A 60,948-nucleotide genomic window follows, 5' to 3' on the forward strand; every position below is an offset into this window, starting at 1 on the left:
TTTCAGAATGAGGTTTTCAAACTAACTCTCTTCTTTCTTTCGTCCTCTCTCTCTCTCTCTCTCTCTCTCTCTCTGAGGTGCAGTTAGTAATTAAGGAGCTGCAGAAAGTAAAAACCTAATTGTGTTGTAAGTTTCACAGACAAACTATTCACCATTTTAGAGTATTTTTGTGTGTTAAATATGAATTAGTGGTTTTACTATTAATTATATTATAATATTATAACATTATAAACTATTTTAATATTTTAATATTTTTGTTTAAAAAATTGTTTGTTACGTAAAAGAAAAACTAACAAGAATTTATTTTAATATTTTTTTTATTATAAATATTTGATATTTAAAATTTGGACTAATGATAAAAATCAATTTTGCGTTAAAGTGTGTATAAAGATAAAAAAAAACATATTTAACTTTTTTTTTACATCTATGTATATTATTGGACTATAACGAGTGAAATTCCATCTAAAAAAGGTTGCACTCCTGTTTAAAACATGCTCCAAATTCTAAAGCATGGTACGAAACCAAGAGATATGGAAAACCACTAAAAATAATATTTTCTTTATATTAAAAACGTACTCATATGTATAGTAAATTAGTTTATGAAAACACTGGTTTTATTTTATTTTTCTTCAAAAAAATTGCTAAGAGTAAAGTTTGTTTTATTTATAACATAGCTTCTTCTCATACAACCATATAATTCAATTTTCCATTACATTTTAGTTAAAGTATCTCAATACACACAAAGACTAATTGATGTCATTAAATATAACTATTTCATTTACAGATAAAATACATAATTACTAACTTACTTGTAAGTGCTATATTTAATTATTATTTTTCAATTTTCTTACTTCAAATAAACAAAGACAAATTAAAATACATTTAAATTTTTTATAACTTTTTATGTATGAAAGTCAATAATTCATTACTTTTTAAATTTTTCAAACATACAAACACAGGCATGCGTTTCTCTAGTAACAATAATATAAATATAAAAATAGATTCTAGAAAGTTATTTGTAAAAAACATTCAAAAAATTATAATATAGTATTTTTAGAGAAAAAAAACAATGAAAGTTTTTTTAGAAAAATTTGATAAAAATGATATATATTTTAAGAGAAAATAACCAATCAGGAACTACATCTATTACAGTGATACAATTGACTGAGGAAGAAAGTTTTTTTAAAGTATTTTGATTTTTCCTTTCCTTTTAATAGTACACATAGTGCATGGATCATTTGCATTTCTTTGCTAATTCTCTATCAATTGAATTGTGACCTGCACCCACACCTAACTCCTGCACTGTCTATTTTATCCTTAATCTTTCAAATATTTTATGTTAGAAATTGTCTATTTTATCCTTAATCTTTCAAATATTTATATCCCTAACATAAATAAGGAAGTTCTAGATAGGGTTTTAAAGAAAATGATAGGTGCAGATCACAATTGGAGAATTGGCCCTTCTTTTTTCCTACATTTATACTTTTTTCTGCACCTTACAAGTATCTCTGTTTACTCTCATTCCAAAATAGGTAAAAGTATATTCTGAAATGCCTATTCCTGAATAAAAAGTAATGGACAGAGATATTTATAAGGTGCGAAAAATTGGACCCATTCCTCAATATTTCATACAGTAAAAGAAAAGCACGGTATTCTGGTAACAGTTATGGATTTTCCCAAACATTAGAACCCTTTTAGTCCTCAATTTCAACTAGACCGAATGCAGCAAATATGACTGTAAAATCTGGTACAGTGGACAACTTGGTCACAAGTATAGCACTACATAGCATCATCCACCAAAGAAATATTCCGCAGAATGCTAAATAATTAGACGTACAGAGAGTTATAGGAAACACAAATGTTGAACAGAGGAAGTCACGAAAAGGAAATCATAGACGACTTATCACAGCTTCCACCTCGGAGGGGGTATAAAGATGATATGTTGGAGCCACCTTGGCAATGTCAACGTTGTTGGGAGTAACCTAAGATGAAAAACACAAAATAAAACAATTATTTTTTATTCAGGGAGGGGCGTCAATTAATTGGCAAAACATGCATTTGATTTGCTCCTTACCTTCTCTTCCATAACTTGCTTCAAAATGGATAAAGCAATAGTCTCGGCTTCCTGAAGAGTCAGGTCCTGCACAACACAATAATTAACACCAGATTGCATTGCTTTCAAGTCATATTCAGCATATTATGGTTCAGCATAATTATAGAAAAATAATCACTGATTTTTTAAAAGCTCCAAGGGACCTAAAAGAAACACTTATTTCTTCAAAATAAACATCGAACCAAACATGCACTTAAAGCCTCTAGAATGAAAGATGTCCTTTACAGCAAACATAGGCAGTGATTCACAGAACTCAAGAACAAAATAGGAAAATGGCATTAATTTGACCATCAAAATTATCAGAAAAATTAACTAGTTTGACTTTTTCCTAGACAAGCAAAAAATTCATTATGATCAGTAGAAATATAAACACTAAAAACAAGGAACAATCTCAACTGAACAGTTGAGATAAGTATATTAATGGTAAGAGGGGATATGAAAATAGGATTTAAACAAAAATCTGCAGATCAGTGGAATTGTTAGTTTTATCTTCTCATTAAGTAAACTGGAAACTAGGTAAATCTTTAAGGTGAAGTTTAATTTTGTGATTCCAGATAAAAAGAATATATATAGTTTGAATAGTATTACCTTTTGTAAAACGTTATTTATAAGGGGAGGTAATCAACTATAAGTTTACTGTTACAAACAGAATAGAAGGTTTATACACATTAAACATAAAAATATTGATACCTTGTTGAATTGTTCTTGCAGAGAACTGTCTGCACCTTCCGACCCTGAACCAATTGCTTTTCCATTGCATTGCCAAAATGTGCCAGATGGATCAGTGTAATATCTGAAAATCAGAACGTTTAAATTCAGTAAATGTAAGAAGTCCAAAATGAAAAGGGCTGGGAACAAGACCAGCAGAGGTAAACTACATATCATCCAGTGAATGAAGAAATAAAAGCCTAGGCAGTAGACCAGAAACAGAATAATGATGTGCATTTATTTACTGTCTAAACAACAATATCCATTAGTCGTCTGTGACATACATGAATAAGAAAATTGTTTATAATTGAGCCTTAAACCTTTATATATAGGTGACCCTAGATGCTACCCTAAACTGTTTTCTTGTTAAGGTAGAAAAAGTTGCAAGTTGCAGCCAACAACTGATTACCATTGCAAAACAAAAACATCAATATATATATATTTAGAGTAGAACTAACAGGGTAGATAGCTGAACCATACAATTAATTTATGCCACAAAGGAATGGTAAAAGAAGGCACATTGTTGAACCAAAAAAAGCATTATCTTAAAACTACAAAGTGCAATAAGGTGTGACAGTATTACATGACTATGAAGCATCTGCTGAGAATGTCAAAGTTCCGACTACCTTAGAAAAAGAAAGATGTAACATACACCAACTTTAAGACCTTTTTTCTTAAAAATATCTTTTGAAATATGTTATAACATGTTTGGGTAATCCATAAGCTTTTAATAAAAATAAATCTGAATAATATCAGATTTCATAATATTTTTAGAAACTACAATGAATAGTTTCAGAAAAATTTCTCCACAAAAACTCACATTTTTACACAGCCTCAAAATTACTTTTTTAAGCTTAAACAAACAAGCTCTTGAGTAATGAGATAAATTATAAAGAAAGGCCTTGAGTAACAACAACAGAAGAAGATAAGTTATACTCAAGGAACCAATCTATGATCATGATCAACCAAAATATTATTTTTTATTGAAATATCTTTTGTCCAGTATTCCTTTCTATAATTTCACAAATTACCGGATAAAAGCATAAGATAAAAGGAACAATAACACTAATTTAAAAAGACCATCAGTATCATAAATTCAGACAAACAAACTTTTAAAGTAATCACTGGCTAAACATAGAAAACAAATCAAAAGGACAACTCCATCACATCATCACCCACAAGTAGCCATTGCTTAATAGATGAAACAAATACTTACAAGCTAGGCCCATTCTCATCATGGCCAGCAATGAGAAGAGATACTCCAAATGGTCGAGACTGCCAAAGAGAAAAGAAATGGATTCTGTTAAAATACATGCATGATGATCTACTGTAACTGTTATTTAGTATTTTGTACAAAAGAAAAAGGTTTATTGGCATATGCTTCTTAAGCACCTTACATGAAGAATTGTATATTTATAAATTATAATGTTAAACATTCAACAATGGATGCAATGCCAGGATATCAGTGCATTAAGAAAATTTTATGTAAATAAACACTTGTTTATATCTCCAATCAACGGTTGTCAAATGCAATATACAAAGCATCTGTATTTCTAGCAGATACATAAGAAGCAACTTCACAAGAAATGTTCATAAAATATTTTTTCCTAAACAGAAGCATCACAAAAAAGCAAGCAAACAAATAAAGGGACAAATATCAAAGCTGAGAATTATTTACCATGGATTCTTCATCACCTTCACCAAAACGCAAGGCGAGATCACAAAGAGCTTGGGTTGTGGACTCAACAGTCATTGGCTCACCGTAGGAGAACCTATGATTCTGTGAACAATAAACCAAAATATATCAATCATTAACTAATCAACTACCCGATGATGCACCCATAAGTGTGGTTTTAATTTGGATCTACACAATTGCAATTATACATTTATTATATTTAAAGAATTTTTAATACTTTTTCAATAGGTATATGTTAGGTATCGTATCCTGATATTTTCAAAGTAAGCATATCGCTGTATCGAATATGCATTGTATCCGATACACGCATCATATCCATGCATCGCAGCAACTGCCTAATATATGCTATAAGGTTCACAATACCTGAGTTTCCACCCGTGCATGCTCAACAAGTGTTCGAGCATCAGCAATCAATCCACTCATTGCACAGCCTATGTGCTCATCAATTTCCATAATTTTCTCAACACTACTTGGCTCCTGAAAGAAAGTTTTAAGCTTTTATCAATGAAGGCGCAAAGCACAAGTAACCACTACCAGTTAATCATGTCTCTTTATGTTCAATAAAATCCATATAAACTATAAATTCGGTTATCATATAGGCAGACATTTATAGGTTCACTATAAGCAGGACCTAACAATAATTTATTCGGTTATCATATAACCTAACATTTATAGGTTACCAGCACATTTTTTTATATCAGGAACCAGCAAATTTATGTGTAAATGGTAAAAGTAAAAACAGACCAGCAGTGGTGAAGTTATGCGCTTTTCAACTGCAAGGACAACACCCTCTTTAGTCTTCAACCCAATTGCAGTTGATCCCAGCTGCAATCCAAGAAAACCCATCGACAAACATACAAATTAGGAATAGTAAACCCTTTTTTTTCTTTATTGATATGGACAAAAATAATCACAGAAGAGAAAGAACAGGGTGAAGCAACACACCTTGATGGCTTCAATTGCATATTCAACCTGAAACAAACGACCTTCAGGAGAAAAGGTGTTGACTCCTCGGTCATACTCAGTCCTATTTCAATCACAACATAAACAATTAAACAATTAGAAAAAAAATAATAATTGATTCAGGAAAACCCATTGATTCAGGAAAGGCCTGAACTGCAAGTTAGAAGTAAAGAATGGGGGAATTCACCTTGTGAGAAACATCTCCGAAAAGATTTGGTGAAATTACTGCATAAAATGGTGGAAGCAGAAGAGATTAGAACAAAGAAGGGCATGAGTAAAGAATGGGATATATTGTGGGTATTGGATTTACTGAAGAGGCATTTGGTTTGCTCCTCAATGGGTTTTGTAGGCATAGGAACAGGGCAGGGTGGGGACACATTTTTCCTTCCCCGACCACAATCCCAGATAGGGCTGAAAATTGAAACCCCCATCTCCATCCATGCTTACTGTTTACCACTTTTTAACTCATTTCTTGATCTAACACTATAAAGTCTCAAGCACTATAGTTTATAATTTAACAATCTAATATTAATTTAGAAAGTTAAATCTAACAATATAAAACAAACACAAGCACAGTAGATAGAACTTACAATAATAAGCTGCTATTGTAGCCTCATTACAAGTAATTGAAATGTAGTCTCGTTAAAATAGTAAGCAGATATCAATCTAACATCATAAATCCAATACAAGCATTGTAGAACTTTCAATAATAATCTAATATTGGGCAAACCAAAAACCAGTCTCATAGACACACACTTCTCTTATGTTTATCAACACGTGATACTGATCCACTCTGATATTTTTCTCCATTCTTTTAGCCAATCACAGTACCTAAAAACCTAAAGGAACAAGATCAACCCCGCCCTCCCATCCCCATTTTTCTCTCTCCCGTTCTCTCAAAAAGGGGAAGCAATACACAAGACCTCCCCACCCTCTCTAATTCACACTACCCCCTCCCACTGATTCTTTTCCTTTCTTTTAAAACATACACAAACCAAGCTCTCATTCCCACAACCCTGCTCTCTCTCACCCTTTGATATTTTTTCCATAAACATTAACACACAAACGCCCTCTATTTACCTCTTTTTTTACCCTCTTCCCATTCTATGCCTCCATCAATCAACCCATTTAGTGTGACATTGACCGAATAACCACCATGGCTGGTGCAGGAGCTCTCGTATATACAGAGGCATACCCAGCTCAAAACAACCAACGACTCACGAACAACCATGAATCACACACAGTTGAGTAAACGGCATCAGATCATCCATCCAAAGTATCGACAAGAACAGATTATAATTGGGTAACATACAATGAATCAAAGAGGGGAAAGTGAAATCAAACTTGCAATGCAAAAAAAAATTGAAAACAGAAAAGCGAAAAACCCTACCTTCTATTCGATCTGCGAATGCTGTGACTGCCCCGCACTGCAGCAGAGGGTTCCGCTTTTGAGCTTAATTTGCTTGCTCAAGGGGCATTCTCAAAAGAGTCAAAACTAAAATTAAAATTAATTAATTAAATAAATAAAGATAATATTAGTAGTACTAAATATTTTTAACAACAAATATTGTAAAAAAAATTAAAAGGTATAATTTCAGACTAGTTCTCTAATTAGTGGTTAGATTTGACATATCATTGAGAGTTTTAAGATAAATAAATTAGTTAATCTTCATCTAACTAATTTATAAATTAATTTAATCAACACAAATAAACCTTTTTAAAGAAGCTGGTTTTAAAAGTTTTTACTTATAGACTAAGTTATTCTTAGGTGATTTATTTAAATTTTTTAATATTTTTATATTTTATTAGTTTTAATTGTTTTATCTATCATTACTTAATATTAATCTTATAATTACTATTAATTATTATCATGTTTTTAGTATTTAGATTTTTTTATTGATTATTGATTGTACTCAGATTAAATTTTGTCTGAAAATAGTTTCGAAATATTTTTTTTTTTGTTGTAAAAGATAATTTTTATAAAAAAAAAATAGAATGTGGAAAAATTGTAAGTTATGATTTGAAGATAATAAATAACTCACTTTTAATTTTATTTTACAAACTTCAGCTACTATCTAAAATGCATTTGTACAAAAAACTATCCCAACCCAACACATGCTCTACATAATTTAGATGATTATATTTTTTTTAATGTAAAATATCTATTAACTAACTATTTTTTAGATTGTAAATATATATTAATTAACTTCTTATTAGAAATATTACTTTAAATTGTTATAAACCAGTGTACATAAATCAATGTACTGATTTCAATGAAAAAATTGGTCCAATAAAACCATTTTATTAAAGAGTTAATTCAATAACAATCAATACTAATCACTGTTGTTCAACCAAAATATATCACTTATAATCTTATTCAAGTAAATCATCCCAAATTCTTTTTTCAAAATAATTTAAACTCACATTACATGATTCGTTTGTAATTTGTGTTTTAGCCCTTCTTCAAATAAACAACAATTTTTTTTTAAATATTCTTCCTATTTTATTGACATGGTCAGATCAAATTATAAACCCAAAAACCAGGACCAAAAAAGACTAAAAGAAAAAGAATTACAATTGAATTTTTATTATTTTTATTTATTATAATTTAGATATATCACTACAAGAAAATCATGAAATAGAAACCAATTTTTAGAGACCAAAATAATTAGTTACAATAAAAACTAAAATAGAGACCATTTTTTAAAAAAAATGGTTTCTAAATTAGTTTCTATTATTGTTAAATAGTTTCTAAATTGATATCTAATTAGCAACTAATGTTTTAACAACCAATTATTTAGTTTCTAAATTTGGTAGCAAAAACCTTGGTTGCTAATTAGATACAAATTTAGAAAATATTTAACAATAATAGAAAATAATAGAAACTAATTTAGAAATCAAATTTCGTTTTAGTTTCTAAAATGGTCTCTAATTTAGTTACTATTGCAACTAATTATTTTAGTTTCTACAAATTTATTTCTATTTCATGATTTTCTTGTAGTGTATAATTCACTAGGTAAGTTCAGTGTTGAGAATTTTAAGTAATAAGTATTGATATTTAGATTCAACCTTTATTATTATAAGTATTCACCTTATATAATTTAGATATATAGTTTTAGTGATGTGATGTTTACAATAATACATCACATTGAAAAGAAAAATATATATTTTTTAAAATGGAACAATTTTAAAATTTTACTAATTAAATCATATCTATAAATTGGTGTATTCTAGTTATCAAAATAACATTTTTCATACCGTTTATTATAGTGTTTAGTATACAATTTATTATAATGTATAGTTTTTGGATTCAGAATTTAGAATTTAAGATTTAGAATTTAAATATATAACAAATTTTATTATTTAAGATTTAGATTTACATATATAACAGATGTATGATAGATTTTATTCTTACAAGCAATGAAATTGCTCTTCAATTTTTAACCCTTCCTAAGATATTTTCATTGATATTTGCCTCTTAGTTCATTTGTCCATTTGTTCAAATATCAAAAGGTTCATTTTTCTCTACTTAGAAAAAATCCAAGCATTCATTATCCACACTCAGACCTTCTCCTACGTGCCTTCATGTAAGCTCCTTCTACTTTTCTTCATTTCAATTTTGTGTGCCATTCTTTCTCACACATGTTTGGGCACAGTCTCTTGCACTGACACATTACATAGTTATGCCACTTCACTCTTTAAGTGCTGACTTATGTGCAGGTTAAATTCTATATGCAGACTAAGCCACACCCTTATAGAACCACGAGCCTGCATGAATGATTCTGAATGGAAAACCAACGATTCCAATAGTGTGGCTCTGGAGAAGTTCAAAAGAGACAGCGCTTACATTGACAAGAATGGGAAACTGAGGAACTTCAATCACAAAAAAGTGTCCAGGAAAAAAAGTAACAAACAGTAGGAACATGTCTGTGTTCACTTGTTCATTGAAACATGTGTGTGTCATGTTTGAAAAGTGTGTGGTTTTCTATGACCAGGTGGTTCTTTGAGAGGACGAGGATGGAAATACGGTTCTGGGTTTGTTGATGGGATTTTCCCTGTGTTGAGTCCAGCTGCACAGGAGATTCTGGACTTTGTTGAAAAGGGTGTGGAGAGTGAGGGCATTTGGAGTTCACTGGACATGTTTCCTGCAACTCTTGACTTATGGGATGATATTTTCACTGTGGCTGTTCAACTTCGGATGAAGAAAAAATGGGATTCAATCATTTCGGTCAGAAACTCACATTGCTGCCTTCAAACTTTAATTTGTTTTTCATTTTTTGCATGAATATTGCCTTTGTTGTAAATCACACATCGACTAGAGATTAAGATATTTCATAGTATGGAAGTGAGTGCAAACCTCAATTTGTAAGCCGGTTTTATGAGGTTGAGTTAGACTTAAAATCCAGTTCAAAATATGGTATAGAGTCATTTCAAGCATATCTTAGCGATTGTTTGCTGGACATATTGTGCCACCCGTTATCAGACTATCCATAATATGTTGTCCCATGCACGAGTTGAATATCTCTATCAACATACAAGGATGTTACATCATAGCAATTTTTAGTGTAGGCCTTTCTTAACCCTTTTTGTCTTCAGATGATTGTGATGTTTTGTAGTTCCACACTCAAATCTTGGTTTTCTTTTTACTTTATAGGTTAACTACTCTCATTCTCTTTCACCAACCTTTCTCTGCTTCTAGCAGATTTACCTTGTTGGTAAAGTTTTTGCCAATAAAGTTCTATTTCATGGGACTTAAGTGACATGAATACTAGGGAAGTAATACTAAGTTTTTGTTTTTGTTTAAGGAAGTTATTAGTTTGTTTTGGTATTTGATAACAGAAAAAACTGTGCAGATATGCAGATGGATACTGCTAAGGAGCTCCTACAAGCCAGATGTAATTTGCTATAATTTACTGATAGATGCTTTTGGGCAAAAGCTTCAATACAAGGAGGCAGAATCCACATATCTGCAGCTTCTTGAGACTCCATGCATTCCCACTGAAGATACTTATGCCCTTCTTATAAAGGCCTACTGCTTGTCTGGGCTGCTAGAAAAAGCTGAAGCAGTCTTTGCAGAAACAAGAAGTTATGGTCTTCCTTCAAGTATGTTCCTGAATTACCTTGTTCATCCACACATGTTCTATCCAACTGTCACTTTGAGGACTAGGACAATGTAGGTAACCTTAGTATAAAACTCAAGACGCTGCCAAATTACTCCAACACTACTTTGTATTTAACAAAATGTCATTTCGTTGCTTAGATACTATTTTAGAGATTCAAAAAGTTATTGTTATCTAAATTAGTTTCTATTATTGATAAATGATTTTTAAATTGATATCTAATTAGATATTAAGATTTTAGATACCAACTTTAGAATCTAAATAAGTGATAGTTAAAACTTGGGTAGCTAATTAGGTACTAATTTAGAAATTATTTATCAATAATATAAAATAATTTAGATACCAATCATTTTTTTAGTCTTTAAAATAGTATCTAATTTAGTTAATATAGAAACTAATAAACTTTTGTCTCTAATTGGTTTCTAATTAATTATTTTTTTAGTGTTAGACATGCTGACAATATATTTTGCAGGGCTTTTATAATGTCATGGTTACTGGTACAAGTTAAGTAATCTTTTTTTTATGTTAATGTGATACTAATTTCAATAAGGTTACTAGGAACCTTAGATAGTGGAAAGGTTTTTGTGCTTTGTGCCAACTTTAATGTGCAATGATATGGTGAATATCCAATTTTAGATTTCAAACATGGGGAAGAGATAAGATGTTAAGGGAAGTGAAAAAAAGACATTTTATGTAACTTGTTTTCACCAACTTTGGTTTTCTTCAGCATTTATTGAGGTTATTCCAAACTTTACCCAATAATTTTTTATGGAAAACTTGTATGTTCATCCATTTTTCATAGCTTGAAATCTGATCCCTTAAAATAGCTAACCATATGAGAATAAATAACCCAGGTGCTGTTGTATACAATGCTTATATGAATGGATTGATGAAAGGAGGAAATTCTAACAAAGTAGAAGAGATTTTCCAAAGGATGAAGAGGGATGCGTGCAAGCCAACTACTGAAACTTATACCATGTTGATAAATTTATATGGGAAGGTGAGAGCATATTAAGATTCTTTATTTTTTGTCTGAAACTTTACTTTTTACATTTTCTGTAAGATATGATCTGATGGGTTTCAAAAAAAGGCAACAAATTTTGTCACTGTCTTCAACTAAACCAAATGTGTGTAATTGTTGATGATCTTCACAACTACAAAGATGACAATTTTTCATGTCATAAAGATTGACCCTTGATTAGAGCCAACATGATGTTCATTACATAATTTTCAAATGTTGGTGTGGTTATGATATGTATACTTTTATGCATACATTCTAGTGTTTGCTTTACAGTGCAGTCATAACATAGTATTTTTAAAATTTGAAAATTATGCAGGCTGGTAAAGCCTTTATGGCCTTAAAAATGTTCCATGAAATGATGAACCAAAAGTGCAAGCCTAACATTTGCACATACACTGCTCTGGTGAACGCATTTGCGAGAGAAGGACTGTGCGAGAAAGCAGAAGAAGTGTTCGAGCAGATGCAAGAAGCAGGGCTTGAACCTGATGTATATACTTATAATGCCCTCATGGAATCTTACAGGTTGCTACGTAAGACAGCATAAATGCCTCTTTGATTATGAATTTATTACCCCTTTAATCTGTTTTGTTCTATTCACTTCTCTTTTAGATAGCCATGAAATTTTAGATGTTCAGCAAAAGAAGCTTAATAATTGCAATGGACTTATGTTGGAAATCCCAAACCAAAACCATTTCATAGTGTTCTTACAACTTAGTCTGCACCAAATATCCCCTAGAGTCGAACTATCTTCCTTCCTCTTCAAGTTCTGTTGTCTTCTATGTCAGTTCAAAGTGGGTACCTGCAATGACACTTCGATACCCAAGTTAACAATTATCGAAGTGATTGATTTTGTTTTAGCTTTAAATGAACCTTACCTTTCATCATCATGAGGGTCTCATCTTATTTATATTTTTTATGGACCTGGGCCTACCAGAGAGATTAGCACAAACCCAATAATCTCCTAATTATGCTTTGTGTGTCCTGATCAGAGTTAGCGTTCGTAGATTGTGCTTTGACGTGGCTGTCATTTAAAAGTGCTTTAGGTCGACATGCCAATAGACCGGTTATTCGGCCTTCCGGTTTTGTATTTGTAAGTAAATGAGTGTAAATCTTACCTTATCAATCGGTTTTGTAAGATTGAGTTAAATTTAAAGTTTATTCTCTAATTTATTACAAGACCATTTATTTTAGTGTTCTCTGTTATTATTTATAATGGTTTCATAACTAGGAAAAATAACTCAAGGATTTTTCTTCAACAGTCGTGCAGGTTATCCTTATGGAGCTGCAGAAATTTTTTCACTGATGCAGCACATGGGATGTGAACCAGATAGAGCCTCGTATAATATATTGGTAGATGCATATGGTAGAGCGGGTTTACAAGATGGTAATTACCTTCTCTTGGAAGTTGTCATTTTGTTTTGTTGATTCAAATGAAATAGCCTATCAGAAAATCTTATGAATTGATTCCAAAAACTTGCATTATCTGTCTGTATAGAACATTATTTCAAATATCCCCACCCCACCAAAAAAAGTTCTCTATTTTCAGCATAAGGTGAAAAATCTCTTGCAAATTCGGTGAAAATTAGTATCTACTTCACAATCTTGATCTGGGTTTGTACTTAAGATACACTGAAACCAAGATGCTGAAAATCTTGTGGCACATAGTCTTCAGATCTGTTCATCCACTTCACTGGTCTGATACATTTTTTTTCCTTCACATGATGAATGAAATTCAGATGCTGAAGCTGTTTTTGAAGACATGAAAAGGGTGGGAATAACACCAACAATGAAGTCTCACATGGTTCTTCTGTCTGCCTATTCCAAAATGGGGAGTGTGAACAAGTGTGAGGAGATTCTTAACCAAATGTGCAAATCTGGTTTGAAACTAGACACCTATGTTCTGAACAGCATGCTGAACCTCTATGGACGTTTAGGCCAATTTGGAAAGATGGAAGAAGTTCTGACAGTGATGGAAAAAGGATCATATGTAGCAGATATCAGTACATATAACATCTTGATCAATAGGTATGGACAAGCAGGGTTTATTGAGAGAATGGAAGAGTTTTTTCAGTTGCTACCTAGCAAAGGTTTGAAACCTGATGTGGTGACTTGGACTTCACGTATTGGAGCTTACTCCAAGAAAAAACTTTACTTAAGATGCTTAGTGATATTTGAAGAAATGATTGATGCTGGTTGCTACCCAGATGGAGGAACAGCCAAGGTACTTCTTGCAGCATGCTCCAATGAAGATCAGAAAGAACAGGTTACTACTGTGATTAGAACCATGCACAAAGATATGAAGACTGAATTGCCAGTTTAATTTGTTTGATATTTGAGCTGCTACTATAAAGAAAAAGTGTTACACATATGATTTTTTTCAATCAAAATATTAAAAAGTATTAACATGATATATGACACGGATACGGAAATACCTATAATCTCTAAAATGTAAGATACGGGGATACAGGTCTATAAATAAAAAGTGTTATACATATGATTTTTTTTCAATCAAAATATTAAAAAGTATTAACATGATATGACACGGACACGGAAATATCTATAATCTCTAAAATGTAAGTTACGGGGATACGAGTCTATAAAGAAAAAGTGTTATACATATGATTTTTTTCAATCAAAATATTAAAAAGTATTAACACATGATATGACAGAGACACGGAAATACTTATAATCTCTAAAATGTAAGATACGGGGATATATATTTTATATAAATTGACAATAAAGATTTATGTGCACAAGTATGTTTCAATTTTTTTTTTTGAAGTAGAAAGATGTTTTTTCATGGCTAGTTCAAAAGGATTTGTTTCTTATTTTTATAATCATAATAAAAATTTATACAATAAATTCGAATTTTTATAAAATTAATGTATTTCTTTTTTTAAAAAAATTGTGTTAGAATAGTGTTAAAATTGTCAGAAATCCAATAAATATGTTTTGAATTAGACACTTCATATATACATTGTACGAGTGTCGATGTCTGATACATGTATCCGACACGGATACACCATTTAATTAAGAGTCTAAGTCTTATAAATTACACTTACTTTAATAAGATGAAAAATCATTAAATGAAGTAGAATAACACTATTTTTTTTTTGTCATGCAAAGGCCTATTGTCATGTCTTAATTTAGATACTTAATTTCTGGTTAAACTTTTAGAATAATTGAGAGAGAATAAAATTAATTTGTATAACAAAAGAAGTAAAATAGTTGCAAAATAAAAATGAAAAAAATATTAAATATTAAAGATTTTAATTTACTTGATAATTATAAGTGTTTTATTAATTAAAAAACAAAATATGAGTATGAGAGTATATATTAAGATTGAACAAATATATAAATACTTAATTAAAAAAAATAAATATTACTTATATTCTTTGGGATAACTGATTGAATGTAAAAATTCTTCAACTAAATTTAAACGAATTAAAAGAAAGAAAGACACATTTGTTAGTGTAAATAAACACGCCATAGGAACCAAGCAATTGTATGCATTTGTTTAATGCTCATTGCATCTACAGAGTAACATGTGCTTCTTTATTTGAAAGGTCAACGTATATTTTTTAGCATTTCTTAACAAATCATTACTTGTCCTTTTAACAATGTAGTCCTCTTACTCAAGAGGAATAAGCACATCAAAACAAACACAACATTAGACATTTCATATAAAAATTTAAAAATACATTTACTATTTTTCAATAATAAATAATTAAATATATGATAGAAAGCTACTTTATATTGTAAGATGACAAAACAGACTTTGTTGGCAAACTATCTAAATTTCGACATGTCTAAATCTCGACATGTCTTATAAAACTCATAATAAACTCTAAAATGTCATTATTTATATGCAAAGCACAATTAAATCGCGACTGACCCTTTTTGAACCATACATGCAAGCTCACATCAACAAAAGTTCAACCAGAAGGTATAATTAGAGAGACATAAAAAAAAGTAATAACCGATCAACCCTAACACTTGCAAACTGTAATCATACTAACTTGAGCGTCAACGTATATTTGCAGGTATTTTCCACCACTGATCATAATCCGACAATTGAAGGACTGAAGTACTAAGAGACCGACTAAGGGGAAGAAACACTCGTGGAGGAATCAAACCTTCTAATAATAGAAGGTGTACTTGTAAATGGCATATGGAGTACCTACAATTAATTGATAATTGAATCTTCTCCTTTGACCACACTTTTCTCTTCTTTTTTTCGTGTTCAGTCTTCAGCTCTCGGTTAAGAGTACACCAGAATGTTCTCCGAGACAATCAATTCCCAATATTTTGAGTGTTGTTAATATATTATTAAGACATACATTATTATTGTATAACATGTTTGTTTATAGGGTTTGTAACGAGCTCTCTCATTGATGAGTCATGTTTATTGTATATCATAACTTAAATAAAATTAACTTATTTATGATCTATCTTATTAATTTACTTTGATTTTGGTCGATAAGACAACTCTTCATACAGGATAACATGGTTCATCTTGATATATAGGAAGCAAAATGTTTTGTTTTAACCAAAACATTCAAAATGAGTTGAAAGGAGTAACTAATTTAGAAATAAAGTAACTTATAAAAATATAGAAGGAAACTTAGGTTTATAATGATTTAATTTGGTAGAATTTAATTTGAGATTGAGATTTTGTGTTGACCTGATTTGGTTATTTAGAAATATAGAAGCACGCCATGCATGTGGAAAGTTGGTGGCATTGCACAAGACAATGAATGTGTCATGTGTTGTTGCTCGTGGTACACGAGGATGCTACAAAACTAAATACAAAGGAAGGTGTTGCGCGTGGTACAAACTTTCCTTAAAATAAAATTATTATACTGTAAAAGAAAAACACAACTCATTTTGAATTAAAATTATGTTTGATAAGTAAGGGAAATAAATAAGGGAAAAATAATTTTAAAAGGAAATAAATAAATGAAAATGGATCAGTTTTGTCAATAATTATTTTTAGATGAAAAATGTCATCAATTTGAATATGACAGGAATTACTGTAGGTAAATATTTCTTTGAAATTATAACTAGTATTAATTCTTTTGCACTAAAATACTTTTATTAATATTACAGTTTAATTAATAACCATTAATATTGCATGTTAATAAAATAAAGTCCATACATCATAATATTTAATAAGGATGATTATATTTTCTCATCTACCAAATGAACTTGACAACTCAGAATAATAATATTTTAATTATATTTATTTTATTTTTAATTTAAAATTATAATATATATATATATATATTATTAAAGTGGATTTTAAAGTAGGTTTATTTTTTTAGACGTGAAAGTATTATTTTTGAATTATTAATATATACAAATAAATTACTAAAATATAAAAAATTGCTAAAAAAATTTCCGTTACATATATAGTATAAACACTGATATCAATATATGACAAGATGAAAAAAATATGTATAATCTTTAAAATATAGAATACATAAAAACAAATTTATATATTATATAATTATTAAATATATAAATTAACACTAAAAATATTTATATATTATATAATTATTAATTATATAAATTAACATAAAAATTTCGTGTTTACAAGTATGTTTTTGGCTTTTTAGTCTAAAAATATTTTTTATGTTAATTCAAAATGATTTATTTTTTAGTTTTATAGTCATAACATAAATTATATAATAAATTTAAATTTTTAAAAAATTAATGTATTAATTTTTTAAAATTATATTAAAATTATGTCAAAATTATTAAAAATTTAATAAATATTTTTTAAATTTGACACTTTAATGATACATATTCTATACAAATATAAGTATCACACCTATGCTGATACTGATAGCACGTGACTTATTCGCCGTCATTAAGAGCAAATACACAAGTACGACTTCCTAACTAATTACAATTAGTGATGACTTTGTGAAAAATGAAGTGTAATTATTAAATACCGGTGAAGTTGTTGAGAGAAGAGAAGAAGCATGCATTTATTTATGAATGAGAATGAAAATGGAATGAATGAGTAAAATCGATGCAGAGTTAATAATCCATGCATTGCCTTTGGTTTCGGTTTCGTTTTCATGCTATATAACACCTCTTTCTGCTTCCAATCATTCTCTCTGTATTTCAATTCCGCATTCACAATCTCAGATCTCTCTCTTCTCTTCCTTTTAAACCTAATCGTTTCTTCCCTTTCTTGTTCCCTTCACTTTCCCGCTGTTTTCTGCGCCATTTGAATTTTCCGGAAAACGTTCACTGATTGATTGCAATGGCGAGTGAGTCGCAAAATTGGGTGGTGATGGTGACTGCGCAGACACCAACCAACATTGCTGTTATCAAGTATTGGGGGAAAAGAGACGAAACCCTGATCTTACCGGTTAACGATAGTATCAGTGTCACTCTCGATCCTGCTCACCTCTGCACCACCACCACTGTTGCTGTTAGTCCCACTTTCCAGCAGGATCGCATGTGGCTCAATGGCAAGGTAGATTTTTATTTTTCTGTCTCGTTCATGTTTTTTTTTTCTTTTGTCTGTGTTTTGTGGGTTGTTGGGAATTGAATCAACGTTTTCGTGCGTATCTGTTGGGAATTGGTTTTTGTTAGAAACAGAAGCTGAGTTATTATGTCTTTGGACTGGTGAAGAAGTCATGATGCAGGGGATTACGCTTCAAAAGCATCTAGAGTGAATCTTTGATAGATTTGGAGGGAAAGAAAAGGAATAAATCAACGAGATCAAATGAATTAAACTTGTTCTGAGTTAATTTTTTCGCATGAGCTGATTTAAGTTAGGTAGATTGTTGATTTGTTTACTTTTCTTAAATCGTTTAATTTTCTTCTAAAAAATGGCGGAGGCAGGATTTGTGTTGAAATGGCCCCAACACACAGTGCCTCGAGTTTTCTTTCTCTCGGGTTGGGGCACCTTTTTTATACATGGAACTTAAAGGAAGTTAAATTTTTTGTTGAAAAGTTTACACAAGAGTCTTCGTCATTGTGCAATTTGACCGCGTTGTTTTGAATCTCTTTGTGCCATTCCGTTCTGGCACTTGCACAAAGGGTAACTGCTTATATGTAGATTTGTTTCTCCATAATGTTTAGTCGTTTGAAAGGTGGACGAGTAAAAAAATGAAAAGGGATAAAAAAGAGGAGGCCTTCTGGCATGCCTAGATGATGACAGAAGAATTTCTTATTATACTTCTTTCTGTTTTTGATTCATGGAATTTGATTATGCTGGTTAGTGTAGGAGATTTCTCTTTCGGGGGGCAGGTTCCAGAACTGTTTAAGGGAGATTCGCAGTCGGGCTTGTGATGTAGAGGATGAGAAAAAGGGTATTAAGATCAGAAAGGAGGATTGGAGCAAATTGCATGTCCACATTGCTTCATACAACAATTTCCCTACTGCGGCAGGGCTGGCTTCATCAGCTGCGGGTTTTGCCTGCCTTGGTAATGCACACTATAATCTTGATTATTTATTTGTGCTTTCTTTCATTCACCAGTTGTGACAATTGACTGGATTGCTTTGTAGCCACTGGCCAGGATTTGGACAGTCTTCCATTTGCTCCCTAGTTCTAACAAGACTTCTTTTGCCTTCTATACTTTAAAATGATCAGCTTTCCATAATTTGAACTTAACGCTGTTGCTTGAGTCAGTCTATCAAATCTGGTAGTGACTGGTTGGCTGCTTTAGCTGGTTTAAGATCTAAATCAAACAGGGCATTGGTTATTCCACAGTAAATATGGCAAGTACGGTGATAAATAAACTCACTAGGAAAACAAATTTTTGTCGGTACTGATACGATAAAATTCCCTGTGGATACTGGACTTTGATAACAATTAGCTTGAAGTGTGTTTTATTATTGATTCAATATTCTGCCATGGAGAATGATTTTCCTGTTCAAACCGGCTTATTTCATGAAGTATGTTTTATTCCTTAGAATTGGACTCATAGAGGACCAGCGTCATTCTTTATTCAATAATATTTTGAATTTTGTATCTCACTATATATTCTATGGATTTATGTGTAGATATTCAAATTTCATTTTGTTGTGCCTACTACAATCTTGATCTAATTTGCATGCTTTCTTATTGGAAATAGCAAGGTTCTCGGTGCTTGTTAATTTTATATTAGGCATAATATAAATTACCACCCGTTATAATGATTTTGTTTTCTATTTTCAGCTTATGCCCTCGGGAAGCTAATGAATGTCAAAGAAGATGAAAGCCAGCTATCTGCTATTGCAAGGTCTTTCTTTTGTTAATGGGTTCTAGTTTGTAAGCTGTTACAGATTTGTTTGGACAGTTTGAATTTTAGTAACATGTTGCTCTTTTGAAAATTGTCATTTATGTGCAGACAAGGATCAGGTAGTGCTTGTCGCAGCTTATTTGGGGGATTTGTGAAGTGGGTGATGGGAAAAGTAAGTTTATTTGTTTTCTAATTTATATTTTGATACAGTACCATGTTATCTGAGAATCAATTTCTAATTTTTACCTTTTGACATTTATAGGAGGATAATGGAAGTGATAGTCTCGCAGTTCAACTTGCTGATGAAAAGCACTGGGATGATCTTGTTATCGTAATTGCTGTGGTATGACACTTTCGGTCTTTATTTATTAAGTGAATGAGTTTGCTGTTGAGTTTTGACTTAATATTTCATTAAAAATGGTTTGTTGTGGTCAATGTAAAGCCCATAGGTTTCTAGTTTTCATTTCTTTCTTTCAAGCTGTCGCAATCAGTTCATTTTGTCTATTTATTTTGCTAAATGTGACTTCACTTTGGTATCGACTTTTCTTACTAAAGGTGATGGTTCTTGTTCATTTAATGTTCTTATTTATCCTACAAAAACACTTGTGTTATGATTTCTCAGTTCGCCAACCTGATAATAATCATATTATCATTTGGATATGTGTTTTTTTCAGATCATAGAACTCCATATGCTTGAAATTTTTACTTGTTTTTACCCTGTCAATGAACTCTAAACTTTGTTTGTCCATATCATGTATGATTAAGTTTTTGCAACACTGGTGCATGTAAGTTAAGTTTTTGCATTTTTATATGGCTGCTTTCACTTTTTAATTTTCCCAATTGAGTTTTTCATTATTTATGAAGCAGAATAGTTTAAAATGCTTCATTATTATTTGATATCATATCATTTTTTTGCAAAATTTTCTGTATTATTAATGTATCCTACATATATCTATTATTGAATCGTAAGTATACTAAATTTAGATATTGATTTTGTTTTTTAATATGTCTATGCCATGTTATTCTTTTTTTAAATGACATGTTTCTATTTCATCTTGGCACTATGTACACTGTATCATCTCATATCCCTTACTTTATTCAATATTCATCTTGCTATCTATTTCTAGGTTAGTTCACGGCAGAAGGAAACAAGCAGCACCTCTGGAATGCGTGAGAGTGTTGAAACAAGTTTACTTTTACAACACAGGGCAAAGGTACTACATCCCTGTGTACAAGTTTTGCATCTCTAACCATGTATATGGTTATTTTACTGCTCCTGTTTTTATTTCAATGAAGGCATTTCTCTTGTGTGGTGGGTGTTGTTTCAATACAGCTTCAAAGAAGCTGATTTGTACATGTAGAAATGACTCACGGCCTTCCTTTTAAGGTCTTTTTAGCTCATTTCAACAAGTTTTGTGGAGAAGCTTAACAAATCAAGTGTATCAACTTATTTCAATAAGCTTTGGTAGTCATACTTACGAATAAGCTCTTGCTGAATAAGTGTTTAATTGAGTTATTTACCCAAATACACTTATATGACACTAAAGAAAGGGAATTTCCTTGGGTTTTTTCCTAGCACCTTGACATCATGGGCTTTTAATTACTAAACCAGGGAGAAAATTGTTATTCTGATGCATTTTGTTCTCCCTAAGAAACTTACTTCCAGCTACTTACCATTGTTAACTATGGAATTTATTTTCCACTGTTATGCTGTCAATTTCAATGTTTGAATGCAAACACTAGTTATTGATTATTGCTTGAAAGTTTGTGAGCTGTTCATTGCCCTTTGTAATATAAATAAGTAAATAACTATCTCACTGATTTAGTTTGGACAATTGTTTTATTTGTCATTTTCTCATTTGGATTCAATAGGAAATTGTGCCAAAGCGGATACTGCAAATGGAAGAAGCCATTGAAAATCGTGATTTTGTATCTTTTTCACAATTGGCCTGTGCTGATAGCAACCAGTTTCATGCAGTCTGCCTGGATACATCTCCCCCTATATTTTACATGAATGATACATCCCACAGGTAGTTTCTTATACTTACAAAATGTGGTTATTAATATAATGTCGATTTAATTGAGTTATAAGTATGTCATGGTTCTTTCCTAATTTATTATTGATGGTACATTTTTTCATCAGAATAATCAGCATCGCTGAAAAGTGGAACCGTTCAGAAGAATCTCCCCAGGTTTGAATTACTTTATGGGTCTTATTATTGTCATATGTAGCACAGTTTTTATAATTATGTTCAAGTTTAAACTTAGGGATCGATCTTTTCTTTCTGTAAGTTGGCCGTATCACAGTCATAATCATATATACTTCGAAAAGGATATATCCCCTAAGTTTCATTAATAGCTGAATAATCTGAGAAATATTATTATTATTGTTGTTGTTCTTGTTATTATTATTTTTTTAAGAGAGTCTAGCAGCATATAAGTAATAACCAAACTTGTTTTCTTAAGCATGTTTTTTTCTTTATATGAAAGAATTATTTGAGATAAGAGAAAAAAATAACTAGATAATTAGTTAATGCGAGTGCAGAACAAAGAAGGAAACAAAGTACGAAAAGAGATACAAAAGTTCAGGCTATCGTCTCTTTGCTTGCGAGAGATAAGAACTTCCTTGTAAAACTGTTAGCTGAGCACCAGATGAAAGCCATTAAGACAATCCCATCATAAGGCTTCAAGATATGGGCATTTCACCCCTGAAATTTTTTTAAAGAACAAAACAATTTAGTTTATGGGAGTGCTGAAATTTGGCCTACTTGTTTTTTTACAAAGCTTTTGAAATGGCTTACTCGATCAAATTTCTGATCATGCTTTCAAAACACCAGTGTTCTTGACTTCTTCAGAGGTTCCTTTCTTGCTTTTCATCTTTACTTGCAAGGAAACAAATGGAAAGAAAACTACTTCCTATCTCCAATTTTGTGTACTCTGGCACACGTAAACAAACAAATTTATACAGGTCTGTATATTTCTATTTAAATATTTATGTAGTTTTGACTTGCAGGTAGCTTATACATTTGATGCTGGGCCAAATGCTGTTCTAATTGCACGTGACAGGAAAGCTGCTACCCTTTTGGTTCAGAGGCTGCTTTATTACTTCCCTCCGAATTCAGATGACCTCGACAGGTGCCTTTTAACCTTTTCAAGTTGCATGCATACTATTCTCAGAGTTTTGTCAATTTCTTGAATTTCTTAGTTACCTGCAAAACACTCTCCCTTCAGTTACATTATTGGTGACAAGTCAATTGCAAAAGATGCTGGGATCAACGGAATACAGGATGTAGAAGCTTTGCCACCTCCTCCAGAAATTAAAGATAACATTCCATCACAAAAATACAGGGGGGATATCAGTTACTTCATATGTACCAGACCTGGAAGGGGACCTGTTTTGCTTTCTGATAGCAGTCTAGCACTTCTTAACGATGAAACTGGCCTTCCCAAGTAAGTTTATGGGACGTATTCTCCTGGTTGATCTATTCTTCGTTGGACTAGCAGCAGGCTTTATGAGCCCAAAACATTTTGACCGGAGGACCCTTTCAAGGAAGCCCCTGCACCCATGGCATGATGATTCACAGTTTGTTTATTTAGGTATTCCTAGTTCCTGTTTTCATAGTATCTGTAATTCTTATTTCAGATCTAGTTAGGCTATTTTGATGAAGAAAAATAAGTCTCTTTCCGTTTCTGTATTGAGCAAAGCACCTTCAATTCACTTGAGCGTGTAAGCTAAACTTGATAGTTTTTATGCGATCAATTTCCCTATTATGCTATATTTATTCCATCGTACCATATTGTTCAAGCCTACACACAAGTAACCTTGCACCCAAACACAACCTGTATTGCGCAAGTACTCGAGTTGCTTTTATTTATCACTTGGTTGAGTCCTTTTATCAAACACCGTCATAATTCTTGCTGCTTAGTGCACCTCTCTGCATAACACAAAACATGTCCAATCTGTTACGTTTTCTATTTTCCCTCTCGGAAGCAGTCAACACTGCAACACTTTGAATGTCCTGGTGCTGACACGACTTGGGCTCTGGCCCACTCAGTTCAACTTGGGTCTGGGTTAACTTGACTTTGGATTGGGCTGACTCTGCTCGACTTGAGCCCGGACAGACTCAACTTGAACCTGGACTGACTTGACTTGACGTGGGTTCGGGCCGACTTAGGTCAACATGGGTCCAAATTGATTTGTCTCAACCTGGGTTTGGTCCAAGTCAAAATCCAATATATCCAATGTAGATAATTCAAAAATGTATTCAATCTATATTTAATTCATATCCAATTAAATATATTGTACTTAAAATCTAAAAATATGGATTTAGATTTGAGAAAAATCTATGGATTTAGGTAATTATGAATTGGATTTGACAATTTGAATTATTTGTCGACATTTACACCTATGAAACTTATTTCCTTCTCCAACATAAATTGACCAGTGAGTTAGATACTTAGATAATCTTCTTCTTTTTAACACTAAATAAAAAAAATTACAAAAAAAAATCATTTGAAAATAGTCAAGTCTTTATAAACAATTCAGTTTCTTTTATACAATACACTCCAGTAATATCAATTTAGTTTCATTCAAATACAATTGAGAGATATCAAAACGACATACAAAATGGCAACAGTGAACTGTGTAACCTGTCTTTGGTATGGTTGAATAAAAATCTCCATTGATTTGATGCTGTTCCAAGTCGAAATGTGGTTCTATGGTTAAAGCGCTTCCAATACGGTCGTAGAAGTTAGTCTTCATTTATAATATAATGTCTGTTTTAATAATCATATTCCTATCAATGCCTTCATGCACGTTTAGGATTGGATCTATACTCGTAGATTAGACTAATAAAGTGTAATGGCCCTATGCATGGATCATTAACCTGATTTCATAAAAAGTTAATAATACCAATCAGTGGCAACAAGTTTAGCATTTCTCCTTAAATCGTTTACCACTGCCACTTCAAATTATGAATCTATTAAGCAAAAGGAAGTTATGGGAATGAGTCAAATATACTATTTGCACAATGCTCTAAATATCAATATAATCATTAGAGAAGTAAAAAGGTAATGAGCAATTATGGTGAAAAGAAGAAAAGTGGTAGAGATATGAATTGCCCCAATGGTCCACACCACCGGAAGTCATGCCTTGACGAAACACTTTTTTTCAACACAAGGCCCTTCTAAATTCCAGAGGCCTTCCCTCCTTTAGACCACTCACATTGTGCTTCCATGGCAAAACTAAAGCTTCTCCTGCTCCCCTTTCTCTTCTATACCAACCTCCTATGTTTCTTCCACTGCACATTATCACTGATCAATCCCCAGGATGATCTCAGCTGGATTACCATGGAAAGTGAAGACATTAACATGGTGCAGACCCGGAGAGATTCTTGGAAAAAATGTGACTTTTCTGTAGGAAAATGGGTTTTTGATCAATCATACCCCCTCTATGATTCCAACTGTCCCTACCTCAGCACTGCAGTTACTTGTCAAAAGAATGGAAGGCCAGATTCTGACTATGAGAAATGGAAGTGGAAGCCAAATGGTTGTTCTATCCCAAGGTGTTTTTACAGTACCTAAACTTAGCCAATTTTTCACAATGCCAACAGATTATCACCATTATTTTATATGCATTCACGAACTGTATAACTTTTCCTTGTTTGTAGTTACTAATGCTCAAAATTCAGTTGGAAAATGAATTTGGCCAATTTACTTGCAACTATAGAGCTTAGGTAGTTATTAGTTAGTAAATCAATTCTACTCTTGGCCAAAGTTGTATATAAATTTTGCTTCTTGATGACACCTACAGGTTTGATGCACTGGGGTTTCTTGGTAAAATGAGAAGCAAGAGAATAATGCTGGTGGGTGATTCCATAATGAGAAACCAGTGGGAATCTCTTGTTTGCTTGGTTCAACAAGTTATTCCAACTGATCGGAAAAAGGTCACCTATAATGGTCCTTCAATGGCTTTCCATGCTATGGTAGGAGATCAATCAAACAATGGGGCTTATTCTTCTTTTCCTTTTGAAAATGACTGACCCCATATTATTGTTCACTTTGCAGGATTTTGAGACATCAATTGAGTTCTTCTGGGCACCATTGTTGGTAGAACTGAAGAAAGAGTCTAACAACAAGAGAATTCTACATTTGGATTTGATTGAAGATAATGCAAGGTATTGGAGGGGAGTTGATATTCTTGTATTTGATTCAGCTCACTGGTGGACTCACTCTGGTCAAACAAGCTCGTAAGAAAGCTTTTTCATTCTCAAGTCTTTTCCTACACAATTTAAATTTTTAAGTAGTCCTTGGCCATGCACCAAAGGATATATACCTAACCTTTTTACCAGCTTCACATAGTAATGGATTCAGTCTTGATGAATATCAGGTGGGATTATTACATGGAGGGAAATAGTATCATCACAAACATGAATCCTATGGTTGCCTATCAGAAAGGACTCAGTACATGGGCAAGATGGGTGGATCTTAATTTGAATCCTAGAAAAACCAGAATCATTTTTCGAAGTATGTCACCCAGGCACAACAGGTACAATCTAATTTTTATTGCCTAATTAAAACAAACTCTTTGGGATTTGGCTCTTCTATAATAAGCATAGATAGAGTGTACAATCTCAATTGCTGCTGAGAAAATCAACTATTGCTATTCAAATACATGCATGTAATTTCAGCCAGAAATTTTCAGATCAATGATTGAATTGCTCACTTTAGAGATGTATAATTTTCTTACTACACTCAGCTACTCTTGTTCCATATGTTTACATGTAGGCAAAATGGTTGGAAATGCTATAAGCAGAGGCAGCCTGTACAATTTTTCAGCCACCTACATGTTCCTGAACCTCTAGTAGTGCTGCAAGGAGTAATAAAGAGAATGAGATTTCCAGTATATCTGCAAGATATTACAACGATGACTGCTTTCAGAAGAGATGGCCATCCTTCAGTGTATAGCAAGGCAGTGAATGAAGAGAGGCAGAAAGCAGGCACAGGTCTTTCCTCTGATTGCAGCCATTGGTGCCTCCCTGGGGTGCCAGACATTTGGAATGAGATGCTAAGTGCTTTGCTCTAAACCATGACATTTGGTTGTATGTTTTTCATTATCAATGTTATCTGATGGATAACACTACACCTGAATTTGTATTTCTGATTTCCACAGGACATCCAAATTACCCTTTAGTTTTATAATTTTAAGTGGAGATAACTGAAGTAAGGAAAATGCCTATGTATGTTATGTATTAGTAATACTTGTGTTGATGCAAAACCAACCCATCTTCTTAGTAGATAAACAGTCTTAAAATTTAGACTTCATTGCATTTTTATTGCTATGTTAGTGTTTTAACTATGTAGCTTTATTTCATATGTTAATTGACATCCAATCTTTTTAGGAAATGTTGACCAAACATTCTATTCGAGATTATAATAGTAGTTAGTATCTTACGATTCAGGATACGTATCGTACAAAACGATACGGTTTCACCCTTCCACGATATGAATCGTGTGAAGAATCTTTTTCATCTCTGAATCTTAGCTTTATCGTGCGATTCGCACAAAGAATCGTTGAATCCCGAAACGAAACGATTCCGTATTGTGTGAATCAGTGTAGATTTTAAAAAATGAGTAAATAAAAAAAGATAGACATAATTTGTTTAATAACATATATGCACCACAGAGGTTGTTTTGGTGAAATTGTGTGGTATATATATACATATATATAAACACACATATATATATATATATAATTTATTGTATCTTGCATGTATACATATCTTATATATTTAAGTATATATTAAATTTTTTAATGTTTATGAATCTTACGATTCACGATACGAAACGATTTACGATTCATAATATCAACTCTCCGATACACTACTTGTATCTCGATTCTACTACCATATATCTTCTAGATATAACCTAATATGTAATTGGTTACACTCTATTCGAGATTCAATGTCTTCTAGACATATGACTTAGGTAAGCACTTTTGCTCCATTAAGATGTTAAATGTTAGATTTCAAACTTATTTTAAAAAATTATAAAATTTAAACAAAGTGGGGGAAAACCTTAAAATAGAATATTACAAACTAAATGGATAAAATTCTTTAATTTTATTTATATGAAGAGTATTTTATTTGTCCTCCTTTTGAAGGTGCTTGACACCTATAGTCATGACCTGTTTGGTTCCCCAATAAAAAATAGTATAAGCGCACATGAGAGAAAGCAAATCAAAATGGTAGTAAAAAAGGTGCAACAACCAAACGGGGGAAGGAGAATAATTAAGAAATGAGCTTTTGAAGAAGTTATAGCTTCTTTGAAATGATGCTGCTGCTTAAAAACACCCTGCCATAAGCAAAACGTAGAAGAATGGGAAAGTAAAGAGTAAAGAAACATGTCCTGAAACGTGTATAATTGACAATGATTGTGCTGACTTTAAAATATGTACTGAAAGGAAAAGCAAGAAGTTGGAAATAAAGTACCAATCAGTTCAAACTCTTCTTAATCTCCATCCTTAACTGATGGGAAGTGACTTTTCAAAACGGAAGCACTTTTACACTTAATTATGGTAGCTCTAAAATCAGCCCTTGAAGTAAAAAGGGTTGATTTATCAAAATAATTAACTATTAATCAATCCAATGACTTTCTGTTGATGATCAGCCACATTCTGCCACAGGTAGGTATAAAATATTAAATTTTCCACTTGGCATGTGTGAATCTTAAATCCTCACTGAAATATTTCAGGTTCAGTATTTCTATTTGAATCCTAGTATTCATAAACGAAAAAAACATTTTAAATAGAAGAAAACCTCTTCTTCAACTTGGAAAGCTCCTTGGAACTCAGTCCAAAAGCTCCTCCTTTATGTCAGAACCAAAATCTGCATTAGGAATTCACATCAGGCCAGTGTCAAAACTTCCCAAAATGGTAGCAGGGCCATCTCCAACATTCATTTGAAAGTGCAGTAGGCCTCTTGGGAACACCATGACCTCTCCTTTCTCCAACACTCTGGCAAAAAACCTTGTTATTGGTGTCAACAAATCCTGAATAAATCTTTCCTCTGTTGCTCTTGGATGGAAGTGTGGCACATTGACACCACCAACACCAAAATCTGCTCTAAAAATGACACTCCAAGAGTGTTCAAACCCAGAAACACATTTGAATTCACTGCCATGGAAGAAAAGCCAGTTTGCTTGAAGTTCCCAGGTAATTTATGCCAGAAATAGGTGAAATCTTCCACTGTTGCTGTGGATGAGTTCTTGCAAGTTAAGCTGTTCTCTGCTGATTTGGCTATGCAAAAGTCCAAGACTCGATCAGGAGCAGAAACCAGAACATCAATGATGAAGTAATTTTTTTTATATTTTACTTTTTGAACAATCAATATTTATTTGTATATTATATTTCCAAATACTGTTTTCATTTCTCCAGAATTTTTCATTTGTTATATTTTCTTTAATTATCAAACTTTTGGACCAACACACTAACCAAATAGTTAAATGGTAAGATGAATTAAAATTGAATTGTAATGAAACAAGAGAAAACAGAATAGAAGAGGTGAATTAAGATTGAATTGTAATTTCCTTGTTTTCCATTGGGTTTGATTTGGTCTATACAAAAACTCAAAACTGTAGTAAAACACCAGTGGTTGGTCAAAAGGAATTAGGAGGAAAATGCTCAACATCCATGGAAGGGAAACGCATTCCTCTGAGTATACTCTTTGCCGTTTCTCTCTCCTGCAAAAATTAATTAAAGTATTTGATGATTTTAGAAGACTAACCCTAACCAGCTTCAAATTGAAAGTTGAGTAGAATATTTAGACTCACCGGGCCAGTATAATCCAGAAGACGTGTACAATATACCTCAGCTTCTTCAAACTTTTTCTGTGCTCTGTAGTATTTTGCAAGATAGAGCAAAGCCTCAACCATTTTAGGTCCTTCCCTCTCTTCAGATTCCATCCTCTCTAAGTCCTTTTTGTAGTAAAATGCAGCCTCTTCAGGGCGCCCCAGTTCTGAAAGAAGTCTTGCTAAGTTGTGCACTGCAATTGCTTCCCTGTCATTACAATTTGCTGCTCTTGTGTAACACTTTACTGCTTCATCAAGCATGCTTAGTTGATCGGTTTCATAGCACTGTGCCATTGCAATCCACAACCGAGAATCATTTGGCTGCAAGAATACAGATTTTTTGAAGTAATGAAGCCCATACAGAGGCATGCCCATCATCTCATAAGCCTGTCCTAATCCATACCAAGCACGATAATCACGTGGGTCAATGTCTACTGCCCGGCGATATGCATCTACAGCAGCAGGAGTGTTTTTCATCTCAACAAACTCATGTCCCATAAGTGTCCAAGCAGATAAGAAATTTTTGTTCAATTTAAGAGCTCTCCTAAAATACACAACTGCTTTTTCATGCTGCCCCTTTAAACTGTAATAATTTCCAATAATACAACAAGACTCAGGTCTGTATTTATCAGTCAAGAATACTCTATGGGCAAGATAACTCAAAGCAGAAAAACATTCCTTTGCATAAAGCACGTTGGAGTACATGTCCATGTCTTCTACTCTGTATGGATCATTGCTAAGCAGTTCTTCAAATATTGCTTCAACTTGATCAAATTCTCTCAAATTGTACTGGGCTTTTGCAATCTGTGCCTGTATGTAATTACTATTACCAAAGGTTCCCAGTAGGTATTCATATTGTGACAGAGAGTCGTTGTGCATCCTTAATTCTTGGTAAACACTGGCAAGGAAAAAATCCTTCATCCAATGGCTATTGAGATTAAGACTATTCAATATATCAACTGTTTTGCATAAGGATTGCAGCTCAGTCCAGACATTCCAGTTCCAAGGGTAGCTATTCACAGATTCCACGAGAACTGTACGGGCAAGGTTCTCATTGCCTTTCTGTTTGAGCACAAGACCATACAAGTACAAACCAAAGGAATCAACTTTACCGTTATTGCGAAGTGTTGACAATTCCCTCTCCAAAGATACTAATTCACGATTGACAGCAAAGCTCTTACCCAGAGGCCCCTCAAGTTCTACCATTTCTTCCTCTTTTCGCTTTTCTCCAGCCTGTATAAAGTAAAAAAAATATGAATATGTAACAATGTAAACTTAAGTATTTTGATCATGTTAGTTGATACTTAAGATAAAAATGATGTATTGGAGAGGCCATATTTGAAACGTGTTCTACTGTGAATTGTAAGATTCATAAATAAACATTAAAAAATATGTGAGATATACTTAAATATAGGGCATAAACAGGCAAGGAAAAGTTTCTTTTAACACTCAAATAGTAAACAACACACATTTGACAATATATTATAATAATAATAAAGTTTTTAATTAAAAAATAAAATAAATATAATTAAAATAATAATTTATTGGAGTTTGAAGTGTATGTATTTTACTCTGTGTGGTGTTAAAGAATCACCACCCAACAAGCAAAGATATAAAATTTACATTTTACTTGTACTCTAATTGTTGGAAGACTTTCACAATAGTTCCAAGTAACATCAGGCTCCCTTTCTTATAGAGTAAAGTCCAGCAGAAAACTCATTTAGCAGTAGTACATGTAAATAAACTAATCAATGGCATATAGCAGCAGAGTGCCTATTAATTACAATCTATTTAGAGGATAAAACACCTCCCATCGAAATGGATTTTGCCATGAAATTGAACTGAAATGCATGTACTGTGCCATGTTTGTATACTTCCCCTAACTTCTCATAAACCTTTTGCCTCTACTAGAGTGCACTTATGGAGTTGTATTCATCAAAGACGATTTGTTTGCCAAAAACATGAAATGAATGAACTATCAAATTCTCTTCAATACTACAAACAAATTATGGGGAAAAGAACATTCAAATCCATAATGCATCAGAAATTTCACTACACACTAACATATAAAATCCTACCAGTAATTATGCACATTCAATACAAACAAAAAAAAAAAACAAAAACAAAAAACTGACCAGATAGAGAGCATAACAGCGCAAGAATACCGACTTTTTTCCATTTTGATCACGAAGAACATGAGCAGCTCGCTTATACTCACGGCAATCAAAATAAGCCTTTGCCTGAAGGTAAAAATCATCATCTACAAGCTCATCTTCCTCCATCACAGGTGCGGCAACATACGAAACACCCGCAATTGGGGTCACAGTGACATCATGAGTCTTGTACTTCCGGCGAATGCTTGAACTCCCACGCTGAAATCTGGTGTTCGAAGGAGTGAACTTCACAGGGTCGTGCCCAATACCCACCAACTGTTCTGCTGCCCTGAAACCACATCTTCATCAGAAACAAACCATCCATTTGCAGAAATAACATAGAAAAGCAAAGAGGGAAACTTCAAAATTCAAACTTAAATGTCTGATTGAAAACCCCATATTTTATTTGAATTAGGGTTTTTGTTAGGATACCATTTGGAAGCAGAGTAGAGACATCGATCACTCAGTTGGCGAATGGCGATGCGAAGTTCGCTTCTGCAACTCTCTTTGGAACTCATCGCCTTCGGCTGCACTGAAAGTAACGAAATCGCGCCCACTGATTTTTGCTAAACCCACAAAAATCCTACCTTTCTTCGAAGATATCTGTCAAAGAACACCAAAACACCCACCACCCACCGTCACCGCAGCAACCGCCAACAACACACCCACTGATCACAGCGCCGCAACAATGCCGGATAGACCACAAATCACAAGAAAAAAACCTCCAGCACCGGAGCAAAAACGGCGACACCACCACCAAGAGCAAGACGACCGACGACAACAATGAAAACCACGAGAACAGAACCAAAATGAAAATTCAAAAGGAACCCATTCCTCCAAGCGAAAACGTTCCTTTGAGACAACCGTGACGTGGCAGGGATTTCTTACGTGGCGGAGGGTAATATCGTCCAGGGACAAAAAAGTTTGAATTTTTAAAAAGCGGACGAGCCATGCAGGCCGGTCCGCGGCCTTAGTAAAAAATACAAAGCGGATTCAGTTTTTCGCCTGAATCTTCCTACACCCAATCAAATTGGACCTGCACCCAATTGCATTTATGAAAGTACAAAATTACCCTTAATGAAAATGAAATTATGATTTAGTGATTTTTGCACCCAATCACACACTCAAGTTCTTTTCTACCATTCTTGCACCCAACACCATCTCTCGAACGAGCGTTCACATCCTCACACCTTGGTTGACATTTCTCCGGCAACATAGTGTTGAGTGGAAGGGCCCTTGAACAAAGATGAAGTCAGGAACGTGAAGGTCATCCATTGTTGCGCGAAGGTTTGAGGGCATCCTCTGCATCAACACTACAAGCTTTTCCAAAATAAACATGACAAGGGTACAATTAGGTTTTAGAATGTTCGTCGGGTGCCAATCACAATTGACTGGGTGCAGGAAGAAATTGCTAGTTTTTCAATTCACTGACTCACTTCAGTCCGTCCCTCATAACTCGCAAGTGGGGCGGGCTGGCCCACTAGCTGCAAAAAAAAAAAGGTTTGTGTTGACTTGGGTTGGGCTTAGCAGTGATAACTTGGACTGGAAAAAAATATTAATGTTTTTGAATTAAGTATGATAATTGTAGTGGTGTTTATGTTTAATGTTTTTGAATTAACTATTTTAAATATTTTTGAAATAAAAAAATATTGATATTTAATTTTTATCTTAATAGAATTATTGATGTTTGACTATGTTTGAAATATAAGAAAAAAATATTGATGTTTGGTAATAACAAATATATAAGTTCAATTTGACAATTTTTAAATAGTAAAAAGTAAAAAACATTTTCATTGAATTTTTATTAAAAAAAAAACAAATGCGGGCTGGCCCGCAAACCTGCGGACTAACACTTATGCGGGGTGGAACAGAGAATCTAGTTTGCATTCATTATGTGAGACGGGCCAAGTGCGAAGCGGGCCAAGTGCGAAGCGGGCCAACCCACTTTGTCATCTCTATAAGAGGAAGCCAAAGAACACACAGCATCATTCTTCCAACGTAGAGGGTGTGAGAAATCACAAAGAGGAAATCGATGAGAAGAAAACGTAATTTATTTTGTAAATAATGAGTAAGTCAGTTTGATGCAACTTTTATTTTGTGATGGTTGTTCATAATCAAAATTCACAGGAAGCTTTCATAATTATCATTACTGTTATTTATTGTAATTGTCCAAATGACAGTTTGTGAGTGTCGACAGCTACATGTCATATTTTCTTTTGTGACTGTTATGCTCTTGATGAATTGACCTTTGGAAAAGCAAATTCATGATTATTAATGCAAACTTTATCTTGATTTTACAATTCTGCAAATGAATGCCTCACTTAACTTTCTTTGCCTTCTATTGTATATATTGCATTGTATTAACTATGTCATCTTGATTGATTATTTTAAAATCCAATTCTTCTAGAAAGATCTTTCATTCTTCCTTCCATACTTTGGTACTTTAATTTTATTTCGTGATGAAAATCTCAGATCAATCTAGTTTGCTTCACCTGTAAACTTCCATTTTATGCATTGATCTGTTGGCAGATTATGAAGTTCAATGGACTTAACAAGTTCAGTTAGGTGTTGGATCTTGAAGAAGTTACCACTTGTCATAGTCTATTTCATGGGACTTAAGTGACATGAATACTAGGGCAGTGATACTAAATTTTTGTTTTTGTTTAAGTTATTAGTTTGTTTTGGTATTTGATAACAGAAAAAAAGTGTGCAGATATGCAGATGGATACTGCTAAGGAGCTCCTACAAGCCAGATGTAATTTGCTATAATTTACTCATAGATGCTTTTGTGCAAAAGCTTCAATACAAGGAGGCAGAATCCTCATATCTGCACCTTCTTGAGACTCCATGCATTCCTACTGAAGATACTTATGCCCTTCTTATAAAGCTCTACTGCTTTTCTGGCCTGCTAGTATTGAATCATAATCGAAAAAAACATTTTAAATAGAAGAAAACCTCTTCTTCAACTTGGAAAGCTCATTGGAACTCAGTCCAAAAGCCTTCTCCAAAAGCTCCTCCTTTATGTCAGAACCAAAAACTGCATTAGGAATTCTCATCAGACCAGGATTTTGGCTGTCAAAACTTCCCAAAATGGTAGCAGGGCCATCTCCAACATTCATTTGAAAGTGCACTAGGCCTCTTGGGAACACCATGACCTCTCCTTTCTCCAACACTTTGGCAAAAACCTTGTTATTGCTGTCAACAAATCCTGAATAAATCTTTCCCTCAAGCACAAAACCAACCTCTGTTGCTCTTGGATGGAAGTGTGGCACATTGACACCACCAACACCAAAATCTGCTCTAACAAATGACACTCCAAGAGTGTTCAAACCCGGAAACACATTTGAATTCACTCCCTTGGAAGAAAAGCCAGTTTGCTTGAAGTTCCCAGGAAACTTTATGCCAGAATAGGTGAAATCTTCCACTGTTGCTGTGGATGAGTTCTTGCATGTTAAGCTGCTCTCTGCTGATTTGGCTATACAAAAGTCCATGAGGGGATCAGGATCAGAAGCCAGAACACCAGTGGTGAAAAGCAAAGAAACTAGAAGAACTGCTATCTTTTGCAGTATCAACATTTGGAAGGTGATATTGAAAATAAAGGAACTGGTTGGTTGTTTTGGATGAAGTAATGTACACAATGATGGATAGAGTTATTGAGTTGGTGTGAACCAAGTGGGTTGTGGAGTCAGAATAGAAGACTTTTGTTCTCAATTTGTCTCATCAATTATTGAGCACTAGTTCAATTTATAGGGGATCATGCTTTCTTGGGCAACTTTGCTTTGGAGAAAAAAAGAAAGAGAGGATAATTTCATTAGTTGGCCATTAAATGACAGCATTTGCCAACTCATTATTTTGCTTTATTCATTGCATTTTATCTGTCTTGTAAGCTAAAGAACTGGTCCTAAAGTTCAACATTTGCTTAAAGAACACCCACCTAAGCGAAGCCAGTGAATATTACCCAACCCACTCATTCCATCTAATAATAAAAAGAGAAATTTTTTTATGCTCCAAATTGAAATAAAATTGGATTAACATTATATTATAATAATATTTGAAATTGAGGAAAAAACAATTGAATGTTAAATGGAAAACATTCGAGAGAATCTTTAATGAATGCAGAGATTGACTTTTTTTATAGAATGCCCTTTAAAATTAGTAGTTACCAATATAAGAGAAAGTATCAGCATAAATAAAAACTAAAGAGAAACGTTTAACAAATGTACTCCTATAACCTTTTTAGTAAGTTTATTAGTGATAAAATCTATCATCCCAAATATTTGCTTATATTTTAACAAAATCTCTTTACACTAAAGTTCAAATTTCAATTAAAATATAGTAAAGTCTGGAATATATACAACTTAAATTTAAAAACTTGATGGATAATGATTTATCTTTTAAAACTATCGAAGTAGAAAGAAAGTACATTACAAATCAAATTAATTCTAAACAAGGTTATTTTATTTCACAAGCATACCATTTAAGTGCAATTTTACTTCATGAACAGTCTCTCACAACCCAGGTATAAAGTTCAAGACATTATCTTCTCCTTTACTAAAACACTGTTTATCCACTTCTTTCTATGACCAGAGATTAAGAGTGTGAACAAAATCCACTTATTTCGATGACTGTTAAGCACAAATATTGAGAATTTTTCTTTTGGACACTCTCAATTATATTAAATAATAAAATGGCAACAAGAGTAACCTATAAAAAACACCTATGTCCACCAATAACCAAATGCACAACAGAAAACACCCTCCTTTATGCAAATCAACTGCTATTCTTTTGTATGATGTCTTCGAAATTTGTGTTCTTTTTCACTCTCTCAATTTAACTTACTTATATTGTCTGTTATCTACTGAAGAATTTAAATAATGAAACATACACCAAAGAATGCGTAAATCTGACTGACTAAAAAACAATTGAATTTTCTCTCCACACCTAACCATTTTCCTCCTCAGCAATGCACATGCTAAAACCTCGTTTGTTGTTGCCTAGTATACATAATCATAGAACCAAAGACATAACTATGAGTCAGCCGCGTTCTTGGACTTTTCTCGCACCATTGTTTTGACAAACAGCTCCCCAGCCCTGTACGAAGATCGCACCTGGAACACAAAAGAGGACTTTCAGTAAGGATTCCATAGATTCAATGAAGATGATCAGATAATTGCACCACTTATCAACTGAAGTGGAGCTAATGAGGAGGCAAATTAAAGCACAAAATGGGTATTACAGACTCGCATATGTACAGTGAGTCATACCACAAGAAGGGTACAATCAAATTCTAATGCATTTGGTAAGAGCTTACCAGTGGACCACTAGCTACATAACGAAAACCAATAGATTCCCCATATTCTTTCCAGAAAGCAAACTTCTCAGGGGTAACATACTCTTTGACAGTCAAGTGCAAGGGAGTTGGCTGCAACAATAAAATCTTTTGAATTAGCTATACCCACAATAAGTTAGCAATCAATAAGAAAGAAGACTTGCAAGGTGTATTGCCAATGTCAGCTCTAGCTACACAAACCCCATGCAGATTCAATAAAACATGTTATTGCAACTTAGAATTATGACATCATGTGAATAATTAGCACAATCTGTAAGTATGGATAGAAGTTTAAGATTTGGTTTCTAATCTATGAGAATGATACTGTACATAGAGTACGTCTGTTATCTGTACCTGTAAATATTGACCAAATGTCATAATATCAACATCGATGGCCCTTAAAGCAGCCATTGCTTCCTTCACCTCATCATCAGTTTCTCCAAGGCCCAGCATTATAGACGTTTTTGTTATCATACCCTCCTTGCTCTGCTTTGCATGCTTTAGAACTGACAAGCTTTGCTCATACCTGCAATCATATACAACATAAAAGAAATACTATACTTATTCCATATACATAAAGGTTCTGTATTTCCAGTATAACTACTTTTCCTCATTAAAGAAATTATATATATTAGCTTTTATTTTACTTTTAGTTTTAAGGAGCAATGGTTTATGTTGATATTAGGACAAAGCTCTCGAAGCAACAATGCAACTTTACCCTGCCCTAGGATCTCTAACAATTCTTTGGAGGCGTTTGACTGTCTCAATGTTGTGAGCAAACACATCTAAACCTGAATGAACCAGAGTTTCTACAGCATTCAAGTCACCCCGAAAATCAGAGGTTAAACACTCGACCATGATCTCAGGTTTGAGATTCTGCAAAAGCAAATTATACAGGCAACAATCAGTATGCGTATACAATTTGCATAACATACCCTGTAAAATGCATTATGAAACAACATTCCAGTATATCAAAGCACCTTCATGGCTTTGACAGTCTGAGCAAAATGGCCACTTCCTCCATCGGGTATATCATCACGATCCACACTTGTTAGGACAATATAATCCACACTGCAAAAAACGGCAACTTGGAATTAAAAGGGAATAATATCTAATAAAGTTTTGACATGACCATGATGAATCTACGCAAATTAGCTCATGAACAATGCAGAAGATCATTCATTCTGCTCTGTATCAAATCAAACTATCAACTGCAGCATAATGCACACACTCACTCACCCCCAACTTGCTATGGCGTTGGCAGTGTTTTCCGGTTCCATAGGATCAGGAGGTGCAGGGTTTCTACTGGTCTTAACAGCACAAAACCTGCACCCACGTGTGCAAGTATCCCCGAGAAGCATGATGGTAGCAGTTGCAATCCCATCTCCACCTCCATTCCAACACTGTGCACACACATTACAATCCAAAACTCAACAAAAAAAAAAACAACGAAAAGAAAACAGTGAAGAAAATTGAAAACACACATTACATTCCAAAACTCAACCAAAAAAACAGCGAAGAAAAAAGTGAAGAAAATTGAAGCTAACCTCTCCTATGTTGGGGCACTGTGCCTCTTCGCAAACAGTGTTGAGCTTCAACTGGGAAAGAGATCCCTTAATCTCTTGGAACCTTTCACCCTGAGGAGCTTTCTGCCGCAACCACTCGGGCTTCTTCACGTTTGGGTCTCGGCCCGTGTGCGGGCCCAGCCCACCAGGCCCAACAACCTTCTTCTCTACCGACACAGACGAAGCGTCGCATCGAATGATTCCCGAACTGGGAGGAGCGAAACGATGGCGTTTATGAGGTCTGGGAGATGGGGTTGAGAAGGAGATGGAAGGAGGGTTGAAGAGAGATTGGCGAATCATTTTATTGCTAATGGAAAAATGAGAGAAATTGTGATGATGCAGTTTTTGTTGTTGTAGTAGTTGTTGCCATTGGTTTCTCCGTTCACAAATTGAATTCTAGTGTGATTTTCTGATACTGCTTTATAAATATGGAAGAGGGTGATAATGGTTTAACAAACCAAAGAAAATTTTAAAAAAAAAAACAGAACACACATAATTCATTTTCCTTACGCCCTTCACACTTTTCTTTTAGATCAATTTATTTTCTTTATGCCTAACTAAAAAAGTTTATCTCTGTTTCTGAATTATTTTGTAAATAGAAGTACAAAAATAAATTTGAGAAAAATTCAAAAAGTATAAATGTAATTTTACTTTTTGTTTTATTTAGAATTTTTTATTTGATTTTATTTTGAAATATTTCATAATATAATTGTTTAAAAATAATAGTTTAAATTCAAAAATATTTATTGTTAGTATAAGTTCTGAAATGTTAGTTACTATAAAAGTGATAAATATCCCATATGAATACTTAGTTGATATTATTTTTTACATTATTAGCGTAAAGACATCTCTATTAAAAAAGAAACATGGAAAAATGCTTAAATTTTGTATTATTTAGTTGAAAAATAAAATGAATGGAAAAAAAATGTTTATTTTTTTAATTCTAATTTTTGCATTCTTTTTCTTTCTTGTTTTCTTCCATCTCATTCATTAATTAAAGCTCAAGGCTGAGTCACGGTTAGAGTATAAATTTCACGAAAATATAGTAAAGATATTGAAATGTGTTTTTTAATTTCTATTAATTTCTATTTTGTAACACCCCATAATTTACATATAACTATTACAATACCGGTTCTACATAGTTCTATACAAGCTTACAGTTTTTCAAAATATTCCTAATACATGATTAGAATTTCTAGAAATACAAATATTTACATATCCACAGCTCAAAATAAAACTATGTAACCTCTAAGGTTCTCCTGCACCTGTATGGTCATCTGCTCGTGTACATAGTACAGTCATCGCAGTTCAAACACAGCAAGAAAAGCAAGGGTAAGCGACTAAAAATAGAATTTTATAATATACACACTTAAATCCAAAGAGAAAACCAAATTACATGATCAATTTATCAAATTATTCAATTTTCTTCAAATCTCAACAATAAACAATCACATAGATCTCACATGGATCTACATATCCAGAATATTCAACAAACAACGTCTTCCGGAAGACCCGTATTAAGTAAGTCCTACCAGAGACTATCACCTGATCCAAAGATTACCAGCGAATCCAACATAGAGGATCAAGGTAAGTTCAATACAACCCAAGCCGTGCATCTCATATGTCACGGTGTGCATGAACTCCCCCATCAGCTTCTCACCACCTGATATCTTAGTCTATGTGACTTAGATCATCAGTGAAGCTCGGAGATCTCTGTTACCACATAGGCATCAATACTTAATACACAGCAAACATCAGTCCATACATTATCCCAAATGTATGAATTCAATTCCATACCATTCCGTCAATACAATATCATTCCAAACACGATCCACAACATTAAAAAACGTAATTAAAATAAAAAAACAATACTTAAATATTAAACCATCAAAATATAATATTTTTACAAATTTAAATAACATATAAACAAACAACCCAATATATATAACACACAACATGCCTGCAAGAAAAATTGAATATTGGGAACACGTTCTTTCCGCATTCAAATCTTCTATCCTAGGGTGCTATTAAAAATTAAATTTAGCTTCCCTTACCTCAATTGCTTGCTTTCCAAGCAACTTTTAGAATTTTATTCCCCACCGTTTGGATAAGCTTCAAGATTTACGGGCCTAATGCAAATTATCCAAACAGAACAAAATTTCAGTATATAGTAGAATAAGTTGAGAGGATTAAACTTCTCAACTAACCCCACCAAGATTGATGACTAAATCCTAAGGAAAAACAGAGAACAAAGGATATTTAGAGTAAAAATGAACTTACTCTGTTTGAAAATCTGATCGGGTAGAAATGTTCCTTAACTCCTCTGCTACAGCGTGATATGATTAGATTCTAAAATAGATGAGGTATAGAGTGAGAAATTTAGAGAGAAGATAGAAGGGAGAGATGGAGAGAGAAAGAGAAAGAGGTTTCGTGTGTGTGGGGGCAGGGGTTTGGCTTTTTCTTCTTTATCTTCTTTTTTTTTTGTTTACGCTGTTACATTATCTCCAACTACAAAAATTTTCGTCCTCGAAAATGAACTTACCAAGAAAGAGATTAGGGTATGATGCTCGTATCACCTCTTCAAGTTCCCAAGTGGAGTCTCCAGATATGAGATCCCACAATACTTTCACCATGGGAATACTTCTTCCACGAAATCGTTTCACTTGTGAATCTATAATTCTGATTGGCTTCACTTCAAATGACAGATTTTCTTTCACCTGGATGGAATCAGACTCTAGAATGTGGCTAGGATCAGGCACATACTTTCGTAGCTGGGATACATGGAAAATATTGTGAATGTTAGCTAAAGGAGGAGGCAAAGCAATTTCATAAGCCACAGGGCCTATTCTCCGGAGAATTTGATAAGGTCCTATGAACTTAGGAGTCAATTTCTTGGATTTGAGTGCTCTTCCTACACCAGTGAATGGTGTAACTCTCAAAAAGACATGCTCACCCGCAGAGAATTCTAAAGGTCTTCTTCTTTGATCTGCATAAGATTTTTGCCTGCTGAGAGATGTTTTCAATCTTTCCTGAATCATTTTGACTTTCTCATTGGTTTGTTGTATTAATTCTGGTCCAATTAACACACTTTCACCATCCTGAAACCAACACAAAGTTGTCCTGCACTTTCTTCCATACAATGCCTCGAAAGGAGCCATTCCTATGCTAGCTTGGTAACTGTTATTGTAAGTGAACTCTACCAATGGTAGAATTTCATCCCAACTGCCCAAATGATCTAACACACAAGTCCTAAGCAAATCCTCTAAGGACTGGATAGTTCTCTCTGATTGTCCATCAGTCTGAGGATGATATGCTGAACTAAGTCTGAGTTTAGTCCCCAAAGCTTCTTGAAGTGTTTGCCAGAATCTGGAGGTGAATCTGGGATCTCTATCTGAAACTATGCTGGAAGGTACACCATGCAATCTGACTATTTCATCTATGTAAATCTGGGCCAACTTCCGCATAGAGATTCTCAGGTCTATAGGTAGGAAGTGTGTCGTCTTTGTCAACCTGTCCACTATGACCCAAACAGAGTCATGCTTCCTCAAAGTACGTGGTAAGTGGGTAACAAAATCCATTGAGATTCCCACTTCCACACTGGAATGTCTAACTGAGTTAACATGCCTCCAGGCCGTTGATGTTCAATCTTTGATTTCTGACAAGTCAAGCAACCAGCTACAAACTTAGCTACATCATTCTTCATGCCATGCCACCAATAAGACTTCTTGAGATCTTGATACATCTTGGTCATTCCTGGATGTAAACTGAGTTTGCTTTTATGACCTTCAGATAACACTGTTTGCTTTAGTTCATTATCCTCTGGTATACATATTCTATTTTTGATTCTCAAAATACCATCCACTCCTAAAGAGAAGTCTTTAGCTTTGTCAGTATTTAATAAGTCCATGAAGTTCTTCAATTTTGAATCTTCCAACTGCTTCTCCTTCACCTTCTCTAGAAATTCATTAGTTATAACAAGTGTATTACAACTAATGCAATTTGAAGACATGGAAACCTTCAAATTCATACTCCTGAAATCTTCAATCAATGCTAACTCTCTAATCATAAGCGAAGACATTTGTATCTTTTTACGACTCAACGCATCTGCAACAACATTTGCCTTCCCAGGATGGTATATTAGCTGGAAATCATAGTCTTTTAAAAATTCAATCAATCTCCTCTGCCTCATATTTAACTCCTTCTGATCAAACAAATACTTCAAGCTTTTATGATCACTGAACACATTAAAACTAACTCCGTAAAGAAAATGTCTCCATATTTTTAAAGCAAAGACAACTGCTGCCAATTCTAGATCATGAGTTGGATAATTTCTTTCATGCACCTTTAACTGACGAGAAGCGTAGGCAACAACTTTCTTATTCTGCATTAGAACACAACCCAATCCCTGATAAGAAGCATCACAGAAAACTTCAAAAGACTAATTGGTATCAGGGATTGTCAATATAGGAGCATTAGTCAACCTTCTTTTCAACTCTTCAAAGCTTTCCTCACATTGTTCAGTCCATGCAAAAGGATGATCCTTTCTAGTCAATTGGGTCAAAGGAGCCACTATTTTAGAAAAACCTTCTATAAATCTCCTGTAATATCCTGCTAACCCGACAAAGCTTCTAATTTCAGTAACTGTTTTAGGACGTTCCCACTGAAGTACAACCTCCACTTTAGAAGGATCTACTGATATTCCTTGTGCAGAGATGACATGTCCTAAAAATTGTATTTCTGACATCCAGAAGTCACATTTTGAAAGTTTAGCATATAACTGTTTTTCTCTCAAAATGTTCAGGACGGTTCTAAGATGTTCTGCATGTTCTTCCCTTGTACGAGAATAGATCAAAATATCATCTATGAACACTACCACAAACTTATCAAGAAAAGGTTTGAATATCCGATTCATATAATCCATGAAAATAGCTGGAGCATTAGTCACCCCAAATGGCATAACCAGAAATTCATAGTGACCATACCTTGATCTAAAAGTAGTCTTCTGAACATCTTCCGCTTTCACTGAAATTTGGTGATAACCTGAGCGCAAATCTATCTTAGAAAAGACAACTGCCCCATGCAATTGATCCATCAAGTCATCAATTCTAGGAAGAGGATATTTATTCTTTATTGTTAACTTGTTTAATTGTCTGTAATCTATGCATAGACGTGACGAACCATCTTTCTTCTTCACTAATAGCACTGGAGCTCCCCATGGAGAAACACTAGGTCGAATGAATTGCTTCTCCAATAAGTCTTCTAGTTGTTTCTTCAATTCAGCTAACTCCGCTGGTGCCATCCGATATGGAGAAATTGACACAGGGCCTGCTCCGGGAATCAAGTCTATTGCAAACTCTATCTCTCTTTTAGGTGGAAGTCCAGGAATCTCATCAGGAAATACATCCATAAACTCATGAACTACAAACATATCTTTTTGTACTTTATCAGTAACTATAGAACAAGCCAAGAGCATAAAACATTCTGCACCTTCTCGTATCTCTCTCTCAAACTGATGAGCTAAGATAACCTGCATTCCTTCTAATTTAGGGAAAATTAACTTCTTCCGACCACAATCTATAAGGATATGATTAGCAGACAACCAATCCATTCCCAAGATAACCTCCAAATCTTTTAGAGGTATACAAATCATGTTGATCTTGTATCTCTGCCCATTTATAATTACTGGACACTCAGCACACATGGAAGAAGTTACTATAATACCTTCTGTTGGTGTAGATACCACCAACTCAAATTCTAATTCTCGGACTAGCAACTTAAGTTTCTTAGCACAATCAAAAGATATAAAAGAATGGGTTGCCCCAGAGTCAAACAATACAGATAATTGTGTTCCAAGGATAGAACAAATACCTCTAACAAGGCTATCAGACTGTGAAGCTTCAACTCCACTAATAGCAAAAACTCTGCCAGCAGCTTTGGGTTTTTGATTACTATTTTGTTGTACTTGCTGCACTCCGCCAGAATTTGGAGCTCCCAATTGGACACGACAGTCTTTTGTTGCATGACCATACCTGTGACATCTATCACATGTCACATTTGACACTGGATGAGGGCAAAATCTAACAACATGTGGCCCACCGCATCGAAAACATCTGAAACTAGGTGGTGATTGAGAACTGAGTCTTCCAATGCTATAAGATTGAGGTCTGAAATAAGGTTTCTTTCTATCTTCATATTTAGGTAAGCTTTTAGAAGGTCCTCCCACTTGAGGCTTAGCAAGTCTGCTACTATTCTTCAAACTCTCCACTAGTTTTGCTTTCTCCACTAGAGCAGGAAAATCTCTAATGGACATAGGAATCACCACTTCTTTAAGCTCTTGCTTCAACCCAAACTCAAATTTTCTACATCTCCAAGCCTCAGTCATGGTCTGGGTGTAGAATCTAGCTAGGTGTTTGAACCTAGTAGCATATTCAGTGACTGAAAGATTTCCTTGTTCCAGCTGCATGAATTCAATTTCTTTTGCATACCTGACACTATCAGGAAAATACTCCTCCAGGAATCTTACTTTGAAGTTCTCCCAAGTGGCATCTTCTCCTTTGTCTTCCATCATTTGCTTCATGCCTATCCACCAGAATTCAGCTTCTTCAGTTAGTACATAAATGGCATAGGATAACTTTCTCTCTTCCGGGCATTGAGTAGCTTCAAAGATTCTTTCTATGTCTCTCACCCACTGGTCTGCTCCATCTGGATTTACCTTGCCATTAAATTTGGGTGGATTGTGTCTCAGAAAATCCTCCAGACTAAAGGTATGGGGTTGTTGATGAAGCTGAGATGCTTCTGCTGCTAATCTAGCTGTTTCTAATTGATGAAGGGCGGCCTGATGCTGTTGTGCCATAGTAGCACTCTGTTGTTGCAAGGTTGTTGCCATCATCTCTATTGCCCGAGCTAAGTTGGGCATATCTACTGGTGGAGGAGGAGTAGGTGGTCTACGTGCCATCTACTAAGCACATAAAGAATTGGATTAGAAATTACTAAAAATTTTCAACTACATCTTTAAGACAAATTAACTTCAAAGAAATAATCATACGAAACAAGTAAAAAACCAATCAAAACTTATCCCTAAAATGTACTCTAGCTACTTAGAATTAAGATAGAAAATAATCTTGATCTAGTCATGAGTGTGCACCCTCACCACTCTATCAAGATTCTTTTCATTCTTAATACTTTCATCTTTATTCATAACAATTAACTTGACTCGAACACAACAAGATTTCAAGAAAAACAACTTTGTCAAACATCTTATTAGAAACTTTTAACTAAGTCTTGAGGCTAGACGTAACCAAAAATCTACACGCAGAAGAAACAAAATAAACCCACTACCCTCAGGTTATCCTAAGGATGAACCGCTCTGATACCATTAAATGTAACACCCCATAATTTACATATAACTATTACAATACCAGTTCTACATAATTCTATACAAGCTTACAGTTTTTCAAAATATTCCTAATACATGATTAGAATTTATAGAAATACAAATATTTACATATCCACAACTCAAAATAAAACTCTGTAACCTCTAAGGTTCTCCTGCACCTGTATGGTCATCTGCTCGTGTACATAGTACAGTCATCGCAGTTCAAACACAGCAAGAAAAGCAAGGGTAAGCGACTAAAAATAGAATTTTATAATATACACACTTAAATCCAAAGAGAAAACCAAATTACATGATCAATTTATCAAATTATTCAATTTTCTTCAAATCTCAACAATAAACAATCACATAGATCTCACATGGATCTACACATCCAGAATATTCAACAAACAACGTCTTCCGGAAGACCCGTATTAAGTAAGTCCTACCAGAGACTATCACCTGATCCAAAGATTACCAGCGAATCCAACATAGAGGATCAAGGTAAGTTCAATACAACCCAAGCCGTGCATCTCATATGTCACGGTGTGCATGAACTCCCCCATCAGCTTCTCACCACCTGATATCTTAGTCTATGTGACTTAGATCATCAGTGAAGCTCGGAGATCTCTGTTACCACATAGGCATCAATACTTAATACACAGTAAACATCAGTCCATACATTATCCCAAATGTATGAATTCAATTCCATACCATTCCGTCAATACAATATCATTCCAAACACGATCCACAACATTAAAAAACGTAATTAAAATAAAAAAAAACAATACTTAAATATTAAACCATCAAAATATAATATTTTTACAAATTTAAATAACATATAAACAAACAACCCAATATATATAACACACAACATGCCTGCAAGAAAAATTGAATATTGGGAACACGTCCCTTCCGCATTCAAATCTTCTATCCTAGGGTGCTATTAAAAATTAAATTTAGCTTCTCTTACCTCAATTGTTTGCTTTCCAAGTAACTTTTAGAATTTTATTCTCAACCGTTTGGATAAGCTTCAAGATTTACGGGCCTAATGCAAATTATCCAAACAGAACAAAATTTCAGTATATAGTAGAATAAGTTGAGAGGATTAAACTTCTCAACTAACCCCACCAAGATTGATGACTAAATCCTAAGGAAAAACAGAGAACAAAGAATATTTAGAGTAAAAATGAACTTACTCTGTTTGAAAATCTGATCGGGTAGAAATGTTCCTTAACTCCTCTGCTACAGCGTGGTATGATTAGATTCTAAAATAGATGAGGTATAGAGTGAGAAATTTAGAGAGAAGGTAGAAGGGAGAGATGGAGAGAGAAAGAGAAAGAGGTTTCGTTGTGTGGGGGCAGGGGTTTGGCTTTTTCTTCTTTATCTTCTTTTTTTTTTTTACGCTGTTACATATTTCAAGAACTGATTGTAAAAAAAAATCAAATTTTAAAATAATATGATAAGATTTTGAAATAATGTGTTGCAGATTTTGAAAATAATCAATTATACAAACACTAATACTTCAATGTCTTATTTTTAAGCTTACATATTTTTGTTAATAATATGAAAATATCAATTTTTTATTATATATTTACTTTAAAATCTTTAAAAATAACAAATTCCTCATTTTACGCATACAAAACAAATTTCATTTTTGTAAGTTAAAATAATAATATTTGATATTTTTAAAATCATATGAAGTTAATACAAAAACAAAAATAAGTCTACATGCTGCCTTGGTAATTTCAAGATTTAAACTTTTGAAAGGCACTTTCTTCCTATATCCCATGATTTCAACCTGCATTCCCAGTAAATTTAAATATTTCAAATTTATATTTTTAGTTTTAGTTTTGGATTTTGGAGTCTGAATACATTCAAAATATTAAACACATTTTTTTAAACACGATTCAGAATATAAATTTGTATTCTCTCTTTTACTTTTTCTAAAGCAATAATTGTCTAAAGAAATTTCAAAGCAGAGAAAACGGGTCAGAATCTGTGTAAGTGTTGGAAACCATGTAAAAGCTCATAATCTTTCCCCTGGGCCAAGAAAACCCCTTTTGTACAAAGTGGAGTTTCCGTTGGCGTATTTCAAAAATATATTTCAGAATACTAGGAAGAAATGGCCATTTTGAAATCACCAACAACCCAAAATGTCATTATAGGAACCAGGCATTGGCAAATAGATCATTAAACATCATCAAGTGAACAAATAATAAGTAAAGCCAGGAAAGTCCTTTAAACAGCAATAACATTTTAGACCAGTTTTCTACGCAGGCACACATCGAAACAAATCATTTCATGAAAAGCACTTAACTTCTTCGGCGCACACTACAAAACCATGAACCTTGTAGGGAGATTTGGATAGTTAAGACCAAATTTTATAGCTATCACTATACCCAAAAACACATGATAGCATACAACACCATAGTAAATACAGGCAGGTGGTTGAAATTGAGTATAATAAAGCTGACAGGTTCTAACATAGTAATTTTAATAAAATAACTTAAAAGTCCATCAGGGAAAATGCACAGCGGGATGAGCAAAATTTTGTTGAAGAATGTAGTAGTTACAACCTAAAGGATTCTAGATCATATGAACAATTGACTAGATTTTTCTTTTTCTTTAACCCTTTCTTTGGGTTTCTATGTTTGGTATTTTGTAGATAATAAGTATACAAAAGAATGGGCAAGTTCCCGTCATCAGAGGCATGAATTGTATGAACACTTTTCTACCGATACAGCACCCTTCTTAATAAAATACCAAATACTGCATGGGATTGGGAATATATAGTATCTTGCATTCGTCTTCATAAAATCATGTTCAAATCAGACAGATCATCCATTGGTATCTCTAGGCCAATAGCGTCATTGTCTTGCAAATCGTCATCAATGTTCAGCAGCCAAGAATCCAGGTCTTGAGGTCCATTAAGTTCATTACCTACACCTAGTTCTATGGAGTCTAATTCATGCATGTTTGTGATGTCCATGGGTTCCTCAGTTCCAGTGGACACATTGTGAGGTACAGATCCAGTTTTACTTTTTCTGTCGCCATGACTAGAAATAAATTCATTAGAACCACAAGCCAATTGATGCTCAGAGTTAATATTTTCCATTAAATTACTAAGAGAACCATTTCCAGAGCTAGATAGTTGAGCTGTCTTTGGTTTAGACTTTGCTTTCGTTTTACGCTCACCTCTCAAATGACTTGCAGAAGAACGACCACCTTTTGTGACAGAATTTTTTCCGTCCCTGTCCCTGTCCCTGTCTCGCTCGCTCCTCTTTCCCTTTGCTCCACCTATTAAAGAACTACCCGGAGTTGATGCGGATCTTAGAGAAGGACTAGCACCAACATCATCAAGCAGCAGTTCCTTTTTCTTCCCTCTGTTTACAATTGGTCCAGTTCTAGCAAAATCCTGGTCGGAGGGATGGTCTAGATTTCCAGACACATCCTGCTCCTTGTGAGGAAAATACCCTGCAAGAACAAGGCCCAATTTGTTAAGCAATTACCTCCTATTCCTAATCAAGATATCAGAAAAAAGGAACAGAGATATAAAATAAATTAAGCAAAAATCAAGAGCCTAAGGAAATTGTTTCTTGACAAGCATGATGCCTCAGCTAAATTTTTTCGAGTATGTGTACCATAACAAATAATTCCAGAATAATTAAAACATAGTTAAAACAGGAAACCTGATGGTGAAAATTCTTGCTTAGAATTGTGGCCAAGTGATAGGTTTGCGGCAACAGCTGAACCAGTATTGTTGTCACAAGAAGGAGCAGAAAATAGGACATCTTTAAAGACAGGCTCAAAAAAGCAACTTTTCCCTGTTTCCTCAAATTTGTGACATCTAGCAAGAGTCCTCTTCATAAAAGCCAGAGCAACTGGCCTTGAGACCTTAGATAGTCCGTATCTCGCAGCGCTAGTTCCACGGGTTGCCTGCAAAAATTATCAAGGGTCATTTCACGGAGCAAATGTTACCTTAATTTTTCTTGATAAAAGCATTATTACAGCATAACTCTCAAAAGAACAATCTGAAGAGAACATGCCACATGTTTATTAACACGACGGGAAAGGGAAAACTAACCTCCATAATAATAAAAAAATACACTGCATTTCAATTACAAATAACATGTTGGAAATAATCTGTTAAATAGCTCAAATTAATAGCCAGTTGCAACTTGTGACAACATCCACAATCTATAAATTATCAATTCGTTGCACAAAGAAACAGGAAAAAAGCACAGTAAGAAAACTTATTTACCAGTTTTTTCTTATAAGCCAGCTCGACAAGTTTGTCCATAGCAACTTGTTCAAGGGCTCTGCAAAGTAATAAAGCATATATTAGGGTGCATGAAAATACACCAAGTAACAATTTATCAACATCAAAAGTATAATCAATTAATGAAAGAAACTACATAATTTCGAATTTAGTACCGTTGTTCCATCTCTCTGCCTCGCTCTACTGCTTGAATAAGTTTCATAAAGCATTCTCTCTTTTTATTGACCTGCGAAATTAATCCAAATAGCGTAGATAATTGAGTAAATAAATAAATAAATCAAGAATAACTAAATATCATAAGCACATTCTTCTCCCTAGACAATTAACTACCTTACATTCAGCAGACATATCAAGCATAAAACAAGAGAATCAAAACCTGTTGGAAGAGTCCTTTCTGTAATTGAATAATATCTTGATTAATTGCTTCACAATCTCCATCAGCAAGATCAGGCTTTTATAATACAACAACAAGGAGATCAGTTAATAATTGAAGCATTGATTTAAAAAATGAACAAAGTGAACCATATTCAATACGTAAACTCTTTAAACAATAATGTCTCTCTGCAACACATATAACGATCATGTCCTGTGCCTGAGAGATTAAATTAGGCAGAGGCATATAAACAGTAAATCTCTTAACAACATCACACGATCATTTAGCTTGAAGCATAAACAATGCACATGCCAACTTTATAGTAAGGAAATTTATTTTTGTTTAGATAAATAGGTAAGTAAACAATAAACTATCTAACAATCCAATTTTATATGAATAAACGACGAACTATCGGCTTCTAAAAGTTTCTACAAATTAGAAGGTTACCACTGGTTCTGGATATAGGCCAACACTCTGTAGCTCCAGCAAGAGTTTATCCTCCATGCTCATTTGCTCAAAATGGCAACTGAAAGATGATGGGTATGAATTTATGTGCATACCCAAAGACCCATCATATCCATTTTCAGATACCATGGACAGCCTTTCGGTTTCTGGATATAATGATCCTTGATCAATCTGCAAAGAAACACCAGGTTCTTTTTCAGGGATGTTTGTGCAACTAGTATGCATAGCATTCCCATTACAAGAAACCTTGCCAGAGTTGAATTCATATCCCATCTTGATGCTAGATTGGTTCTCAACACCCTGAAAGAAGCAAGGCAGCTGAGAAAAATCATCTCTTTCACACAGAAAAGACATATTTCCATCTCCAACAATATCTTCATTAATTTGATCATCAATAATCAGAGCTGTCAGTACTCTTTGATACAATGGTGCAACTTTGTTTCCTTCCGAATCCATTTTTCTGCACAAAATACTAAAATCTAGATGTTGATCAACATCCATGTCATCCATTAAGGATATCTCTTTGGAATCAGTTTGATTTACGGCGCTTCTGTCTCTTTCTCTAGAGACAGGACTTTGTGACAGAGGGTTTTCTGTATGTGCAAGTCTACCCTGAGAATATAAATAAAAGATAAATGTCAAAAAATGGATAATTAACATCGAATTTTTTAAAAACATTGGCAATATAAATATAGTTGAAAAATGTTGACTTTTCACTTCTGAAATAATTAATGTAAAAGTCATATCAAAGATAATTTCTAATTAGTTGACATTTGACAACGTAAAAATCTTTTACACTGACAATATCAAAATTAAACTCATTTAACATTTCAGTTCATGTCACCTTTTTCCAAAATTAATGTATGCTCTATGGTTTTTCAAGGTAGTATAATGTTCAATAATCACATGCAATACTTTAAAAATCAAATGGACCAGAACCTACAAGTTTTCCCAAGATAGAGAAACAGACAGAGAGATATCATTCAACATGTTCCGGAAGAGGCATTAATGCAATGAGCAGCACATAATTGGCTTTTCTCAATTATGGAAAATGATTAAACAAGATAATCATTTTTAAAGTTCAGAAACAAATTGTGGAAGAGGTTTTACCACGTCAATGCAATGGGATGATCTTATTTGCTAATATATATTGATGCAAAAGAATTGAAAAATATAATGATAGCAAGAACCATAAAAATGGGATAACAGCTTCAGAATTGCTATTTAGATTTACTTTGAAAGTGGTTTGTGTAACTAACAAAATAAATGTACTTGAGCTACATGCAACATCAAATTCAAATTACAACTAAAAGCATGAAACATGCTCACTAAAATAGTACTTAAATTGTTACAAGTACAAAGCCAATTGACATTTACATTACAAGGTATCAAACAGGTAAAATGCTGCAAATATGAAATATTATACATTACCAGTGCATCACTTCCAAGGCCTAGCACTTGAGACAGACATCTTAGATCAACATCTGCTGTTTCAACCTGATATCAAGTATAACATAAGAGAAGAGAAAAAAAAATGCCTCCATTAAATTCCACTTAAAGTTCATAAAAGTAGATATAGTAAAAGCACCCACCAGGTGCTTCAAGTAGGACATGTTTTCCAAGCTGACAGGAGCAAAAATAGGTTCCAGATTCTTCCAAAATGAACTAGAACAGCCAATATCTGCCAAGGCCAAAAGCAACATATAAATGGAATTCTTTTACAAATATATGTATACACAGTGGCAACTGGCAAGTATACAACTGCAAAAGCATAAACCAGTTTTTGAGTTTAGTTACATACAGCTGGCATTGCTAGCAAAGTTAGCAGAAGTTAATAGCTCCTCACGGTCATCATCCTCCGCTGGCAGTTCAGATGGTTTAGTACATTGTGCAAAAATGAATAGGCAACACAATCATATAAATTTTGTATGCACAAAATTCCCCACAAAGTACCAATGAAAACTAACATAACCCCCTTGAACAGAGCAAGAATACAAAAGAGAAATAGTAGCAATAAAATTTAATTAAGTAATTAATTTTATATATATATATATATATTGGAAATACAAAAATATTGGTCTCACTTCTTATTTAATGAGATGCACTCGTGATTTTGTAATTTTAAATAAATTTTAACAAGTAGAGTTTATAGCTAAAACTCTTTATAAAAGAAACATAAATGATGCCGGACAGAAGCTAGGATCTAATATATGATTTAGGGTTTTCTTCTGGAAGAATCAAGGGTAAAATAGAGGAGGAGTATCGACAGTTTGCAAAGAAAAGAGTCAGGAGTCAGAAAGCACTATTAAAGTTTATATAAATTATTGTATACAGATAGGTATAAACAAACAAGAAAATAAAAGTTCACCGCATTAAAAGTATGATATTTTAATTAATTCCATGTATTTAATGCAACAAGTAGTGACTCAAACATATGGATATACCTGATATATCAGGGGAGTTGTTAGTCAATGGATGCCCAGTTCGATTATTAGTTTTCCTATCACATGATTTCTTCAAAGGAGGGCGCCCTGGTTTACTGAAACAAAGACAGTCTTAAAAAAATTGCAACTTTCCTTACTGCAGTGGGAAAGTGCCACTTTTGATTTGACGACCAGAAGAGAATGAGAAAGAGAATTATACCTTCCATTCTTTTCAGAAGCAGGCTTCACATTTTTAATTGGCTTCATCATGGTTGAAGTCTCTAACTTCTCTTTCATTGGCAGGATGCCACTCTTCAAAACTGAAGAGCCCCTACTACCCCTTCCCTGTCTACGCAGACCATCTCCAATCTCTTCCTTGTAGGGTACTTTCTTATTTTTTGATGTTAACATGGAGGAACTTGTATTATAAGAATGATTTATGGCACTTTCATCAACTTCCTTACTTTCCAATCCTTTCTCCTTCAATTTATTTTCACCAGCATCAGATTCTTCATTTTCAGATAATCTGGTTGGGGATGAAACATTTTCATGTTTCATTTTACCTGGTTGAATGCCACCGTTGATAGCACCATTGGAAGTATATAATCCACTAACACTAGTAGAAGTCATTCTGCTACCAACATCAGAAGGGGACAAACCTTCTAATGATGTATGCACTTCATCACAACTTACGACAGGGGATATAACATTTGCTCTTCGAGTGCGAGTAATTTTCTGGGGTCTCTGTCCAACCCATTGGGCCATATGGGATGAAGATGATCCTCCAGGCAAAGGACGCTTGCGATTTACAGTACCACAAACTGAATGAGGCTTGTTCACATTTAAAGGTTGTTCCCGAGTTTCATGTAATTCAGAAGATCGAGAAACAGATGAGTTTCCAGCCATCAAAGCACCTGTTCGTGGAGGCCTTGAACCTTTGCCTTTCGACAAAGTATGGATACCACCTGTATAATTATTGTCACGGACATTAAACCTAAAAAAGGGGGAGGAAAGAGATTAGTTGTAAAGTTTTAATGTAATTTTATAATAGAGAACTAAAAGCTGTTTATAACAAATGCATCATGGATATGAATGACAAATACATACTTATTTCCTTTAAGCACAACCCGTTCCTTATTTAATCCGTCAACTGAACCCCTTGACACCTTTTCTTGCTCATTATTGGAAGCTGTACATGCATTCGACGTAGGAGGCAATGAAGAACCATCGTGCTTGCTATTACTGCCAGAATATCCTGACCTGTGAAAAACAGAAAGTTCAAAACAGTTTATCCTTTCCTGTTTATTCAGAGTAAAATAACTGACTGAGAAAATAAGAAAAAAATCTAAATGTGCCTAAAACCAAGGAAAAAAATAAAATTTTAAATATTTCTCTAAGTGCAAAATCAGACTCAGCAGAACCCCAGTAGATTTACTACTAAAGGAATTTCCCTTTTGAGCTAGTATCTAACCACGAAGCTTTTTATTGTCCTTCCTAACACAATATAATTCCTGCTTTTATAACATGATTAGAGTGATTTATCTGCTCTAGCTTGAGGAAGAGTGCTGAAATAGAAGCTATATCATTTGTATTTATAAGCATTTGCACTACAGGCAGCAAATAGCCTCTTAAGTTACAATAAAATAACACTCACATGCTATACCCTTGAGCAATTATATTCAAAGAATTAAGGGTTCTCTCTATATATCCTTTTCTCTTTCTAAATGGTCCATGCCCTGAAAATAAAAAAATCCAATTATTTGTTCCCAAAAAAGATGAACAAAATAGACTGGATGCCATTACCCAAATAATAAAAGCCATCAAATAAATCATTAAAAAAAGCAAAATCTTAGTGAAACCAGTTATCTACTATTATTAATGCCTCATAGTAATAACATGTCCATAAGTCAAACCACCTCAAATATACCCATTTTAGTAGCTTTGTACTCCTCTCCAGTGAAAATATTTTATATGAAGGAACTAATAACTGCCTAAACACAAAAATATTCCTAAACTCAATAAATTGACTTGATAAGTTGATTTGCATGCATAAACACAATATATTCATAAATCACCATGATAAATCGGCTTTGTATACATTAACATTCCATAACTCATTTCTACAGCTACTCAGAACACTTCCCAAGACCTCAAGTATCATCACCGTTTCTTTACAAAACAGAAATCAGAAATCAAAGCATTTCATAAATATTGGTTACCTCGAACCTTGAGCATCAGAACCTTGCAGACCTGACTCATTAGCTAGCCTTAGATGCACAACCTTTTTCAGCTCTCCTTCCCCGTCAATGGATCTGGCAACAACTATACCCATGGAACGTTTTCTTTTCATTTTTCTATCCCATGTTTCTCCACCTGCAGGTAATCTTCGAATCTTCTCTTCAACAATATCACAACCTCTGCTACTATCCTTGATGTTGTCTCTATCCTTTCCAATGGCCAAAGGTTGCCTTGCATTGTTATTACTTAATCCTTCAGCCTGGTGTTTTTCCAACAAAACATACACCGAGTAAATATGAATGTTGAAGAAAATGTTGACAAGGCACAAAAATGTAATGGGATTTAGTTAAAAAATAAAGGAAAAGGAACATGGCATAGTCAGTATCTAAGAGATGAAAACCAAAGCAACAATTATTTATCAATGGCTCTTTACAAAAAGTGATGACCTTCAAAAAGTTATATGTGCAATATATGTATTTCAAGTTGAGTTCCTCCAGATAAAACAAATTTATTGATAGTGAAGGTATGATTAAAAATAAGTATATATCTGTTAGTAATTCTGAAAGCATGGAATCTCCTGCTACTTCATTGTAAATTTCCTCCATTTCTGATACATTACAACCTTGTTATACATACAAATTTTAATGCTTGATGTTGGTCAGTCTGTTAGTCTCTTCCAGAGACAGGATTCCCTGTACCTTGGCTTGTATCTTCTTAAATAGTGAATATTGAAAATATGAAAGATATATAACTTGACCCATCCTCAACCATAACCATTAAAATTTCAAAATTCAGCCACATGCATCCTTATTAAAATGACTGATAAAGTTGCAACACTAAATATTCCAGTCGTTCACTCAAGTCAATTGCTATAGTGTAACATCTAATCCTTCAGAGAAGCACATTCAAACAAAAGATATAGATAGTTGTACCAGAATCAAGAGAAAATTATCACCTTGACATACCTTATGCACCAAAAAAATTCTATTTTACTGTTTGGTACTATTAGAATTCTATTCTGCTAATAAGGTTTACAGTAAAAAAAAAATGCAATAATAATGAATTGAATGTCATATAACCAAAATGTTGCTACAGAAAATGCAACAATTAATTAAAACACTGGCTACAAACCCGTGTATCAGCTACTGATGTACGGATGCGCTTATTCAGAATGATATTCTTAGGTCTGTCTTCTAGTCTTTGATTCACAGGCTCTGATGGGCTACGATGAGTCTGACTTCCCATCTTCGAGAAGGGTGATCCACCCAGCCTTTCATTTGGCAACAAATCGTTTCGAAGTTGCTTCTTTAAGCTTACAGCCTCCCAACATTTGTTCAATTTGTCTAACGATTCATCCAACCTTTTTGATCTATATCTGAGAGGAATCTTAAAACTTCAGAACAAAAGAGGACTACTCGAGTGACAATAAACGAAGAGTCCAGGTCATCAGGTTTTAAACAGATCTGGACAATTTAGTCAAAATAAATTCCAAAACGAGAGAAAACAAACTATAAAAATGGTAGGCATTCAGTTATACATGCTACAAATGCAAGCTCTCTGTTACACAATTGCTTGAAAATTATATTCAATGTGAAGAAATATTATATTGGTATGACTTGAAGAAAATAATTAATAGTACTGTACAAAGTTCCTCAAACTACCTAGCCCTGACAGAAGCCTCTTGTACACTTGCTTTGAATCGTTTTAGTTCCTCCGTAGCCACTGGAGGGGGAGCCTTCAAATTAGCAGTTCCAAAAGCATAATCTTCAAGAGTATTTCCAAAAGATATCCCCAGGACTCGTCTTAACTCACCTGACCTAGTATATTTTTGATCTCCCATGGTTATTGGATCTAACATCAAACATTGAGCAACAGAAGTCAAATCCCCTGCTGATGTGGAATTCCCCCGTGACATATTAGTACCCGAAATAAACATTTTCCCCTCATTACCCTCACGAAAGCTTGCAGACCTGTCCAAAGTGCCATTCATCAAATTCCCTCTCTGTCCATTAGTAAAGCTCCCCTTGAAAGCCAATTCCTCTGATTTGGCAGCAGTTAAATCAAACCTAGTATTCCCCGCCATACGTCAGTGTTAACTAAACCAACACGTGTATTGAGTATCTTCCACCATATTTTCTCTTAGCAACTCACATAGCAAAGGATCTCTTGACAGCAAGTCATTAAACCATAAACATGTATGAGTAATTAGATACTTGAAATGTATCTGCAACAAGTCAATACCATGAACCATAATCAATATACAACTTCATACAATTTCAACCCGCCCTCAATATCACTGAGAGCAAGTACACCTCAAAAAAAGTGACCCATGGTTAATGCCACGCCATACGTACCCGAGACGCACAAAAATGTCGACAACCCTTGCAGAAACTCAAACTACTTCTACTTACAAAACAAACAACGCCACTGTTACCATAAAACGTAAGCGGTTTCAACTTCAACACACAACAACAAAATGAGACGGAAAGAAACCTCACATTGCCACGTAATAATGCATAATAACAACGCTACGCGATTACATACAAACTAAAATCACATTAAACGAGATCAAGCGTGGTTCCTCCGCACACAAAACGCACATTGCTGAAATGAAAACAAAACGAAGTAAAAACAGCTCGAGGTTTGAAGCAACGAGCTGAAGTTCAAATCAAGCAGCATGAGAAGATAAAAGAACGCGGGAGCAAAAGGTTTCGAAATTCAAATTTGCCTCCCGAAAATAAACGAGCGAAAAAGACTCGCAACCTAAGAATCCGAATCCAGAGGAAATAGAAACCAGAAACTAGGGTTCGAAGAAATGCAAGCAAAATTGACGGCATAAGAGGGAAGCAGAGAAGGAATTGAGAGAAAGGAGAAGGAATAGAGAGTGGAGAAGCGGCGAGAGAGTACCTGCATTGACCAGAGGATTGCGGAAGAGATCGAATTGTAGAGAATAAGAGGTTTGTTTGTGTTGGGGTAAATTGGAGAGTGGTGGAGGAGAGAGAAAGGGTCCCGCAATATTTATCAAATCAGAGCCCTTTATCCCGTTTCGGAAACATGCTCATCGTCAACTCAATGGTTGACAATTTTCTATCGCCAAAAATTACTTTTACTGGGAAATTATTATTTATAAGAAAAAAATTAATACGGTGGTTAATATCATCTATTAAATTAATATAAGTTGGGTGTTATTATTATTTGAGTATGGTTGCATAGTGATATTTAATATATGAAAATTTTTATAAATATATATATATATATATAATTTGAAAAATTTATTAATTTAGTGTCTTCTAAGATATAGGAGATGAACTGATAAATATAAAGTGATGATACTATTAACTTTTTTTTAGTAGAAGAACAAAACCATATAAAAAACAATTTAAGGAACAAACTTGTTTAAAATGTTTTGCCCTAGACAAAATGTATTTTCAATAATTAAAGTTTTATCCTAAATACGTTATATAAATACGTAAACCTCCTAAATTAAATAAATAAAATAAAATTTAACTAATTAAAAATTATTTAAAAGATTAATGTGCACAATAATATAATTATGGTATAGAGGTTTAGATATAGATAAATAATGTAGTTTGAAGTGAGGATTGGAGTGGTCGGAGTTCAAGGATACTTCTCTTTAAGTTGTTGTTACTCAAGTGAATGTTAGATCTTTTATTGATTAAAAGTTTAAGAAATTTGTTGAAAAATTTTCTATTGTTAATAATATTTATGATGTTGTAGCTGATGATTAAGGATCTCAAGATGATATTTTTTGGTTGATATGTCATATTTAGAAAGTGTCCATTAGATATTTTACTACAATAAGATTACTTCTTGTCTCTTAACTTAACTATGTGACTAATGCAACAAGTCTTTAATTTGTTGTTGTCAAACGGGTTATTTCTAAATTTATCTCTTAGAATTTGACCTTGCAAACTTATTTTAAATTATCAAAAGGCTTTAAAGTCATGTTGTCAGTGAATCAAGTTGAATTTATCTCTTTTAGTATTTTCTTAGAAGAAGTCAATCTTGTCTTTGAGTTATTGGTTGCAAAGATGAATAAGGATGAATCATTAAGTGAAGATGATGAACAAGTTCAAATTTCTATGGAATTGGAAGATGAATTTCTTATATCTATTTTGAGATGCCATGAATGAAAACTTTCTTTGAAGCACTTGAAGAAAACTAAAATAGTAAAGATTGAAAGCGGGTATGTCTAGCTCATATTGACTCGATCTGTCACTAATCTCCCAAAGACTAGACAAAGCTAACTAAAACTAGTTAATTGATGTCTCAATGGTATAAATTAAAAATATGATAAAAAAGTTAATATTTTTTAAAAAATTCATTCTATTTTGTAATCTTTGAAAAAAAAAAGTAAGGTTAAAGGGCTAGCAAACTAAAAAAGTCAATTTGGCCCACCGAGATGAGTTGTCACACACAAACAGAGGAGCGCCACATGTGGACAACGTTATTTTAATAAAAATAATGGTAAAATAAATATTTATTATAACAATTAAAATCAACACATTGTAATAAGTTGTTATTGAACATATTAACATTTCATTAATGATATGGATAAAAGATTTGTATCATATATGAGGTCTGAAAGACATTAATAATTAATTAATGAATTATCATGACTGGTGATGTTTTGAACATTAACTATTATGAGTGGTTGATGTTTAAATAAGAGTAATGATCAACATGATCATCTGTGCTGAGATATAGATACATTTATATGGCGATATTATTAAAATATATTTATCTCAGTCTACTTGTTTATAAGTCTCTAACTTATAAGTCCTCCAAACTATTCCTATAAGAGTTGACAATAAGTCAAAAGGCTTAATTACTTACAATTATCAAATTTTTTATGACTTTATTATGCACACTAGTTTCACCTTTAACTTATTTTGTCTTCAGACTCATGAGTGAGTCCTTTAAGCCACTTGATTAAAAGGCCACGAGTCAAAAGGCTTAATATACTTACAATTATCAAACATTTCTTATGATTTTATCGTGTACATGATAATTGTTG

At 33.6% G+C, this 60,948-nt stretch overlaps 8 protein-coding genes and 1 pseudogene across 17 annotated transcripts; 3 read left to right on the forward strand and 6 right to left on the reverse strand.

The window, feature by feature from the left end:
- Nucleotides 1-1,652: 1,652 nt before the first annotated feature.
- On the reverse strand, nt 1,653-6,987 carry LOC137830703 (proteasome subunit alpha type-5). The gene is made up of 10 exons (XM_068638180.2): nt 6,871-6,987; nt 5,668-5,705; nt 5,463-5,544; nt 5,262-5,342; nt 4,881-4,994; nt 4,500-4,601; nt 4,038-4,096; nt 2,804-2,906; nt 2,075-2,140; nt 1,653-1,982 (listed from the first exon to the last, which is right to left on the reverse strand). The coding sequence occupies exons 2-10, from the start codon at nt 5,679-5,681 to the stop codon at nt 1,890-1,892; spliced, it is 714 nt and encodes a 237-aa protein (XP_068494281.1). The 5' UTR covers nt 5,682-5,705; nt 6,871-6,987; the 3' UTR covers nt 1,653-1,889.
- Nucleotides 6,988-8,977: 1,990 nt separating this feature from the next.
- LOC137830704 (Tetratricopeptide repeat (TPR)-like superfamily protein) lies at nt 8,978-14,050 on the forward strand. Of its 5 annotated transcripts, none has more exons than XM_090305283.1 (8): nt 8,978-9,067; nt 9,201-9,395; nt 9,476-9,708; nt 10,334-10,583; nt 11,455-11,600; nt 11,938-12,143; nt 12,881-13,005; nt 13,358-14,050. In XM_090305283.1, the coding sequence occupies exons 3-8, from the start codon at nt 9,619-9,621 to the stop codon at nt 13,939-13,941; spliced, it is 1,401 nt and encodes a 466-aa protein (XP_090161409.1). In that variant the 5' UTR covers nt 8,978-9,067; nt 9,201-9,395; nt 9,476-9,618; the 3' UTR covers nt 13,942-14,050. The 5 variants fall into 5 exon arrangements, 4 of the variants coding, with proteins under 4 accessions (XP_090161409.1, XP_090161410.1, XP_068494282.2 ...); XM_090305284.1 differs by having other exon boundaries at nt 9,017-9,067; nt 9,201-9,405; XR_016523446.1 differs by lacking the exon at nt 8,978-9,067 and having other exon boundaries at nt 9,090-9,385; nt 11,938-12,151; nt 13,358-14,030.
- A 3,407-nt stretch (nt 14,051-17,457) lies between these two features.
- Nucleotides 17,458-23,640, forward strand: LOC137830705 (GHMP kinase family protein). The gene is made up of 10 exons (XM_068638184.2): nt 17,458-18,111; nt 18,868-19,066; nt 19,801-19,864; nt 19,973-20,036; nt 20,127-20,207; nt 20,992-21,078; nt 21,737-21,894; nt 22,008-22,056; nt 22,878-22,999; nt 23,096-23,640. Exons 1-10 carry the CDS (start codon nt 17,896-17,898, stop codon nt 23,316-23,318), a joined length of 1,263 nt encoding a protein of 420 aa, XP_068494285.2. The 5' UTR covers nt 17,458-17,895; the 3' UTR covers nt 23,319-23,640.
- Nucleotides 23,641-25,004: 1,364 nt separating this feature from the next.
- LOC137830707 (protein trichome birefringence-like 36) lies at nt 25,005-27,187 on the forward strand. Its single transcript, XM_068638187.2, has 5 exons — nt 25,005-25,428; nt 25,677-25,848; nt 25,931-26,112; nt 26,253-26,411; nt 26,651-27,187. The coding sequence occupies exons 1-5, from the start codon at nt 25,100-25,102 to the stop codon at nt 26,946-26,948; spliced, it is 1,140 nt and encodes a 379-aa protein (XP_068494288.2). The 5' UTR covers nt 25,005-25,099; the 3' UTR covers nt 26,949-27,187.
- Nucleotides 27,188-28,548: 1,361 nt separating this feature from the next.
- On the reverse strand, nt 28,549-29,238 carry LOC137827950 (germin-like protein subfamily 3 member 2 pseudogene; annotated as a pseudogene).
- A 174-nt stretch (nt 29,239-29,412) lies between these two features.
- LOC137830706 (anaphase-promoting complex subunit 8) lies at nt 29,413-32,808 on the reverse strand. Of its 2 annotated transcripts, XM_068638185.2 has the most exons (4): nt 32,296-32,808; nt 31,846-32,152; nt 29,693-30,943; nt 29,413-29,602 (listed from the first exon to the last, which is right to left on the reverse strand). In XM_068638185.2, exons 1-4 carry the CDS (start codon nt 32,379-32,381, stop codon nt 29,519-29,521), a joined length of 1,728 nt encoding a protein of 575 aa, XP_068494286.1. In that variant the 5' UTR covers nt 32,382-32,808; the 3' UTR covers nt 29,413-29,518. The 2 variants fall into 2 exon arrangements, with proteins under 2 accessions (XP_068494286.1, XP_068494287.1); XM_068638186.2 differs by lacking the exons at nt 31,846-32,152; nt 32,296-32,808 and adding an exon at nt 31,518-31,693.
- A 1,795-nt stretch (nt 32,809-34,603) lies between these two features.
- On the reverse strand, nt 34,604-35,652 carry LOC137828912 (germin-like protein subfamily 3 member 2). Its single transcript, XM_068635664.2, has one exon. It carries the CDS (start codon nt 35,436-35,438, stop codon nt 34,803-34,805), a length of 636 nt encoding a protein of 211 aa, XP_068491765.2. The 5' UTR covers nt 35,439-35,652; the 3' UTR covers nt 34,604-34,802.
- Nucleotides 35,653-36,623: 971 nt separating this feature from the next.
- On the reverse strand, nt 36,624-39,256 carry LOC137828596 (Radical SAM superfamily protein). Its single transcript, XM_068635236.2, has 7 exons — nt 38,740-39,256; nt 38,432-38,595; nt 38,173-38,263; nt 37,911-38,068; nt 37,547-37,718; nt 37,175-37,285; nt 36,624-36,971 (listed from the first exon to the last, which is right to left on the reverse strand). Exons 1-7 carry the CDS (start codon nt 39,055-39,057, stop codon nt 36,891-36,893), a joined length of 1,095 nt encoding a protein of 364 aa, XP_068491337.2. The 5' UTR covers nt 39,058-39,256; the 3' UTR covers nt 36,624-36,890.
- Nucleotides 39,257-48,649: 9,393 nt separating this feature from the next.
- Nucleotides 48,650-58,694, reverse strand: LOC137827770 (uncharacterized). 5 transcript variants are annotated; one of them, XM_090304601.1, is made up of 16 exons: nt 57,861-58,694; nt 57,572-57,761; nt 57,042-57,285; nt 55,892-56,169; nt 54,780-54,932; nt 53,893-54,666; nt 53,694-53,788; nt 53,051-53,110; nt 52,842-52,930; nt 52,681-52,746; nt 51,232-51,861; nt 50,788-50,862; nt 50,567-50,637; nt 50,394-50,451; nt 49,822-50,068; nt 48,650-49,606 (listed from the first exon to the last, which is right to left on the reverse strand). In XM_090304601.1, exons 1-16 carry the CDS (start codon nt 57,991-57,993, stop codon nt 48,942-48,944), a joined length of 3,828 nt encoding a protein of 1,275 aa, XP_090160727.1. In that variant the 5' UTR covers nt 57,994-58,694; the 3' UTR covers nt 48,650-48,941. The 5 variants fall into 5 exon arrangements, 4 of the variants coding, with proteins under 4 accessions (XP_090160727.1, XP_068490183.2, XP_068490179.2 ...); XM_068634082.2 differs by having other exon boundaries at nt 57,881-58,044; XR_016523119.1 differs by having other exon boundaries at nt 50,742-50,862; nt 57,572-58,128.
- Nucleotides 58,695-60,948: the final 2,254 nt, after the last annotated feature.

This window comes from Phaseolus vulgaris, chromosome 7 (genome assembly GCF_051622355.1).
Source record: "Phaseolus vulgaris cultivar YP4 chromosome 7, ASM5162235v1, whole genome shotgun sequence".
In the NCBI taxonomy this organism is placed as follows: Eukaryota; Viridiplantae; Streptophyta; class Magnoliopsida; order Fabales; family Fabaceae; genus Phaseolus; species Phaseolus vulgaris.

What these genes read in the sequence shown, in the direction of transcription:
- LOC137830704 (XM_068638181.2), top strand. Translation starts at nt 9,193, where the DNA reads ATGTGCAGGTTAAATTCTATATGCAGACTAAGCCACACCCTTATAGAA. An exon ending in TGATAAATTTATATGGGAAG is followed by an intron (nt 11,601 to 11,937) that starts GTGAGAGCATAT and finishes AAAATTATGCAG; the next exon opens with GCTGGTAAAGCCTTTATGGC. An exon ending in GCCCTCATGGAATCTTACAG is followed by an intron (nt 12,144 to 12,880) that starts GTTGCTACGTAA and finishes TTTCTTCAACAG; the next exon opens with TCGTGCAGGTTATCCTTATG.
- LOC137830707 (XM_068638187.2), top strand. Translation starts at nt 25,100, where the DNA reads ATGGCAAAACTAAAGCTTCTCCTGCTCCCCTTTCTCTTCTATACCAAC. An exon ending in CAATGGCTTTCCATGCTATG is followed by an intron (nt 25,849 to 25,930) that starts GTAGGAGATCAA and finishes TTCACTTTGCAG; the next exon opens with GATTTTGAGACATCAATTGA. An exon ending in CACTCTGGTCAAACAAGCTC is followed by an intron (nt 26,113 to 26,252) that starts GTAAGAAAGCTT and finishes GATGAATATCAG; the next exon opens with GTGGGATTATTACATGGAGG.
- LOC137828912 (XM_068635664.2), bottom strand. Translation starts at nt 35,438, where the DNA reads ATGTTGATACTGCAAAAGATAGCAGTTCTTCTAGTTTCTTTGCTTTTC.
- LOC137827770 (XM_068634078.2), bottom strand. Translation starts at nt 57,993, where the DNA reads ATGGCGGGGAATACTAGGTTTGATTTAACTGCTGCCAAATCAGAGGAA. An exon ending in TGTCCTACTTGAAGCACCTG is followed by an intron (nt 52,747 to 52,841) that starts GTGGGTGCTTTT and finishes ACTTGATATCAG; the next exon opens with GTTGAAACAGCAGATGTTGA. An exon ending in GGCAGAGAGATGGAACAACG is followed by an intron (nt 50,452 to 50,566) that starts GTACTAAATTCG and finishes ATTACTTTGCAG; the next exon opens with AGCCCTTGAACAAGTTGCTA.
- LOC137830705 (XM_068638184.2), top strand. Translation starts at nt 17,896, where the DNA reads ATGGCGAGTGAGTCGCAAAATTGGGTGGTGATGGTGACTGCGCAGACA. An exon ending in TTGTTATCGTAATTGCTGTG is followed by an intron (nt 20,208 to 20,991) that starts GTATGACACTTT and finishes ATCTATTTCTAG; the next exon opens with GTTAGTTCACGGCAGAAGGA. An exon ending in TTTTACAACACAGGGCAAAG is followed by an intron (nt 21,079 to 21,736) that starts GTACTACATCCC and finishes TGGATTCAATAG; the next exon opens with GAAATTGTGCCAAAGCGGAT.
- LOC137830706 (XM_068638185.2), bottom strand. Translation starts at nt 32,381, where the DNA reads ATGAGTTCCAAAGAGAGTTGCAGAAGCGAACTTCGCATCGCCATTCGC. An exon ending in CTCTACTCTGCTTCCAAATG is followed by an intron (nt 32,153 to 32,295) that starts GTATCCTAACAA and finishes ATGTGGTTTCAG; the next exon opens with GGCAGCAGAACAGTTGGTGG. An exon ending in GCTGTTATGCTCTCTATCTG is followed by an intron (nt 30,944 to 31,845) that starts GTCAGTTTTTTG and finishes TACTTTATACAG; the next exon opens with GCTGGAGAAAAGCGAAAAGA.
- LOC137828596 (XM_068635236.2), bottom strand. Translation starts at nt 39,057, where the DNA reads ATGATTCGCCAATCTCTCTTCAACCCTCCTTCCATCTCCTTCTCAACC. An exon ending in AACGCCATAGCAAGTTGGGG is followed by an intron (nt 38,264 to 38,431) that starts GTGAGTGAGTGT and finishes CGTTTTTTGCAG; the next exon opens with TGTGGATTATATTGTCCTAA. An exon ending in GTTAGAGATCCTAGGGCAGG is followed by an intron (nt 37,719 to 37,910) that starts GTAAAGTTGCAT and finishes ATATGATTGCAG; the next exon opens with GTATGAGCAAAGCTTGTCAG.
- LOC137830703 (XM_068638180.2), bottom strand. An exon ending in ATGCACGGGTGGAAACTCAG is followed by an intron (nt 4,602 to 4,880) that starts GTATTGTGAACC and finishes TATTGTTCACAG; the next exon opens with AATCATAGGTTCTCCTACGG. An exon ending in AGCAAGTTATGGAAGAGAAG is followed by an intron (nt 1,983 to 2,074) that starts GTAAGGAGCAAA and finishes TTTTCATCTTAG; the next exon opens with GTTACTCCCAACAACGTTGA.